Source organism: Rattus norvegicus, chromosome 2, assembly GCF_036323735.1.
Source record: "Rattus norvegicus strain BN/NHsdMcwi chromosome 2, GRCr8, whole genome shotgun sequence".
NCBI classification, from domain to species: Eukaryota; Metazoa; Chordata; class Mammalia; order Rodentia; family Muridae; genus Rattus; species Rattus norvegicus.
In genome coordinates, this window is record NC_086020.1 from 5232005 (window position 1) to 5304093 (window position 72089).

General features: G+C 39.7%; 1 non-coding gene and 2 pseudogenes across 1 annotated transcript; 2 read left to right on the top strand and 1 right to left on the bottom strand.

Annotated features, from left to right (window-relative positions):
• Positions 1–3346: 3346 nt before the first annotated feature.
• Positions 3347–4485, top strand: Rpl7a-ps10 (ribosomal protein L7a, pseudogene 10; annotated as a pseudogene).
• Positions 4486–34694: 30209 nt separating this feature from the next.
• On the top strand, positions 34695–35140 carry LOC134485709 (ubiquitin-conjugating enzyme E2 variant 1-like; annotated as a pseudogene).
• Positions 35141–53055: 17915 nt separating this feature from the next.
• On the bottom strand, positions 53056–53208 carry LOC134486011 (5.8S ribosomal RNA). Its single transcript, XR_010064542.1, has one exon. It is a non-coding gene; the product is annotated as a 5.8S ribosomal RNA (ribosomal RNA).
• Positions 53209–72089: the final 18881 nt, after the last annotated feature.

A 72089-nucleotide genomic window follows, 5' to 3' on the forward strand; every position in this document is an offset into this window, starting at 1 on the left:
ATAATAAGCCGTCAGATTTATTATTAACAAGTGCCATAGTCATATCGATATTAGATATTCTCTCAATAATCCCCCTTTGAAGTACAATAAATGTCTCTTTTTCAAATATAAATTGAATAAAATTATAAAAATTATAATAGTTATAAGGTCTGATATATATTTACAATGTCAAGTCCATAGTATGTGGTAATTTAAAAAAATATCCTATTATCTATCCTTTCCTGGTGAGTTCAGAGTTCTGGATCTAAATCACATTTTATCCTAACTTGCATTAACAACCTAACACCATCTTTTTAGGTCTAATAAATCTTCTTAAATATAACAACTTAAGCTTTTATTGAGACTATGATAATCTTGTATTCAACCCCAAAAGACAACTAAGAAGAAATATTTCCTGATTAAGTAGGAAGTGCAGACAAACACTTTCAAAGTTTTAAAAATGGCAGACAGTTGGCTGTGGAGACCACTTCAAAGTATTCTAAGACATTGGAGCACTGTCTTCAGCTCTCTTGTTCAAAGTATCTGACGAACCTTATGTGAAGCAGGAATTACCAAGGATTTACTTACCCTGTATTGGCAAAGCTTGGCAATCAAGTTCCATGCATTTGTTTCAATTTTGATTTCTTTTCTTTTCTGGGTGGCATTCTGTCTGCCGATTAAGTTAGGGCACTTTCTTGGCCCAGAGGCTAGCTTGCCACAAATGAAGACAGCTCTAAATGGAGTTTCTTTGGAGCTCATTATCATCTTCTTCTAAGTTTAATGAGGTACAGCTGGGATCTGATATATTTTGAAAGACCCTTAGACTGAGGAGACTCTCGCTCCAATCCTGAGGACACCCACCACCCCACAAACATGCGGGACTCAGTCTTGATGGAAAAACAAGAGGTTTACTTTGGGATACCAATGCACTGGGGCTTGACACGGTCCTCACGCAGGAGGAATGTGAAGAGTCCAGACCAGCAGAAATATACAGCTTATATAATCATTTAAGGTTACACAGTTTAACTAGCTCAGCTAAGTTCATTATGAGAAAATTTTAAGATGGCAGCATTGAATGAGCACTCTGCTCATATTTTGACCTTATATTCTGGTTTGCTTACATTTTTATGTCAATGTTACTTTTTTAACATTATTCTTATTTTTGTATGCCTAGGAAAGTGTTGGTATATGTATATTGATCTTATATACAAGACAGAATATAGTTTGTGGTGTTAGCGCTTCCCTTCCACCATAGAAGAACTAGGAATCAATAAAACTGCCAGGTTTGGTGGCAAACATCTTACCTCTATGGTATACTGTTCTCAATGACAATTTCAATTAACTATTCAGCCTTCCTGATTTCTCACCAGGAACTAGATAAAGTCTGAATCACTAAATTCTTATACAAACACCACCAAATGAAGAAGAATGAAACATAAATAATGAAAAAATAGTGACAGTGGCAAACTGCTAATTGTTGATGTGTGTTCTGTTGCTATGTATGATGTTAAATACTACCACAAAATCTGTTTGTTCCCAGGGATGTGGAGATCCTCACATGCACCAACTGATGGTAATATAATGTGCCTCCTTAGTTTAAAACTATTGTATGAATAAAGATGCCTACAGTCTGTAGCTGAGCTGAAGAGAGGCAGGCAGAGCTGCAGTTCCTGGGCTTGAAGTCTGATGCAGAGACCATGAGGAGGAGATCAGAGAGAAGAAGAAAGAAGGAGATGCCATGAAGTAGATGGTTCATGAGAACATGGGCATGAGGGTTGGCCATTTGGAGTAAGAGTAGCCTACCTGAATCATGGAAAGTTATATCTCAGAGTTATTGATAGGGTAGTAGACATAATAGAGAGCTGATATCTACCCAGCTTTAATGCTACTAAGTCTTACAATAAATATGAAGGTTTTGTGTCTTTTATTTGGGAACTAAATGATCTAAGGTGGTATAGAAACCCCCTCATAATATTTAAACTACAAGAAATAAGCGGGGTTGGGGATTTACCACTGGGTAGAGCACTTGCCTAGGAAGCTCAAGGCCCTGGGTTCGGTCCCCAGCTCCGAAAAAAAGAACCAAAAAAAAAAAAAAAGAAATAAGCAAATGTCTGCTAAAAACAATTACATAATATCCATTTCGATAATATGATCTCACCCTACTATGCAGTGTGATACACAGATATAGTGAAATTTCCCAGTGACACTACAGCCAGGATCAACAGTTTTGAAACAAAAAAGAATCTATTTCTCCTGCTGAGTTTTTCATTCACACTGCAGTGTAATATAATCCACTTTGACTAGTTGTAAACTTTGCTCTGCTAAAGCCAGAATTTTGGTAGTAAGAATTATTTTCAGAAATTCAATGTTTGATTTAAAAGTCAGAAAATAGTTTCCATAGACAAGGACTTTTATGTACAAAATGAATGTAACAGAATTTTTCCAGCCCTCTGAGACAACTAGTGTATAGTGAGCACAGAATTGCTCAGTTGAGTTAAAATGATTTTCATACTTGACAGAGCTAAATAATTTATGTTACTTTCATTGTCTTTTGAGCTAATGATTTTCTTAGCAGAATTTTTTATTTCTAAATAAAATGAGGAATGAAAACCTCATTCCAAATTTTCAGTGGAACATGCACACACACACACACACACACACACACACACACACACATCTGTGTATTCATGATTGCCTTTTCAGAATACTTATCAAATATGTTTATAAGGTTGTAGATAATTGGATCAGCATCTATGAGTACTTACTGCTATTGCAGAGAACTGCAGTTGGTTCAGAGCACATATATCAGGCTGATTACAACTGCCTGTTTCAGGTACAAAGGATGTTATGCCTCTTCTTGGGTTCCAGGATATGTGTGATGAACTCATACAGGCACAGAGACACTGACACAAACACATGCATGCAAACTTTAACAAAAAATCTAATTAAAAAATGTATTCATAGTGCAGTAGAGTTTGCTCAGTGCTTCTGCCAAGCCTGCGGACCTGATAGTGCCCATGGTTTATCCCCATGAACAACATGGAGGAATAGTAGAACTGAGTACAAGTTGTCCTCTGACCTCCAACAAACATGGTTTGGTTCAAGTGTATCCACACACATACAAATAAACAAATATAAGTATTACTTAAATTTTAATTTATACAAGCTAAAGTTTGTAGAATATTTTAACACAAATGTTATTTTTTTAATGAGTACTATCTCCAGAGAATTCAAGTTCATGAACAGCTATAAGCATGCCAATCCCTACTATGTCTAAGTGGTTGTGAAGAAATCTGTAACTCGTGGTAACTATCTTAAGCTTGATAGTGTTCTATTCATATCTTATATTCTATATAAGGGGTAGTAGATTATTTGGTAAAGTGAATATCTGTCTAGACTGAGAACTTAAGTTTGATGCTACAAGAAAACATGTTAAAAACTTATGGAGAGCGGACTCTCCCCCATCCCCCACAATTAGGTTTTTTTGAGCTGTCCTAGAGATCTCACTTGCTTCCAGGTCAGCTGTCTCACAAATGACTATAACTACATTCCCAGGGAAATTGGATATTCTCTTCTAGTCTCAGATAGCACCATCTCACATATATATTAATTAAATTATGAAAGTACAAATTTGCTCTCTCCTCCAGCCAAGCAAGATGCCCAAAGGAAAGAAGGCCAAGGGGAAGAAGATGGCCCCAGCCCTCACCGTGGTCAAGAAACAGGAGGCCAAAAACTTGGTCAATCCTTTGTTTGAGAAAAGGCCTAAGAACTTCGGCATTGCACAGGACATCCAGCCCAAAAGAGATCTCACATGCTTAGTCAGTGGCCCTGCTACCTCAGGCTACAGCAAGAGGCATCCTCTATCAGCAGCTCAAAATATCTCCTGCCATCAACCAGTTCACCCAGGCCCTGGACAGGCAAACAGTGACTCAGCTGCTTAAGCTTGCCCACAAGTACAGGCCAGAGACAAAGCAGGAGAAGAAGCAAAGGCTGCTGGCCCACGCTGAGAAGAAAGCTGCTGGTAAAGGGGACATCTCAACTAAGAGACCACTTGTCCTAGGAGCAGGGGTCAATACAGTCACCACCTTGGTGGAGAACAAGAAGGCTCAGCTGGTGGTGATTGCCCATGATGTAGACCCCATTGAGCTGGTGGTTTTCTTGCCGGCCCTTTTTTGAAAGATGGGGGTGCCCTACTGCATCATCAAAGGAAAAGCCAGTCTGGGGCGCCTGGTCCACAGGAAGACATGCACCACTGTTGTCTTCACACAGGTTAACTCGGAAGACAAGGGTGCTCTGGCTAAGCTGGTGGAAGCTATTAGGACCAATTATAATGACAGATATGACAAGATCCGCCGCCACTGGGGAGGCAACGTCCTGGGTCCTAAGTCTGTGACTCGCATTGCCAAATTGGAAAAGGCAAAGGCTAAGGAACTCAACACTAAACTGGGTTAAATGTACACTTAAGTTTTCTGTACTTAAATATAATTACAAAATTTTTTAAAAGTACAAAATTAAATACAGATGTGGTGATACATTCTTGCAAGCTCAGAGGGGAAGAAATCTGTGATCTATGTCTCAGTGGTCACTCAAGCATATTTGGTTAGTTCTATGTGGAAGATGAGACACTGCCTCAAGAATTTTTTATTAGATGATTTGACTTACATATATCTTCGGTCTTGGTTTAAATTAGTATATCAATGTGGTAGAATTCAGTTATCCAAATGGATGCCCTTCCCATTGCTGCCATGATCCTTCCTTTCTGTAGCTATGGTACAGGTGACATTTGTTCTTCACTAAAGTGCCATCTGTGCAAAACTGAGAATCAGTAGAGAAACTAGTGCAGATTTACACCATTAGAGAAAATATTTCTAAATATATCATGAACAGGAAAAGATCCATTTTTCCAAATCATTAATTCTCATGAATAAAGAGAATGTTAGCATGGCTGATTTATGGAGAAATCTTTCCCCAACTGAACAGAAGTGTATGTGTGCCTAAAATTTTCTTTCCACAGAGATGTGTGATGAATTTGCTGTTCTGCTTCACCAGAAACTGAGGAATTCTATTTTTTTTTAAGACTGGCATCAAGGTTTATTTTTATTTTTTTAAAGATTTATTTGTTTATTTTATAAGTACTCTGCTGCTGTCTTCAGACATACCAGAAGAGGGAATCAAATCCCATTACAGATGGCTGTGAGCCACCATGTGATTGCTGGGAATTGAACTCAGGACCTCTGGAAGAGCAGTCAGTGCTCTTAACCACTAAGCCATCTCTCCAGCCCTTATTTTTTTTTAATACAAAATGACAAAACCTTTTTAATAGCCAACCCATCTTAAAAATAAAACAGGACATTATTTTACTGGGTTTCTTTTTTTTCTTCCATCTTTATTAACTTGAGTATTTCTTATTTACATTTTGATTGCTATTCCCCTTCCCCATTTCCGGGCCAACATCTCCCTAATCCCACCTCTCCCCTTCTATATGGGTGTTCCCCCCCCCATCCGCCACCGAGTACCACCCTCCCTCTAACAATCACCTTAACTGTGGGTTCAGTCTTGGCAAGAACAAGGGCTTCCCCTTCCACTGGTGCTCTTACTAGGCTATTCATTGCTACCTATGAGGATGAAGCCAAGGGTCAGTCAAGGTATAGTCTTTGGGTAGTGGCTTAGTCCCTGGAAGCTCTGGTTGATTGGCATTGTTGTTTACATGGGGTCTCGAGCCCCTTCAAGCTCTTCCGGTCCTTTCTCTGATTCCTTCAAATGGGGTACCGTTCTCAGTTCAGTGGTTTGCTGCTGTCATTCGCCTATGTATTTGCTGTAAATCATAATCATGTAAACCAATAGATACAATATAGCTAAGATAGGAGATGCATTTGAAAGATGGTAGGAGAGTAATCAACATGATTTAGTGTCATGAAAAATATTGGGAATTCTACTATAGCATGTCTCATTGATCACATGGGATGATAAGTCAATAATACAGACAAGACCATCAGTCATCAGTCTTAGAATAGTGAATGTCATAAGTTATAATCCTTCAAGAAATTGAAATTAACAACAAGAGATCAAAGCTGCTTTCTGACCATGGTGCTTTCTAGCACCATGTATAGAAGTGGGGATAGGAACATGGACTATAAAAGAGAGTCTTAGCTCTGACAGTTGAAAATGGAAAAAAAAAGACTGCCCTAGAATATTTTTAAAGATTTTTATTATTAGGTATTGAGTCAAACAATAATAGATTTCATCATCTTACATTTCATACATGCTAATAATTTGATCCCATCCATTCCCCTTCCTCTCCATTCTTCCTGTCACACTCTTTCTCTCTCTCCACCTTTCCTTTTATTCTGCCTCTACTTTTCTGTCATTTTCTGGGGGGGGTAATTATTTTAATTAGGGTTTCTCACAGGAACATGTGCAACTTACCTGTAGCAAACCATTGAGGAAAATCTCTCCCTCCTCTAGCCACTATAATTGCCTATAGACTACTCTCAGAGAGAGCCAGAAAACAGCATTATTATTTAAAAATCATCAGATCAAACATGGGTGTAATGATCATTTTGGGCAAACCACTACAGAGACTAAAAAGATAGGAAGAAACTTCAACTTTGGATATGTAATGGGACATAGCATACAATGGATGCTCTGTAGTTGCCAGTCCAGTAACTTCTGAGATCATGACAAACTCTTTTGGTTATCCCATGGACAGAGAATGGTGACAACTGACCTAGTGATGTTACTTTTAATCCATGCTTTGTTGTTGTTGTTGTTGTTGTTGTTTTTGTTGTTGTTGTTATTGTGGCATCGTCATCCTCTTCCTCCTCTCCCTCCTCTTCCGCTGCTTCTTTCTCCTCCTCCTCCTCTCGTTTGGATATTTCTGAGTTGTAAGACTGCAAAGAGGATGATTTAGTCTTTAAACAATCTCATTCACTCATAAAGGGCAATGGAAGATATTCAGAACAAAAAGAGAAGAGTCTCATGAGCCTAGGCCTCTTCCGTGGGGTTGATAGTCAGCTAACAATTCCTAAATGTAGAAAAACTCATGAGGCCCATCATTGTCTGTGGGTTATGTGTTTGGGAATTTCAGTGATATCTCCACTGGAATGATCACTGTTTCTTTTTCTGAAATGAAATCCCCCAAAGTTCAGAATCTCCAGCAACTTGAAAATGAGAGAAAATCTTCCATAGGTATCTGTTATTCCACGGGAATGTTTGCAGCGATAAGAATGGATCGATTTGCATTCATCTACATGCTGACCTCCAGTTGAAGCAGAAAGATTCATTGAAAATGCTATCTATTTTCCACTGGATGGAAAATACCCTTTGTCAAATATCAAGTGACAATAGGTGTGTGGGTTCATTTCTGGTTCTTCAATTCTATTCTATTGATCTACCTGCCTGTCTCTGTACCAATACTATACTATTTTTTATTAATATTGCTTTGTAATACAGCTTTAGATTAGGGATGCTCATTCCTCCAGAAGGTCTTTTATTATTGAGGATAGTTTTCGCTATCCGGGGTTTTTTCTTATTCCAAATGATTTGCAAATTGCTCTTTCAAATTGCATAAAGAATTGAGTTGGAATTTTGATGTGTATTTCATTGCCTCTGTAGATAGATTTTGGCAAAATGGAAATTTTAAAATATTAATCCTGTCAATTCATGAGCATTGGGAGGTCTTTCCATCTTCTGAGATCTTCAATTTCTTCTTCAGAGACTTGAAATTTTTATCAAATAAATAATTCACTTGCTTGGTTAGAGTCACACAGAAATATTTTATTTTATTTGTGACTATTCTGAATGGTGTCATTTCCATAATTTCTTTCCCAGATTTTGAATAGAGGAAGGCTACTGATTTTGTTTGAGTTAGTTTTATACACACCCACATTGCTGAATTTCTTTATCAGGCTTAGCAGTTCTCTGGTGGCACTTTTGGGATCACTTAAGTATACTGTCATATCATCTGCAAATAGAGATATTTTTACTTCTTCCTTTCCAATTTGGATTCCTTTGACCATCTTTTGTTTTCTGATTGCTCTGGCTAAAACTTTGAACTACATTAAATAAGTAAGGGGACAGTTCGCAGCCTTGTCTAGTCCCTGAATTTAGAGGGATTGCTTCAAGTTTTTCTCCATCTAGTATGATGGGGCTACTGGTTTCTTGTATATTGCTTTTATTATATTTAGGCATGGGTTGTGAATTTTTTTTAAGACTTTTAACATGAAGGAGTTTCAAATTTTGTCAAATTGTTTCTCAGCATCTAATGAGATTATCATGTTCTTTATGTTTGTTTGGTTTTTTGGGGTTTTTTTTGTTTTTGTTTTTGCTTCTATCTATTTGGTTGATTTTAGCCCTGAATTTGATTATTTCCTGCCATCTAACCTTCTTGGGGGTATTTGCTTTTGTTTGTTCTAGAACTTTTAGGTGTGCTGTCAAGCTGCTAATATATGTTCTGTGCAGTTTCTTTTTGGAGGCACTCAGAGCTGTGTGTTTTCCTCTTAGCACTGCTTTCATTGCGTCCCATAAGATTGGGTGTGCTCTGCCATCATTTTCATTAAATTCTAAAAAGTCTTTAATTTCTTTCTTCACTTTTTCCTTGGTCAAGTTATCATTGAGTAGAACATTGTTGAACTTCCATGTGTATGTGGACTTTCTGTCATATTTTTTCTTTTTTTGTTATTGAAGACCAGCCTTATTTCATGGTGATATGATAGGATGCATGAGGATTATTTCAAATTTCCTCTATCTGTTGAGGTCTGTTTTGGAGAAGGTACCATAAGTGTTGAGAAGAAGGTATGTTTTTAGGATCAAATGTTCTATCAATATCTGTTAAATTGATTTGGTTCATAACTTCTGTTAGTTTCTCTATGTCTCTGTTTAGTTTCTCTTTCCATGATCTGTCCATTGATGAGAATGGGGTGTTGAAATCTTCCACTATTATTGTGGAAGGTTCAATGTGTGCTTTGAGCTTCAGAAAGGTTTCTTTTATGAGTGTAGGTTCCCTTGCACCTGGAGCATAGATATTCAGGATTGAGAGTTCACCTTGGTGTATTTTTCTTTGATGAATATGAATTGTCCTTGCTTAACACTTTCGAAAACTTTTGGTTGGTAGTCAATTTTATTGGATATTGGAGTATATACTCCAGCTTGTTTCTTGGGACCATTTGCTTGGGAAATTGTTTTCAGGCTTTTACTCTGAGGTAATCATTTTCATTTTTACTGACTTCTGTTTCCTGTATGCAGCAAAATGCTGGGTCCTCTTTACGTATCCATTCTGTTATTCTATGGCTTTTTATTGGGGAATTGAGTCCAATGATATTAAGACATATTAAGCAGTAGTGATTATTGTTTCCTTTTATTTTTGTTGTTAGAGGAGTAATCACATTTGTTTGGCTCTATTCTTTCAGGTTTATAGCAAGAACATTACTTTTTTGCATTTTTTACAATGTAGTTTCTCTCCTTGTGTTGGAGTTTTCCATCTATTATCTTTGTAGGGCTGGATTTGAGGAATATATTGTATAAATTTGGCTTTGTCATAGAATATCTTGGTTTCTCCATTTATGCTAATTGAGAGTTTTGCTGGATATAGCAGCCTGGGCTGGCATTTGTGATCTCTGAAGGTCTATATGACATCTACCCAGTATCATCTGGTTTCTGTTGCTTAGGTTTCTGCTTTTGCCTCTCATAATCAGGTTGTCTCTGGTTTCAGCTGGCCTTGCTATCTCTGACAGTGGCTTGACCCTCCTATAAGCCTGTGTGTCCCACACAGACCTGTTTTCTCCCAGCGGGATCTGGGTACAGAGAAGAGAACCATAGGTCCTGTTCAGGTCTGAGTTCAGGCAGAAACTGGAAGATCCTTTCCCAGACTCTTCCTCGATTCCTTTGTCCTGAGGCTTCCAGGCGTGTCTCTTGGAACAGAAGTGGTGTTCTTACCTTTGCTCTCAAGTGTGTTAGCATGCTTGGTGACTGGCTTTCAGCTCTAGGTGCAGGCAAAGCCAGGAAGGATCCTGTCCCTGGCTGCTCCTAGCTTCCTGTGTCTAGAGGGCTCTAGACAGGTTCCTCTTGTCCACATTATGAGCAGAAGTGGTGGTCTCCCCTGACCTCTCAGGACTGTCTGCCTTTCTGAGAGTCCAGCTCTCTCCCCTATGGAATCTGGGTACAGATAACTGTGGGACAGAGTCATCTCTGGTGGCATGCAGAAACTGGAAGCGGTGTTTAATACTTTAATTATATAAATCAAATAGAAATAAGAGAGGCTGAGTTTGAAGTCTCCTGGAGAAACTACTACTATTACATCCCCCAAAACCTTCTATTATACCTCGGAACATACTCTGGAGTGTGCATATGCACGTTTCCTTTTCTGTAGGGATGTTTGCATTCCTCTGCTCCTGGGAGCATCTTTACATAGTTATTGCCATTGCGTCTTGTAAGTATACATTTTAATCACACCAGAATATATATTCACCATCTTTTAAATTTTTTATTAGTTATATTTCTTTACTTAAATTTCAAACCTTATTCCCCTTCCCGTTTCCTGTCCATAAGCCCTCATTCCCTCCGTTCCCCCTCCCCCGTACAGCTATTCCCCTATACATCTCCCTTATTGCCCCCCCATATTCCCCTACGATGGGGTCCAACCTTGGTAGGATCAATGTCTTCCCGATCCCCTGGTGCCCCAACAAGTCTATTCTCTACTACATATGCAGTTGGACCCTTGGTCAGTCCATGTGTAGTCTTTCCATCATATTTAACATTTTAATAAAAACTTGCTATAAATCTACAGAGTCAAGACATATCCATTTATCATAATTTGATAATATAATGAAAATTCTGTACAATTTTTTCACAAATAAGGTATTTGAAAGCTCAGAGAGACCTAATAATATACCCAATGAAAGAATTTGTGCTATATCACCTATACTTTTGTTTTTGTAATAAAATATTTGAATTTGCTCCGTTTAAAATAAAGTTTTAACAAAGATTTTTTAACAAGGTTTTTAAAATTCTTTTTTAAGTTTTTCCTTCTGTACATTTTTTTTCAGGTGCTCACAGATCTAAAACAGGCCTCAGATTTTGGGGGAAGTGGGCTGTGTACAGCTAGGAACCACCATAGCTGGTGATCTAACTCTGGGCTTTTTTAACACAAGTGCTTTTTAGTGCTGAGACACATCACCAGTTCTGAAAAAAATGTGTTTAAACAAACTTAAGGGCAGGAGTGGAGATAGCACGATGGAGAGCAATGATTTTAAAAGAAAATTATGTATTAGTATATAAAGTATCAAATAAGGCCATGGGAAATTAATTTAAAAGGGAAAAGAAAAAAATATTGTCTTAAAGGAATTCCTTAGAAAAGCAAAACACAAAATGCAATAGTGTAGGTAATACAGGTAGAAATTCAAGGCACAGGGGCAGACTGTCCTCTGCCTGTGCTAGAGCTCAGTGGGAATTCAGGAGCTGACAGGATTAGAAGAAACACTCTGTTTCCATCCCCATGCCCTGAACAATTAGCCTGAACTTGGAAGATGATAGTGTGTAGGGTATTTGCAGAGAAGTGGAGCTGTTCACTCCCCTGTGCTTGCTTTACAGCTGACAGGGGCTCCATTCATTTTCACACTTTTATTTTAAAAATTAAAACAGAGAGATTCCTTGATAAAGATCTAATTATACTTTTAAAATTTACAAGAAGGAGTTGCCAGTTTGTTTTTTGGTTTTGTTTATATGTTCATTAAATGCCTATATTTGTCAACTCAAAGGATGATTCAGCAGTTAAGAGCACTGCTGCAGGAATCATTCCACTTCTTTAGCCTCTGGAGACATCTGTACTCATTTGGCAGACTCAAATACACATATGTACAAGCAGTCACACACAAAAAATAAAAATAAGTCTTTTATTTTTAACTCTGCATTTGTCATTTTCACTTAAAACTTTATTCCAAATGCCTGGTGGAGAACGTCTTTACATTTATGAAGTATTAATATAAGTTAACTTAATTAAAAAGTTCAGCACCATTTTTGGTACTACATGTAGAAGGTGATAGTGAGAAGACTAAAAACCTAGGGAATAAACATGTTCAATTACCCAAAAAGTATACTGGGTTCCTTAGAGAGGGACACTGACAATAGGTCTTTAGTCTGTGACAGCCATGACTTAGGCAGCGTAACTCTGGAGTTGTGTCAGCTCCTGGGACACCTAGGTAGAAGAGATAACAAGGCCAAAACTTAGCTGGTTTCTAAAATTCTTCAAGGTCTCACCAAATAAAATGAAACTAACATAGCAGCCACTCAAAATTGTACTAGTGTGACTACTTTGTCCTTACCAATTATATTACAAGTTATCTAACCCTTATGGAAAATTCCCTAACCCTGCATTAAAAAGGGTCTGACACGTTAGTCAAGTTCTTGTCATTTTGAATGGTTAAACAATATGCTGGTCATTTCTGCAGAAATGCTAACTCCAGGAGCATCAGACAACTTTCTCTTTTATGTGCCCATTCCACACACATAAAAAGAAGTCAAAATGAAAATTTGAGATTCATGAAAGTTCCTTCTCTGTGATAATGCTCTGGTAGTCATGTTGTGAAGAAGCTTGCAAACACTTTAGTCACAGGGCTAGAATGAGACTGAGGTGAATTCAGAGTCAAAATCTGCCTAACAATATCTCCCTTTAATCCTCTTTGATTCTGGAACTATGTCAGCCCAGTCCCTGTAATTGGAAGGAGGCTTGCCAGTGACAAAATCAAATGAGAGTTTCTCTTTACTGAAAGAATAAAAAATACAGCCAAACAGTCAGAAGTTTAGAAGTGCTATCTCACCCCTAAGAATCCCTAAATACCTCAAATTCCAGACCCTGCTCTCCACCTGTAATAGGTAGAAGGTCACATTTCTTGAGCCTGCTCTCCCAGAAACTAGATAAAATGGCTGAAAGATAAGGCCCTTAGATCCTGACCTAGTAAGGGTCTCCTTACTTGAGTGAGGGTCTCCCCACTCTGGGGGTCTTTCGTACTCAGTGGCTGACAATTAGATTGTCTCTGTCAGAGCTGACTCTCCAACTCAATTAAGATAGTACCACATGATTTGTTTGTTTAAAAACCCATTCTCTCAGTCCAGTGTTCATGATTGCCACATTTGAAATTTAAAATCAATCAACGTTCCTGATCTGGTAAATTGTATAAACAACACCTCATATGAATTAGTTTTCAGAATTTTAAGTCTCACAAAGTTAAGGTTAGAAAGAGAAGGCCATCTTAAAATGTCAAGGTTTAAACAATTAAAATAATTTTAGAAGTTTCTAAAGTACATGAACACTTTCAATTTCACCTGGAGCCTTAGATTTTTTGAAATGTAACAGAAATAAGAGCCTACATTCACTAGAAGTTAAATCAAACAAAATTTCTTCGTTTATATTAACAAGGAATTGATTTTGTGTTAATCCCATTTCTAAGCTCTTATCTATCTAATTTGTCGTAATGAAGTAGTTCAAAACATTTCCAAAAGAATGTTATGACTATTCTATCTCCTGCAATAAATTTTTATATTCAAATACAAGTTCTTAAATGTTGTAGGATTCATTTTCTTTTCTCTGGTGGCACAAACATCTATGGAACAGTGTATAGGCATCAGTTAACTAACTCATTCATACCCATCAAGATGCTCACCAACAATAGCTAATTTCTTTTCATCCATTTCTAGTTTTACTGTATTTTCTTATTTTATTAGATTTGCCCTTTTCTTTCTTCTTAAAAGTATTCGTGTGTGTGTGTGTGTGTGTGTGTGTGTGTGTGTGTGTGTGTGTGTGTGTGTTTCTGTTGTATGGGAGACCCTCACTCAAGTCTCAGGATGACACGACCCCCCAAGAACTCACACAAGACTGTCTTTGCTTTAATCACATGAGGTTATCAATAGGAACCAGTGCACTGTGGTCGGGACTCATATACCACGCAGGGGCACAGGAGTTTGACCCCCAGTAGCTGGGAGAAAGGTTATTTGAAGGAAGAAGTCACAACCCAAGGGGGCAGGGATGGTGTCATTGGAAAATGTGGAGAATACCAGTGAAAAATCATGAGGAGAAGCTTCTGGTCTCTCAAGATTGCTTTTGAGAGTGTAATCTAACTTTATGGTCAGCTAGTTCCTGGAAGAAGCCTCCTCTTCTCTTAGATAGGATCACCTATCTAAGGGCCTTAAGCCATTTTATCTGGATCCTGGGAGAGCAGGCTCAAGAAATGTGACCTCTTACTTACAGGCAGAGAGCTGGAATTTGGCTCCTTAGGGGTGAGGTAGCATTTTTAAGCTTCTGACTTTTTGGCTGCATTTTTTATTCTTTCACATGCATGCAAGTGTATGTTTTGAGATAACAGAATGACCTCAGATGTGGACACTGATTTCTTTGGTATTTGAGGGAGATATACTACAGGCCAGCTAACCAGTAAACTTGAAATTAGATTCTCTTCTCTCTACCTCCTATTTATCTTAGCATTATTGTTATAGGCATGAGTACGATGGTGTCTGATTTAATGTGGGCTTTGAACACTAGTTTCCATCTTGTCTAGTAAAGAAACACAGGACACCTGCCCCCATCTCTGCTCATCAAATCCTGTACTCTCCTGTCCCTGAACAGGGTCAAATCAGTTAGTATTCTAGTCCTCCACCCCATGACCCCCTGTGTGCAGCCAGAACAATGACTCTGCTTTTGAAAAGGGCAGACAAAAGGAAGCCCATCTTAATTACTATATAATGACACTCAATTTACAGCAATTAAAACCCAAGTTTAAGGCAGGGGGTAGGATGAGTTTGGGGCAGGTGTCAGGTTAGCTGGAAAAGAAGCCTATTCTATTTTAAAAAGAAGTAAAAGTGGCCAAAGCCTGAGGGCACAATAGCTACAACTTCTCCCAGCAAGTTTGAAAACGTGCTGAAGAGAGTTTGTCCTGTAGCCATGAAGCCTAGGCAGATCAGAAACTTAGACCATTGAAAAGGCTTGGCCAGGTCTGCCATTACCAAACTAGTGCTGGGATAAAAACAACACAATACACAAAATGAAACCCATAGGCAGCTAAACTTGTGGGGCATTAAACTTAAAATTGGTAAAACAAAGTCCTTTGAGAGATGTTTTGAGATTAAAAACAAAAAATGTTTTCTATATTTGGGATGAGGGAAAGTGCAATGACACAGGGTATCTGGATTTCATAGGATCCTGCTTTGTTTATAAGCATGTAAATGGCTATATTTCAATCATTATAGTTCTCTATGTTCTCTTTGGGAGAAATCAGAATAAGGAAGATGTGGGAGATTGAGAAATTAAATACTAGATTAAAGATCATAAAACAGAGGTTGAAAGCATCTTTAAATCAAAACAGGAAACCCTCAGAAGAATACAATCTGTAATTTACTATAGTAAAATCAAAAAATGTAGTTCCCGTTAGAATGGTTCCACATGAGCTTGAGAAATTAGGATGGCAGCTCATAGGCATATAATATATTGAATTAAGAATACAGATTCTGCTTATTAATCCTAAATAAAAGCAATGCCATACAATAGGTTGTGTTTTAATTTTATTTAGAAAATTTGATACAGTGTAACATTGGTAAATGTTACAATGGCTTTCTGCCTTGAGTTCTGAGGAGGATAATGCTGAGATTACACATTTATTAGAAATGAAGGCTATCTTAGATATACCTTTACAGATTAAAACTGATGATGCTTAGCAATATAGGTTCATTAAAATAAAATTTCATGGGCATTATGGCATGAAGCCTATTCCAGATAAAGTTTACATTCCTACAGGTTAAGCCTTTATAAAAAGGCCTAACAATGTTTCCTTGTTGAAATAGGCTATAAATAGAAGTCCCTCAAAAGTACCAAACAGTCAGAGAATATGCCATTTAAACATAATTTTATTAATTTAAGAACTTTGTTGATATTGAAACTGAAAGATACCTGTTTGATAATAGTGTAGCCATTTCTTTTTTTTTTTCTCTCCATCTTTATTAACTTGGGTATTTCTTATTTACATTTCAATTGTCATTCCCTTTCCTGGTTTCTGGGCCAACATCCCCCAACTCCTCCTAATTCCCTTCTATATGGGTGTTCCCCTCGCCATCTCCCAGCCATTACAACCCCCCATCCCAACAATCACTTTAACTGTGGTTTCAGTCTTGGCAGGACCAAGGGCTTCCCCTTCCACTGGTGCTCTTACAAGTCTATTCATTGCTACCTATGTGGTTGGAGGCCAGGTTCAGTTCATGTATAGTCCTTGGTAGTGGCTTAGTCCCTGGAAGCTCTGGTTGGTTGGCATTGTTGTTCATATGGGGTCACGAGCCCCTTCAAGCTCTTCCAGGCCTTTCTCTGATTCCTTCAATGGGGGTCCCATTCTCAGTTCAGTGGTTTGCTGCTGACATTCGCCTATGTATTTGCCATACTATGGCTGTGTCTCTCAGGAGAGACCTACGTCTGGTTCCTGTCAGCCTGCACTTCTTTGCCTCATCCATCTTATCGAGTTTGGTGGTTGTATATGTATGGGCAACATGTAGGGCAGGCTCAGAATGGGTGTTCCTTCAGTCTCTATTCTAAACTTTGCCTGCCAAGGGTATTCTTGTTCCCCTTTTAAGGAATGAAGTATTCGCATTTTGGCCATCCTTCTTGAATTTCATGTCTTCTGTGCATCTAGGGTAATTCGAGCATTTGGGCTAATAGCCACTTATCAATGAGTACATACCATGTGTGTTTTTCTGTGAGTGGGTTACCTCACTCAGGATGATCTTTTCCAGTTCCATCATTTGCCTATGAATTTCAAAAGTCATTGTTTTTGATAGCTGAGTAGTATTCCACTGTGTAGATATTCCACATTTTCTATATCCATTCCTCTGTTGAAGGGCATCTGGGTTCTTTCCAGCTTCTGGCTATAATAAATAAGGCTGCTATGAACATAGTGGAGTACATGTCTTTGTTATATGTTGGGGCATCTTTTGGGTACATGCCCAAAAGAGGTATAGTTGGGTCTTCAGGTAGTTTCCAATTTTCTGAGGAACCTCCAGACTGATCTCCAAAATGGTTGTACTAGTCTGCAATCCCACCAACAATGGAGGAGTGTTCCTCTTTCTCCACATCCTCGCCAGCATCTGCTGTCACTTGAGTTTTTGATCTTCACCATTCTCACTGGTGTGAGGTGAAATCTCAGGGTTGTTTTGATTTGCATTTCCCTCATGACTAAAGATGTTGAACATTTATTTAGGTGTTTCTCAGTCATTCGGCATTCCTCAGCTGTGAATTCTTTGTTTAGCTCTGAACCCCATTTTTTAATAGGGTTATTTGTCTCCCTGCAGTCTAACTTCTTGAGTTCTTTGTATATTTTGGACATAAGCCCTCTACCGGTTGTAGGATTGGTAAAGATCTTTTCCCCATCTGTTGGTTGATTTTTTGTCCTTACAACACTGTCCTTTTCCTTACAGAAGCCTTGTAGTTTTATGAGATCCCATTTGTCGATTCTTGATCTTAGAGCACAAGCCATTGGTGTTTTATTCAGAAAATTTTCTCCAGTGCCCATGTGTTCAAGATTCTTCCCCACTTTTTCTTCTATTAGTTTGAGTGTATCTGGTTTGATGTGGAGGTCCTTGATCCATTGGACTTAAGCTTTGTACAGGGTGATAAGAATGGATCAAGTGCAGCCATTTGTTAAGAATGAGAATCTTTAAAGCTGTACCTTGCTTAGACCCTAGACGTTAGACCATAGACCAGAAAGTACAGAAAGCACATTCCCACCCACTCTCTTGGAAGGTACCCAATAATAAAACAGATGGTATAGATCGTATATACTGCAGGGCAATTACAAGGCAAGAAACATCTCCGGGAAGCTGACTGGCCATTATAGAATGTGCTGCAGGATGAAAAACATATATTAAGTTAGATGTCCTTGGTACTGACATAGCTGTGCTGACATAGGTATAGCCTTGTCCTGGGAACACCAGGAGAGAAACATCTGCCAAGTCAGATATCCTTGGTCTTTGTCCTGGGAACCCCAGGATGGACAAACATATATCAAGTCAGACATCCTTGGTACTGAAATGGCTGTATTGATATGGTTGCATCCTTTTCTCAGAAACTCCAGAACAAGAACATCTGCCTAGCCTGATAACCTTGGCACCAAAATAGCTGAGCTAATGAATCTGTGTAACCTTAAATGATTGTATAAGCTGTATATTTCTGCTGGTCTGGGCTCTTTACATTCCTCCTCCGTGAGAACCTTGTCAAGTCCCAGTGCATTGGTATCCCAAAGTAAACCTCTTGTTTTTCCATCAAGACTGAGTCCCGCATGTTTGTGGGGTGGTGGGTGTCCTCAGGCTTGGAGTGAGAGTCTCCTCGGTCTGAGGGTCTTTCAAAACATATCAGATCCCAGCTGTACCTCATTGAACTTAGAAGAAGAAGATGATGATCTCCAAAGAAACTCCATTTATAGTTGTCTGCATTTGTGGCATGCTAGCCCCTGGGCAAAGAAAGTGCCCTAACTTAATCGGCAGACAGAATGCCACCCAGAAAAGAAAAGAAATCAAAATGAAAACGAATGCATGGAACTTGATTGCCAAGCTTTGCCAATACAGGGTAAGCAAATCCTTGGTAATTCCTGCTTCACATAAGGTTTGTCAGATACTTTGAACAAGAGGGCTGAAGACAGTGCTCCAATGTCTTAGAATACTTTGAAGTGTTCTCGACAGCCAACTGTCTGCCATTTTTAAAACTTTGAAAGTGTTTGTCTGCACTTCCTACTTAATCAGGAAATATTTCTTCTTAGTTGTCTTTTGGGGTTGAATACAAGAAAATCATAGTCTCAATAAAAGGTTAAATTGTTATATTTAAGAAGATTTATTAGACCTAAAAAGATGGTGTTAGGTTGTTAATGCAAGTTAGGACAAAATGGGATTTAGATCCAGAACTCTGAACTCACCAGGATAGGATAGACAATAGGATATTTTTCTTAATTATCACACACTATGGACTTGACATTGTAAATATATATCAGACCTTATAACTAGTATAATTTTTATAATTTTATTCAATTTATATTTGAAAAAGAGACATTTATTGTACTTCAAAGGGGGATTATTGAGAGAATATCTAATATCGATATGACTATGGCACTTGTTAATAATAAATCTGATGGCTTATTATTTAGGTGGTAAATGAGAAGTGGGAAATTTGGGAGAAATCATAATTCTGAAGTAGAATGCGACAGGAGATTCACCTTGGAAGACGTGAGGAGAGAGACACATAGTACCTGAACATGGTTAAGTGGGCATGTTACAGTCCATGTTACAGGTTAAAATAAGTCAGTTATTCTAAATTGTGATCTAGTTAGAGAAGAGCCTCACTATATAGTCAAGGTATTTGTAAATATATCTTGAGTCTGAGTCTTAGTTCTCGGAGCATGGAGCTGTGTGGAAGAACTGGATCAAACTGCTACCTTATATTGTTCATGAGTTTTAAGCCAAGCTAAGTTTACAGGGGATATTGTCTAAGCACATACTCAAATAATAAATTATAGATGCCATAGGTTGTCAAAAGTTATGATTTTTGTAGCAGAATCATGCCTCATATTTGAGTTGAGGTCTTGCAGTTGATTTGGTAGACTAACCTGAAATTGACTAATTGAATGTATTTGGATTTAATTGATAAATTATTGATATGTATGTCCATGGAAATGGTTAAAGGGATAACTTTGTATGGTAAACTGAAGAAAAACACAGAATACATGTCATTATAGTGGATGTAAACTTTTTCCCCAGATTTCAAGTTGTATTAAAAAGCTTACAGTAATAAAATAAAGCATTTTATTGACGTAATAGACACATTGATCAATGTATAGAATTGAAGACTCAGCTCCAGATGTAATTCCATACAGGTAAAAACAACTTGTTTTTCACAAAGCAAACAAAATTACACACTGGGGAAAAAGTCAGCTTCTTGGCAGACAGATGGTGTGAATAGCAGCATACAGAGAAATGAAAATAGATCCATATCTCTCACCCTGAACACAACTCAACTCCAAAGGGATTAAGGACCGTACTCAAGTCACTGAAAGACCAAAAGCCCTGAACCTGACCTCTTTTTTTCTTTTTTCCTTTCCTTTTATTTCTTTCTTTGATTTTTGACTCTGTATTTGTGAATCCAAAATTCAGTTGAACAGACTGGATGTTTTCCTACCTGAGTCTCACTGGTCACTGAGCTTCCCACAATGCCTTCTTCCAACACCTCCCACCAGCAGCTGTACAGATGTTGGCTGACCTGATTCGTGGACACCAGGATACATCCTCAATTTTTCCCTCTGCTCATAAAATGTGAAAGTTCACGGTCTGTAGCTTTCCTGCCATAGATGTCCAAGTGGAAAGACATTTCTCCCATTCTATCAGGATGCTGGAGGAGTTGTGAGTGGCTATGCGGCTCATTTGTTTGTTTTCTGGGATTTTCCTTTGCGTGTTTGCTTTCTGAGATAAGGTGTTACAAGCTCAGCCTGGCCTCAACACACTGATGTAGCCAAAGATGACCATGAGCACTTTGCTTCTCCTGCTTCCACCCTCCAAGAGCTAGGAATGTAAGAATCCCACGAATCCTTGCTCTTTGCTTTGGGGGCTGTGGAGATGGCCCAGATTGGGATCCTTCTCTCTCAAGTGTTCTTACTTCACCTGCCCAGGGCTGGAGTTTGCCAGACAGTTGCTCCTGCAATCTCAGAGTCAGTCTGCTCACCAGGAGGCTGCATTAGATAACTTGTCACTTTTCTTTCATCAGGGTTGTTATTAGTTCTTTAAAATCTGTTCAGGTCTCAGCCTGATTGTTCACCTGTGAGCTGATTTTTTTTAAAACATCAAAAAACAAAAACAAAACAATACAAACAAACAAAAACCTTAGAGTTTTACATTTCTCTGGGCCTTAAATGAGTATCCCCAAATACCAGCACTTTCCTAGCTCTTAATCTCATCAGAGTCCTCATGAGCTCTCACCTTTCTCTGCAGTTGAAGGCAGATTGGAAGAACCAGGGAGTAGTCTGAATGAATGTCACAGAGTCACTGTATGCAATGCTCACTACTCTGCAGAAGGTTAGCTGCCACTTCTAGGGAACTCATTGGAATGCACTGGGTGGCACATAAATAATTAAGGGGCGACTTTTAATTAAGGCTTTGTAGTGAAAATGGCTTTGTGCATCATTAAGAGCTTTTGAATAACTAACTTTGATGCTCTCTTTGCAACCTGAACTTGCCATCCCTGGAAACTGCACAAATAGTGAGTTTTAACAGCTTTGGTCTTTTGATGATACCAGAGGCTCACTTCTTTCTTGTGAATGAATGCTTTGTGAAAAGTCAGTAATCTGTTGAGGTGGCCAGCACTTCTCATTTCAGGGAGATGATGGTATTCGTTATGCTTATCATTGCTGTGACAACATATTCGACTAAATCAACTTATCCATGGTTTGTTTGTAGTGGCCAGTTAGGACACCAAACTCATGGAGGAGGGGAAGGCAGGCCAGTCAGAGCAGCTCTGGTTATGGTGACAGGTGCCTGAGGCAGCTTACTTCTGGTTCTCTGTCTACTCTGGATTTCTGTTACAAGATGTGATCTTTCAGCTTTTCGTCCTGCTTTGATACTTCCTAGACATGATGAAGTCTTTTCCCTCTGGAACTAGATAAGACAAATTATCCTGTAATTATCCATCCCTTATAAGGTATTCATAGCTACCTGTGGGCTATTTAATGCCACACAGAATCTGGATCATCTTTGTCTTCCTCCATCTTCCTTCCATCCTCTGTGAATTTAAACTTTTACAATCAATGGTTGCACTCAATGGTCTCAACACAACATTGGTTGAATGTATAAGGGAGAGAAACAGGGTGGGTCTGTGTTTGTGTGTGTGCACATGCGTGGTGTTTAAGCTCTTTCTTGTGTTGTTTCTTTTCAGCTATTTTGGAGACAGTGTAAATGTGAATACCTTTTCTTGTACATTTTGTCAAAAACAAGTTTAAGCAAAGATTCCTCTAGTAAGAAAAATGCTCATGCTATTTTCAGTGAAATATTTAATAATGCCTCAGGTCATAATTGAAAGTATACTATATAAGAAGTGGAGAGATCACTTGGTAGTTGACAGTGCTTGCAGCTTTTCACTGGACTCTAGTTCAGTTTGTAGCAAACACACTTAGTGGATAGCAACAGTATGTAACTTCAACTGTGAAAAATCCAATGCCTATTTTTGAACTTTTTCAGCAACTGCTCTTATCTGTCCACATCCATATATATGTATCCATAAATGTAAAAAAAAAATAAAACTTTTTAAAACTTGTTTCATACAAATATTAAACAAATTAAACTTATTTTTGTCTCTGGTACATATCCTGAATACTCTGAAATCTCAAATATTATAATATTTGGGTTAGTTTCTGAAATTGGCTTAATGATCATTAGCTCACTAACAATACTGCTGTCAGATAGGATCTCCAAAAGAAACCTAGACATTTTCAGTAGCCAATTCTCACAGATACACAACTAGCATGTATGTAAACTATTTGATAAGTAAGTTCAGACTGTAACTTTACGAGTTTCAGGAAAACCAATTCATTTCACTGTGCTTATAAAATATAATAATCAGCTGTATATAATCCAGTGGTGTCTTCTTAGAGAAAAATCAGAACCTTGTCTCTTTCTTATCGTGTGTGTGTGTGTGTGTGTGTGTGTGTGTGTGTGTGTGTGTGTGTTCAAATGCCATAAATCCCTTGTCTTGTGTTGGTTCCTAAGAAAATTGCTAATAATGAGATTTTTTAGTAGGGTAATAGTTCTATAAAGTTATTAATAGTTTTCTTCTAAATTCATTAAACATGTATTCCTGAAAAATCCTACCATTTATAAAACAGATGAGTGTACATTTGTGGACATAGAGGAAGTATATGACCTCCCTAGCCTTGTCAGTTTGACATGACCTAGATTCATCCAAAAAAGACATCTCAATGAAATAATCTGTCTTCAACATCCTGTCTGTAAGAGACTGCTTTGCTAATTGATTTAGAAAGACTTAGTCTATTATTAGTGGCACCAATCCCTCTGAAGTTTCCCTCATGATGTATTATAATGTTAGTTAAGTGTGAGCCTGAGCAAACCAGATTGAGTCCCCAAGCAGCCTACCTCCATTGTTACTGTTTTAAGAGCCCACTTCAACCTTTCCCTAAATGATGGGGTTTGACTTAAATGTGTAAGCTAGATATACTCTTTCTTTCCCAAGTTGCTTTTAGTTCTAATGTTTTTCATAGCACATAAAGAAAACTAGAAGAGAAATTGAGACCAAAATTTGTGGTATGAACATTTTTTAATATGAATTTCTCTCAAGACATACGAAAACATGTAAAAGGCATAGAAAAAAATGAATGCTCATCAAAACAAATAAATAATATATATTTTCCTTACTGGGATTATAGCTAGATTTGTTTTTTACACACTCTTTATAGTATAGCTGATGGAACAAGGTACACATGTTAAGTCAAATTTTGAAAAACCTTACTATGTCCATTGGACTATTCACCTGCTTTCGAGGTTATGAGTTACTGTAGCCATGTAGCTTTAAAAATGAACCCATGCTAAAGTCAGCTATGTATTGGCATTGGCGGTGTCTGCTCCTATCCTGGTACAGAGTCTAAGAGCCATGACTGTGTGTTTTTCCTAGGCAACACCTCTCTCACAAATGCCAGCTCTAACTCTCTTGATCTCCAAGACCACTCTCTTGCCAGTTCACCACCTCATAGTCAGTTCTGGGGACATTCTTGCCAGCCTGGGCTCTCCAGTGGTTTCCTCTCCTCTGGAGCATGGACTTTTGTACAGTCTTTCCATTCAAAACCCTAGCTGTATGCCGCCTGGCAATGTTCTTTCCCTCATGCTCATCTAGGTCACTTAGAATGGAAAACACCAGTACTCTTTGTTTAAAATAAACAGATGACACAACCACTAGGTGTGAAATCTATCCTTCTAAACTCACCAATTATTCTATGTTAGAAATATTCTTGTGGGGGAGGCTGCTACCAGGGCTAACAGTTCCCAGTCTATATCCTGCCTCCTCTCCCTCTTGCCTCCCTGTTTAAAGCCTGTTTCTTCTTCCTTAGTCCCCTTTTCCTTTCTAGGACCTGGAAGACTCACCTCCTCCTTCTCATTCAATGATTGGCTTCTTTTCATCTTTATTAGCCAATCAATTAATTAAGGGAAATTCCCGTACAAGTAATGTGTTCAAATTGAGTAGCTATGGAAAAAGATTTATTAATATGTCTGTAAAAGATGGGAGAGAGTATCCCTGTATCATGGGAAAAAGAAAGAGTGGTAGAGAAAGACGCATTATGTCTTCCTCTGCCCTCTGTCAGCAAACATACCCAGACATTATCATGTATATCACACACACACACACACACACACATACACACACACACACACACACACACACATACACACACACAAAATAAGAGCAGTATGTGTTCACTCCTTCTTTAAAAGGAGAACAAGAATACCCTTGGCAGGGAATAGGAGGCAAAGTTTAGAACAGAGGCAGAAGGAACACCTATTCAGAGCCTGCTCCACATGTGGCCCATACATATACAGCCACACAATTAGACAAGAGGGATGAAGCAAAGAAATGCAGGCCAACAGGAAGTAGATGTAGATCTCTCCTGAGAGACACACCCAGATACAGCAAATACATAGGTGAATGCCAGCAGTAAACCACTGAACTGAGAAAAGGATCCCCATTGAAGGAATCAGAGAAAGGACTGGAAGAGATTGAAGGGACTTGTGACCCCATATGAACAACAATGCCAACCAACCAGAGCTTCCAGTGACTAAACCATTACCCTAAGACTATACATGGATTGAGCCTGGGCTCCCACCTCATAGGTAGCAATGAATAGCCTTGTAAGAGCACCAGTGGAAGGGGAAGCCCTTGGTCCTGACAGGACAGAATACCTAGTGAATGTGATTGTGGGGGGAGGGTGGTACAGGGGGGAGGATGTGGAGGAAAGCCCATATATAAGGGGAAGGGAGGGGTTAGGGGGATTTGGACCCAGAAACCGGCAAGGGGAATAACAATCGAAAGGTAAATAAGAAGTACTCAAGTTAATAAAGATAAAAAAAGAAGAGCAGTATGTGTTATCATAAAGCTAGGTTCTTCTATTTAAAGATTCTACCACATAAAGAGGAAACATATATTCAGACATGACCATGACATACTTTACAGAGAAGATAAAACCAAGGGCAAGAAATAGATGTGTGTAAACTTATCTCTGGGTCCAATATATTTTTAATATCAAATATTGTCTAGAAATAGATTAAAGTTAGTTTTTACCTTAGGGCCAAGGAATATTTGTTAGGACCAAATTGGCATTATCTAAGGATCCAGCTTGCCACTATCATTGGACATGAGGACAAAGGACCATGTTTCTTTCTAACATCCTACCTCTATAATTATGACAACTTACACATGAAATATCTTTTTTCCTTTGCCTGTTCTTATGCCAAAATATCTGAAAAAGACTACTTAACAAATAAATGGCTTATTTGAGATTACAGTTCATGATACAGTGAACAGGAGAAGTAATAATACACAGCTAGTAACCCACCCTCTATTGTTAGCAAATAGATAGAGGTGAATGCTGATGTTGCCTATACACAGGTGGAGTCTTTCCCCATTAATCAATGAAATTCAGAACCCACATTACAGATATTTCCTGAAGTTTGTCTCCTAGGTGATTTTAGATCCTGTCAAGTTGACAACAAAATTAATCACCGTGATGTGTATAAATAGCCATGAAAAGAGTAAAATAAGTATTTGTTCTTCCAGTATAAAGACCATGCTGCAGATAGACGTGTTTCTTAAATTAAACTCTTTTCTAAAACCAAAAAAGGCCTGAAAAGTCAGACCTTTTATGCCTTCCAACTTTTCTAAAACATACAAGATTAAACTATCATATTTTTAAGGAAATTTTTATTGCAATACAATGATACTTTCTCCATTTTACTTGATAAACCCTAATTTTTTTCTATTTTTGTGAGTGTAGTGTTTTTATTATCCACTGTTATTTGTAGAAATTTAGTGTTTACTTAGTGTGCATTCCTTTTGGTATAGGTGACTGTAGAAACTAGAGGTTGCCATCCAAAGTCTTCTTCATTTCTTTCCTACCTTATTTGTTATTTATCTATTTAAAGTTTTACTTCTTTAATTAAAAAATAAAATTACAGAAAATACATTTTGGTTATATTTTTCTTCTCATTGAAATCTACACAAATACTCCAAACCTATCTACAAATTCATGTTTATGCTTTTTCTAGAACTCTATCTTTCCCTTTCTTAAGAATATAAAGCTGAAAATCAACTCAAAATAAAGACAAAAGTAATAAGACATAATAATACCCAAATAAACAAAATAAGACCAGGTAAACACAGAGACACACAAAGAATTGTAGAGTCAACAATGTGCTGCCCAACACTCCAGGGCAGGATTTTTTTTTCCTTTCTTGTGAGTGAAGTTGGTATACCATGATATTCCTTTGGAGAAAATTGGTTTTCACTTTGTCAGCAAGTTTCAATCACCAACAGCTTCTTGCCTGTGTATGTGTTTCCTTCTCAGTGCTAGCATTTTAATCTGGTTTGAGCTTGCGCAGAACTTGTGCAGGCTGTCAGAATTCCTATGACTTCATATGGGTATCTGTATGATTGTGTTTTGAAAATACGGTTTCTTTGAATTCATCCCCTACCTCTGGCTCTTTCATTCTGTCTGCCTCCTCTTCCATACAGATGCCTGATATTTTAGGTAAGGGGTATGATAAAAAAAATCTCACTTATGATAGAGAGCTCAAAATTCCATCACTATCCGAACTCTATATTAGTTCCCTTCAACTGAAAGAAAGCTTCTCTTACGAAGGCAGAACATGGCACTGATCTACACCTATAACAACAGTTCATTAGCAGGAGCCATTTATTTTATTGCTATGTTCCTTTAGAATAATAAAATTATTGCTTTTCTCTAAATGTATATGAAAATACACATACACACAAACCCACTCATATATGTACATATATATATATACATGTATTCATATACATATATATATTCTCAGGTTTGTGGCTACTTTATCAGTGTCAGATATGAATTCTGTCTCACAGAGTGGGGAGCAAATACAATGTAAAAGAAAAGAGGTTGTTTATTCACACATTTATACCACTATTAAGTGAGTACATTTTTTAACCAACTGACTGTTATAGATTATAGGACTTATATCTAAATATTTTTTCCCTTCCAGCATCATAAACACTAGCCAATAGGAATGAAACATTTATCTGGACTCTGGCTCTACTTCTCCATGTTTGACATTGTATGTTATCCTCAGCACTATACATTTATGATCATGTTATAGAGAGTAAATAATACCCAGAAGAATGGCCTGTGATGGGAGGGGTGATCTATCGTATCGTCTTTCATCAATGATTTAACAATATGCAAGGCATTCCTGGGCAAACGTTTTACATGGTGACATATGGTATCTATTTAGAACTTAATCTTTGATGACTCCATCTATCTTCCTTTCATATAATGTGTGTGTGTGTGTGTGTGTGTGTGTGTGTGTGTGTGTGTGTGTGTGTAGCTTAGGAAGGTTCTACAGTGGTAATGTCCCAAATGTATGTTCAAGGGGTGTTTTTAGTTACTTGTCTGTCACAGTAGTCCCTATAATAGCCTACCACCTCATCCCTGTCCCCCCTTAATCCTCTTATTAAGGTTCCTCTTTATCTCCTTTAAATATCCTCTTCTTGAGATAAGTTTTCATAACAGAAGCTGTATCTTGAAAATTGGTTAAACTGACTATTCCTAGCACACAAGAGCTATTTCTGCTTAACTTCCTTATTTTCTCACTGGTAGAATTAGAAATTTTTTAGTTGTCCTCCTTTTTACATTGCATACTGCTTGACTACTTTCTTTTGTCAACTTGAAACAAACTAGGGTAATTTGGGAAGACGAATCTTCAACTGAAAAAAAAATGTGCCCCGTGCCAACTTTGGCAGGGTCTTCTTTCTTGTCAGGTTTTCATAAGGCAGAGAAAGGAAAGAGCATCGGGAGAGGATACGACTTTTCCTTACAAGATACAGGGATAAGACTTTGTCTTATGACATATTTAGGGTTGCTGTGTAATAATAAAAAACTTTACATATCTGATGCTAAATTACCTTGCTACTCTAGCTGAACTGCCTAGAAACTGCAAGTTTCTGGCACTTAATACCTCTTCCTAAAACAGCAAAGGATTAAGTAAGTAGACTTTGTGCTATCTCAGCAGGAACTGCACAGATAGAATTTTCCACCAGCTAGTCGAAAGTTAAAGGAAAAGGGGGGTACTTTAAGAAGTGATTATAATATTTATTACTAAGTTATAAAACATTTCTTATGAAAGCTATCTAAGGGGAAAAGCAGAAAGATCCTGAATGGGAAAAGAGAAAAATTCCCTTTTGCATCTTTTTGTCCTCAGTACTTATACAACTTTCAGAATACATGATCACATGTTAAAAAGTTCATCACACGTTCACACATAAAAGCAAATCATAAATGACATAGAAGTTTACAACTGAGAGTGTTTACATGCATAGCCATTAGGAGTAATTATCTAGTTAAACATCCACCACCTGTCACATCTTCACAGGTTCATAGAGAGTTGAAAACCATAACTAAGCTATTAGCGAAGTTTTGTATAGATGAACCCAGACAATATTTTATCTTCTTTTACCTATAATAAATTGTTAGTTCCCTTTACATGACCATAGTTAATTGTTTTGACAATCTCTTGGAATGTGTTCTGAGTAATAGAAAGTATGGTTACTGTCTAAGAATTAATTACTTGGTGACACATGGGAGTCTCACAGAATTCTCATTGCAGTTTTGACTATCAGAAAGGGATCTACTAGCAGTACTACTATTAAGAGATCTTAATAATCACTGATATTTCAGTAATTCTTGTAGGATCATCCTTAAGAATGAAGAAGTCATCTATTTGTCTATATAGCATCACTGCAAGAGAGTACATCTTCATAGATCTGCAGCTATCTGCTCAAAAGGGGTGGGCTAGTACCTAATGATTGCTATTTATGTTTAATAATAACAAGAAACATATATTAATATCAGGAATCTTTCCTAAATGAATTCTCTTGGGCTTCGCCTATAAAGCAAAACTGTTGCAGATTATAATCTGAAGCATACCTCCTACTATGGCTTCTGACAAAAATGTTCCCAAAAGACTGGTTCCTGGGCGTTTTCCTTGTAAAGAATGAGTATTGGGGTTAGGAATATTGTGGGGCCTCTCCTTGGCAGTTTGTTTTGGTTTATAGAAGATAGCAGGCTGAGAATGCCATGGATACCAAACAATTAAGCAGTGTTTCTTCGTGCAGCTTTGTTTTCTATCTTTAAGTTTCTGCGTTCACTTTCCCTTATGATTATCTAATCTTAAGACAAAGTGTTTCTGTATTAAGTTGTAATTGGTTATGATGTTTTATCCTAGTAATAGAAATCAAGCTCCAGCCCATGGTTTCTGGTGCTCAAACTCACGTCTTGATGTAGTGTGGCAAGCCCTTTGTTGACTAAACCATCTTTTCAGCATCAACCCTTAATATTTCTAAAAGATAGTATTTTCAGTGTAAACAAAGTGCAGTTTTCAGTAAGGATGTATCATAGGTCTGAAATTTTAATTAAAGGAACCTGGATATAACAAAACAACACACACTTTAGCAAAATCTCTCCTGGTCAACTGCCATTACACTGAGTGTGCATCTGTGAATTTGCAAAACAAAACAGTTGTCAAGGAGGTGTGGTATAGTGATTAGCATGCCAAACAAATTAGAAAAGGAAGGAGCAAAATGCTTGACTGGTTTGTTAGCTAAAATTAATTTGCATGGGGATTTTGTACAGGACACACAGTGTCTTTACCTGTGAAAACTGAATAGACAGAGCTGTGATATAAATATGTGTGTGTGTGTCTCAAATATCTTGAGTGTGTGTGTGTGTGTGTGTGTGTGTGTGTGTGTGTGTCTCAAATATCTTGAGTCACAGCTCCTCCTCCACATGTCTTGTACATTAGATGAATTGTTCATTATTATTTTTCTGGCAAGGAAGAAAGAAAAAACTTAGTGTGGCAGCACACAGCTGTATTTCCAGCATTCGAGAAGCAGGGACGCAAAGAACAGAAATTCAAGGTCATTTTCAATTACACAGTAAAATTAAAACCAACATAATGTTCATGAGATGCTGTCTCAACAATTTAAAGCTAGAAAATGTTGTGCTTTAGGAAGTGGATGGAGGCTGGAGATAAACTTCAGAACAATGCATCCCTAGCATGTACAAGGCACTGATATACATTCTTCTATAGCTTAACCAGATATAATGACTTGAACTGTTCATCCCAGGACTCAGGATAAGATTTTATCATACATAAGGAGTTTGAGGCTTGCCTTACCCTAGATCTTCTAAGAAAGGGCAAGTGTGTGTCTGTGTGTGTGTGTGAGAGAGAGAGAGAGAGAGAGAGAGAGAGAGAGAGAGAGAGAGAGAGCGAGAGAGAGCGCAAGAAGAGGAGGAGGGGAGGAGGGAGGCAGAGGAGGAGGAAGAATGAAGAAGAAGGAGGAGGAGTAGGAGGAGAAGAAGAAGAAGAGGAAGAGGAAGAGATAGAAGAAGAAGGAGGAGGAGGAGGAGGAGGAGGAGGAGGAGAGGAAGAAGGAGAAGGAGAAGAGGAAGAAGGAGAAGGAGAAGAGGAAGAAGGAGAAGGAGAAGAAGAGGAAAAGTCATGTGGAGTTTCATAGAATATGTATTCTCTTAGGTTTTAGATAAGCAACTGTTTTCAGTAGAGGCATTCTTTTCAGTTATATTTTGAATACTAATTGATAACAGAATTGCTGAGAAAGAACAGCATCAAGAAGAGAGTCCAAATAACAATTGCTATCATGTATGGTTATTAGTTTGACAAAGTTCCCACTACGACTATTGCATGATCAATTTAATTTTATCCTCACAGTGAACAGAGGAGGAATGTTACATCTCTAAGAATATGTAGATTTTCACAGTGTTATATCTTTTAGACATCCATAGATGAAAAACAGGTCTGTCAGAAACCAACTATGTTGATCACCATGTTACCTTGCAGCATTAGCTAGAGTATGCTTTGCTGAGTTTGAGTCTTATCCTTTTAGATATCATTTCCAGTTCTTTCTATACTGAAATGGCCAGTGAATGCAGCAATATTTCAAATCACTGCTTCAGTTAGATCAGGTATCTGGAATTAGTCAGATGGATCAAGAGAAGAGAGACAACATTGATTGCTGACACTGCAGTGCATCGGGAGGAAATCCTCAGTCTGACAGAGATCAGTCATTTCAACTACTTGTACCCAGAGTTTTGAACTAGCAAAATTTCTGCCCTTTTAGTTTATTTTTCACAGGACACCTTTGTAAACATGTCAGTTAGAGAAATGCTTGTTGGCTGCTTAAGCCTTAGCTGTGTAGATACAGTATGTCTAAACTTTTATTTCTGCTTGAACTTACTATTTCCAGAAGCCCAAATCATGTCATGATACAAAAGAGAGAAATGAATTAACAATTTGAAGTAACATTTTAAATCAGTTGGAAACATTCTAAATTATGATTATCAAAACACATTGATTTCTGTTTAGGAGGAGACATTTGAAATTATGAAAAGTAAAGAGCACTGGCCACATTCTAAAAGCTCTTAGTTGACATGGGGTAGGTTTTATTATCAGACCTTAGAAATTCCAAATCCTGACTGTAAATATAATTTACCAAGTTTACAGAGAGTGAAAACAGCAATCTTCAGAATTACTCAGAAGTGATGATAAGAGATAACCTAGTGTGGGAAAGAATTTGCTGCAGAAAGAAGAGAATTCAAATTTCTGTGCCCGCACTTTAAAACAGTCATGGTTTTATACAGCTATAACCCCAGTGCCATGATGACAGGGAAAGAATTTCTGGAGCTTGTGCACAGCAAGATAGCATCAGTGTAAGTGAAAGGCTTTGAATTGAGAAAATTGTGTAGAAAGTTATAAAAGAGGATACTATTTACTTTCTCTGTCTTCTGCTTGAACACATAGGCATGAAGACATTGACAGAAAGACAGACAGACAGACAGACACACACACACACACACACACACACACACGCACACCATATCACACACATTAATTCTTGGTGGTCATGTACTGAGGAATATTAAATTAAAAATTTATAACCTTGAACTCATGAAAATGTCCATTTGACCTTTATAATTGCCATTGAACATGAATACTATTTTGTGAACCATGAATCCACATATGTATAATAAATCAGTTGTCAGAATAAAGAAAGGGCATGACATATTAATATTAGAAAATTTAAAAAACATTAGTTTATTATTTTTTTGGTGTGTGTGTGTGTATGTGTGTGTGTGTGTGTTTTGCATGTGTGTGTGTTCACGCAGGTCTTCTGATTCCACAGCATGTTTATAGGCCAGATGGCCAATTTCTGTAATGGGTCATTATCTATGGATTCCTATGTTTAAAGTGAGGGTGTTGAGCTTGTTCTGCAAGTCCTTTTTCCCTCTTGCTGGCCCAACATAATTGTCAAAATTTAAATGAATTTCTTATAAGCAATTGATGAAGGTTGTTTACTCATCATGAAGTTAGAAGTTCATATTGAAGCTCAGCAAGCCTCTGGAGTGACAATTCCATTTTATGTCAGCATAGGAGACTTGGATATCATTTGATAAGGGCTTATGACTAGTTGTATTAATGTTCATAGAATGACCAAATTGTTTGATCCTTGAAGAAGCTACCATTAAATTGGAAGACAAAGAACAAGAGCCAAATAACTCCAGTAGCTACTGAGATGCAGTCACTTACTGAGCTGAGTCTGAGCAAACATCAAAGAAACAGTGAGGTGTACTGTAGCCTAAGTAACGATACAAGCAAAAGCACTAAAATTCCTTGAATGAGGCATATAGGTATGGGAAAAGCACTTCAACCTGGGACTTCACTTGACTTAGGCTGCATAAAAATCTACCTTCCAGAAATATACCTAACAATGAAGTTGCTCACCTCATCTCACCTGCATGAAGCTGTATACGTATCAAACAATGGACTAAGACTCCCTGCACATAACATTGTTTATAAACTTCTCTTTCATGATCAACTTCCATTCAAAAGTATTCAAGAGCATATCCACATACTGGAGGGAGAAATCTGTTTCAACTGGCCTGAGACAGTTTAGAATATATACTCAGTAAATCGTATTGGATCCTCCGGAACAACTTTCAAGGAAAACATCCTGTTTAATGTCATATACCTAATGATAATGAATATGCATTTGATTAAATCAAATGCATCATGGAAACTGATGTTCACAGTTAATTAAGTCTTGCCTAATCAAAAAAAGCCAATGAAAACAGAAATATCCACACTGAACTCTGAGTAAACAATTCCTCCTTCTCGAGAGGTCCACAAATTAAAGCTACACTGAATACCAGTGTTTCTCACTTTGCTTTTGAATAAAGGTTCTTTGTCACCTTGCTCTCTGTGACTTCTTGTAATAAGATGAAAACATCCTGGAAACACCTCACCTAGACAGTAACCTCTGATAAAACTGATAAGCATCTTCTTCAAATAATGACACAAATTATGGAAGCTCCAAAAGAATTCTCCTGTTACTTTCTTGTAAGAACTTCTAAGAATGACACAAGCCATGTCTCATGCCTATGTAATGAAATCAGAAGTTATAAAAAAATTCATCCTAGTGTTGTTTTTTGTACCAATTTCAACTTTAAGAAATTAAGTACAATCACACTGGAATTCCTTTTTTCTCAGAAGTTTTGATAATGTCACCTACAGTTAAGCAAGAGGAGAATCCTCAATGAATTTCTCTAAAATACATTTCCATGATAGATAAAATATTAACTCTAGAATGAGAATATTGCAAAAATGCTTGTTTCTGTGTTACTGCATTGGAAATGCAATTTATACCCCTTTGTCATTTTCAAAATGCAGATGTTCATAGTATACATATTAGATTATGTGGACTATTAATAATAATTAAAGTTTCTAACAATAATTGAAGAACAGAGCCAGTACTCTGAGAAAATAATGCTTCTGTCACCTTTAATGTATATAGTTTTTGCTATAGGTACACAATGATTTCTACATATGAAAATCTAAATGCTCTACAGCTCATGCTTTCTGGTTTCAAGAAGTGAAAAGTTCAGTAATAGCTTTTAACTTCAAAATCAAAATGAAAAAAAATGCATGAACAGAAAGAACAGAAGGAAAATAAAAGAAGGGAAGGAAGAAAGCATGGAAGGAAGGAATGAAGGAAGGAAGAAAGGAAGGAAGGAAGGAAGGAAGGAAGGAAGGGAACAAGGAAGAAACAGGAAGAGATTCGGTAAGTTGCTCATTTGACAGGCTACGTGCCAGTATGGAAGACAGCCTTGGCTGAGTTCCAAAACTGTACAAGATCAGGCATGGTTGTTCGATCTATAATTTATTGATGAATATCAGACATTTAAAGTCATCACTGGATATATAGTGAGCTTCAGGCAAGTCTGGGGTTTATGAGACCCTGTGGAAAAAGAGAGAGAGAGAGAGGGAAGGAGCTAGGGACCTAGGGGTAGAGGAAGAAAGGAAGGACTGACTTCGAGCAATAGCGACGCAAGATGGCAGCCATCACAGGCTTGGGAGTAAAAGTCCTTCGAGATTTCCGACTGTTGGAAGAGCTGGAAGAAGGCCAGAAAGGAGTACGCGAAAGCACAGTTAGCTAGGGTCTGGAGGACGATGAGGACATGACACTCACAAGATGGACAGGCATGATAATTGGACCTCTACAAAAATTTATGAAAACCGAATATACAGCCTTCAGATAGAGTGTGGGCCACTCTAGTATCCAGAAGCATCCCAGTCTGTGAGATGTGTAACAAGAGTCAATATGAATGGCGTGAGCAGTTCCAGTGGAGTGGTGGATCCACAAGCCATGGCAGTGCTGGCAAAATGACAGAATTGCCACAGCATCAAAGTCATCCTGCAGGAACTGAAGCGCTTGATGATGTCAAAAGAGAACATGAAGCTGCCACAGCCACCAGAAGGACAGAGTTACAGCCATTAGTCGCCAAGGCCCGGGCCTCCCTTCCCCATCCAACCCAAGTCTTCATTTTCCACAGTAGTGGATTTTCTAGATCCATCTGTAGACCTCAAAGTACTGGAGAGGAAGCCCCACTTAAACTTCATCCTGAGACACTGCTCTGATACTAACTTCTTGTCCATTTGAAATACCTAAGTTGTGCTGTGTAACATCATCTGTCGAGTATAACCACTGTCTGCCTGGTTGAACTTATGGGATCAATAAGGTGTGTTGAAATCGGTTTCCTTTGGGAGCGGTGGGCACTGCTAACGCAACTATGGACAGACACGTCTCACACAATCACCTGCTGCTGGCACTTGGCCTGGGTATGCCTTTGCCTGCCCCGCCCTCTGCCACAGCTGTGTGGTGGCCCATAGAATAGATGGGGAGGTTTCAGGTAGCAGCCGTGGGACTGACCACCACTAGGCTTGGGGTGCTCTGGCTGTACCCATGCTTTCTTAAGTCTAAGTGATTGCCCCATCCAAGCCATGGTCCCCACTCCTCCACTCCCACCCTTGGTCAAAGCTTAGATTGTAACCTCCGCTCCCCTGAAATTGGCCACGGGTGAGGAATTCAGAGTTTTCAGTCTCCCCATCTTTATCAAGGGGTGATGCTTTCCCCTCCTCAAGTCCCTTGTTGCCCATCACCACCCAACACTTGCTGTGGCCAGAAGCCATCAGATGAGGTTGAAAAAGCCTGGCCTCCCTTCCGTGGCTCTGGACCACACTTGTTCACCTGCCACCAGCACGGGAAGGGAGCTCTGGGTCCGCGGCCCTCTACCACCATCAGCTCTTGAGGTTTGAGCTCAGGTCTAGAGGTGAACAGAGCAGCCACAGGGCGACTCAGATGGACCACCGCTCAGGGTCCTTGGATATATGCCTAGAGAAAGGCCATGTGTAGAGTCCTCAGTGCACATGGTTCTGAGTTGGTTCCTTTTCCCATAATTGCTTTGCTTTTACAAGTTGAAGAGGTTTGAACAGGGCTCTCAGTCACCCTGATCACCCATCAGGTCTGGAGTGGAGTCTGACAGCTTGAGCATGAGGCCCTGACTCTGCAAACTCGGGTTTCAGTGTTGCTCCTCAGACCGTGTGGAGGGACCCAGAGGATCTCTGTGTCACCACGTTCACAGATCGTTTGCAGATAGGTAGGCCTGGCTCCTGGCTCATTGACAAGCTCCCCACTCTGTTCAGGACCACTAAATGTTGAAATGTGGATGCATACTGAAATAATGGCAGTTCGAGGTGTTACAAAGGGAAAAAAAAAAAGGACTGAGCAAATGAAACACTGGTGATCCTTTCTTAGTCCATTCAAGTCTCATTAAGTTCCAAATTTTTCAAACTAGCCATATGTATAGCAAAATTCAAAAAGACAATGTAACCACATGGCAGTCACCTGGGGAGGGAATTTGCTCACAGTGGTAGAATATAAATGAGCTGAGTTGATATTATAAGAATAACTCAAATCCTTAACTGATTGATTTGAAGTATCTTTTCCCACATATGAGCTTACTTTAATGAGAGATATGGTAGACATGTCAACCTTTAATGAAGTACAATTTTTTAAGCCTTCTCTATTCCTATTTTCAGTCATGGTGACTTCAGGCAGGATTTTCTGATAGTATATATCAGTATGATATCATCTCTAAAATCAATAGGAAATACAGTCCAAATTTTTGAATCCCAATTAATTAAAGATGAATATTTACACAAAATTATTTGTATCAAATTCGACAAAGTTGTTTTCACGAATAAGAAAGGCACACAGAAATAAACCCTTAACAAAAATTAAAATCAGGACCCATAGAAAAGGTTCATGGGTTTTCCTAGGTCTCTAGTAGAGAACCTAAGTTCAGTGTCCAGTACTTGGTGGTCATTACTACTTGTCAATCGAGCTCTGGAAATTGGATACCCTCTCCTACATTTTCCAAGTACCTGTACTCATTTGTGCACACATGTACAGATGCATGAAGCAAATGTTTAAAACCGCTTTTAAATATAAAAAACTAAAAAAAGTCAAAAAGAAAATGAAGGACAAAGAACAATGATTGGAATATAAGTCATGTTAATACTGTACATATCTATAAAAAAAGTCATTTAACATAACCTTGAAACAGCATAATTCAGATAGTTAAAATGCAGTCCCACACTCCTACCCAGTATTTAATATCAAATTATTCTCTATAATTATCCAAATCAATATTCAAATCAATAATTTCTTTTTTTTTTATTAACTTGAGTATTTCTTATACACATTTCAAGTGTTATTCCCTTTCCCGGTATCCGGGCAAACATCCCCCTCCCCCCTCCCCTTCCTTATGGGTGTTCCCCTCCCAACCCTAGCCCCAATGCCGCCCTCCCCCCATAGTCTAGTTCACTGTGGGTTCAGTCTTAGCAGGACCCAGGGCTTCCCCTTCCACTGGTGCTCTTACTAGGATATTCATTGCTACCTATGGGGTCAGAGTCCAGGGTCAGTCCATGTATAGTATTTAGGTAGTGGCTTAGTCCCTGGAAGCTCTGGTTGCTTGGCATTGTTGTACTTTTGGGGTCTCGAGCCCCTTCAAGCTCTTCCAGTTCTTTCTCTGATTCCTTCAACGGGGTACCTATTCTCAGTTCAGTGGTTTGCTGCTGGCATTCGCCTATGTATTTGCTGTATTCTGGCTGTGTCTCTCAGGAGCGATCTACATCCGGCTCTTGTCGGTCTGCACTTCTTTGCTTCATCCATCTAGTCTAATTGGGTGGCTGTATAAGTATGGGCCACATGTGGGGCAGGCTCTGAATGGGTGTTCCTTCAGTCTCTGTTTTAATCTTTGCCTCTCCCATTCCTGACAAGGGTATTCTTTTTCCTCATTTAAAGAAGGAGTGAAGCATTCACATTTTGATCATCTGTCTTGAGTTTCGTTTGTTCTAGGGATCTAGGGTAATTCAAGCATTTGGGCTAATAGCCACTTATCAATGAGTGCATACCATGTATGTCTTTCTGTGATTGGGTTAGCTCACTCAGGATGATATTTTCCAGTTCCAACCATTTGCCTACGAATTTCATAAAGTCGTTGTTTTTGATACCTGAGTAATATTCCATTGTGTAGATGTACCACATTTTCTGTATCCATTCCTCTGTTGAAGGGCATCTGGGTTCTTTCCATTTTCTGGCTATTATAAATAAGACTGCGATGAACATAGTGGAGCACGTGTCTCTTTTATATGTTGAGGCATCTTTTGGGTATATGCCCAAGAGTGGTATAGCTGGATCCTCAGGCAGTTCAATGTCCAGTTTTCTGAGGAACCTCCAGACTGATTTCCAGAATGGTTTTACCAGTCTGCAATCCCACCAACAATGGAGGAGTGTTCCTCTTTCTCCACATCCTCGCCAGCATCTGCTGTCACCTGAGTTTTTGATCTTAGCCATTCTCACTGGTGTGAGGTGAAATCTCAGGGTTCTTTTGATTTGCATTTCCCTTATGACTAAAGATGTTGAACATTTCTTTAGGTGTTTCTCCGCCATTCGGCATTCCTCAGCTGTGAATTCTTTGTTTAGCTCTGAACCCCATTTTTTAATAGGGTTATTTGTTTCCCTGCGGTCTAACTTCTTGAGTTCTTTGTATATTTTGGATATAAGGCCTCTATCTGTTGTAGGATTGGTAAAGATCTTTTCCCAATCTGTTGGTTGCCGTTTTGTCCTAACCACAGTGTCCTTTGCCTTACAGACTTTGCAGTTTTATGAGATCCCATTTGTCGATTCTTGATCTTAGAGCATAAGCCATTGGTGTTTTGTTCAGGAAATTTTTTCCAGTGCCCATGTGTTCCAGATGCTTCCCTAGTTTTTCTTCTATTAGTTTCAGTGTGTCTGGTTTGATGTTGAGGTCCTTGATCCACTTGGACTTAAGCTTTGTACAGGGTGATAAGGATGGATCGATCTGCATTCTTCTACATGTTGCCCTCCAGTTGAACCAGCACCATTTGCTGAAAATGCTATCTTTTTTCCATTGGATGGTTTTGGCTCCTCTGTCAAAAATCAAGTGACCATAGGTGTGTGGGTTCATTTCTGGGTCTTCAATTCTATTCCATTGGTCTATCTGTCTGTCTCTGTACCAATACCATGCAGTTTTTATCACTATTGCTCTGTAATACTGCTTGAGTTCAGGGATAGTGATTCCCCCCTGAAGTCCTTTTATTGTTGAGGATAGCTTTAGCTATCCTGGGTTTTTTGTTATTCCAGATGAATTTGCAAATTGTACTGTCTAACTCTTTCAAGAAATGGATTGGTATTTTGATGGGGATTGCATTGAATCTGTAGATTGCTTTTGGTACAATGGCCATATTTACTATATTAATCCTGCCAATCCATGAGCATGGGAGATCTTTCCATCTTCTGAGGTCTTCTTCAATTTCTTTCCTCAGTGTCTTGAAGTTCTTATTGTACAGATCTTTTACTTGCTTGGTTAAAGTCACACCGAGTTACTTTATATTATTTGGGTCTATTATGAAGGGTGTCATTTCCCTAATTTCTCTCTCGGCCTGTTTCTCTTTTGTATAGAGGAAGGCAACTGATTTATTTGAGTTAATTTTATACCCAGCCACTTTGCTGAAGTTGTTTATCATCTTTAGTAGTTCTCTGGTGGAACTTTTGGGATCACTTAAATATTCTATCATATCATCTGCAAATAGTGATATTTTGACCTCTTCTTTTCCGATCTGTATCCCCTTGATCTCCTTTTGTTGTCTGATTGATCTGGCTAGAACTTCAAGAACTATATTGAATAAGTAGGGAGAGAGTGGGCAGCCTTGTCTAGTCCCTGATTTTAGTGGGATTGCTTCAAGTTTCTCTCCATTTAGTTTAATGTTAGCAACTGGTTTGCTGTATATGGCTTTTACTATGTTTAGGTATGGGCCTTGAATTCCTATTCTTTCCAGGACTTTTATCATGAAGGGGTGTTGAATTTTGTCAAATGCTTTCTCAGCATCTAATGAAATAATCATGTGGTTCTGTTCTTTCAGTTTGTTTATATAATGGATCACGTTGATGGTTTTCCGTATATTAAACCATCCCTGCATGCCTGGGATGAAGCCTCCTTGATCATGGTGGATGATTGTTTTGATGTGCTCTTGGATTCGGTTTGCCAGAATTTTATTGAGTATTTTTGCGTCGATATTCATAAGGGAAATTGGTCTGAAGTTCTCTCTCTTTGTTGGGTCTTTGTGTGGTTTAGGTATAAGAGTAATTGTGGCTTCATAGAAGGAATTCGGTAGTGCTCCATCTGTTTCAATTTTGTGGAATAGTTTGGATAATATTGGTATGAGGTCTTCTATGAAGGTTTGATAGAATTCTGCACTAAACCCATCTGGACCTGGGCTCTTTTTGGTTGGGAGACCTTTAATGACTGCTTCTATTTCCTTAGGAGTTATGTGGTTGTTTAACTGGTTTATCTGTACCTGATTTAACTTCGATACCTGGTATCTGTCTAGGAAATTGTCCATTTCCTGATGATTTTCAAGTTTTGTTGAATATAGGTTTTTATGGTAAGATCTGATGATTTTTTGAATTTCCTCTGAATCTGTAGTTATGTCTCCCTTTTCATTTCTGATTTTGTTAATTTGGACACACTCTCTGTGTCCTCTCGTTAGTCTGGCTAAGGGTTTATCTATCTTGTTGATTTTCTCAAAGAACCAACTTTTGGTTCTGTTGATTCTTTCTATGGTCCTTTTTGTTTCTACTTGGTTGATTTCAGCTCTGAATTTGATTATTCCTGCCTTCTACTCCTCCTGGGTGTATTGGCTTCTTTTTGTTCTAGAGCTTTTAGGTGTGCTGTCAAGCTGCTGACATATGCTCTTTCCTGTTTCTTTCTGCAGGCACTCAGCGCTATGAGTTTTCCTCTTAACACAGCTTTCATTGTGTCCCATAAGTTTGGGTATGTTGTACCTTCATTTTCATTAAATTCTAAAAAGTTTTTAATTTCTTTCTTCATTTCTTCCTTGACCAGGTTATCATTGAGTAGAGCATTGTTCAATTTCCACGTATACGTGGGCATTCTTCCCTTATTGTAATTGAAGACCAGTTTTAGGCCGTGGTGGTCCGATAGCACGCATGGGATTATTTCTATCATTCTGTACCTCTTGAGGCCCGTTTTTTGACCAATTATATGGTCAATTATGGAGAAAGTACCATGAGGAGCTGAGAAGAAGTTATATCCTTTTGCTTTAGGATAGAATGTTCTATAAATATCCGTTAAGTTCATTTGGCTCATGACTTCTCTTAGTCTGTCGACATCACTGTTTAATTTCTGTTTCCATGATCTGTCCATTGATGAGAGTGGCGTGTTGAAATCTCCCACTATTATTGTGTGAGGTGCAATGTGTGTTTTGAGCTTTAGTAAGGTTTCTTTTACGTATGAAGGTGCCCTTGTATTTGGGGCATAGTTATTTAGGATTGAGAGTTCATCTTGGTGGATTTTTCCTTTGATGAATATGAAGTGTCCTTCCTTACCTTTTTGGATGACTTTTAGTTGGAAATTCATTTTATTTGATATTAGAATGGCTACTCCAGCTTGCTTCTTCTGACCGTTTGCTTGGAAATTTGTTTTCCAGCCTTTCACTCTGAGGTAGTGTCTGTCTTTGTCTCTGAGGTGTGTTTCCTCTAGGCAGCAGAATGCAGGGTCCTCGTTGTGTATCCAGTTTCTTAATCTATGTCTTTTTATTGGGGAGTTGAGGCCATTGATATTGAGAGATATTAAGGAATAGTGATTATTGCTTCCCGTTATATTCATATTTGGATGTGAGGCTATGTTTGTGTGCTTTCATTCTCTTTGTTTTGTTGCCAAGACGATTAGTTTCTTGCTTCTTCTAGGGTATAGCTTGCCTCCTTATGTTGGTCTTTACCATTTATTATCCTTTGTAGTGCTGGATTTGTAGAAAGATATTGTGTAAATTTGGTTTTGTCATGGAATATCTTGGTTTCTCCATCAATGTTAATTGAGAGTATTGCTGGATACAGTAACCTGGGCTGGCATTTGTGTTCTCTTAGGGTCTGTATAACATCAGTCCAGGATCTTCTGGCCTTCATAGTTTCTGGCGAGAAGTCTGGTGTGATTCTGATAGGTCTCCCTTTATATGTTACTTGACCTTTTTCCCTTACTGCTTTTAATATTCTTTCTTTATTTTGTGCGTTTGGTGTTTTGACAATTATGTGACGGGAGGTGTTTCTTTTCTGGTCCAATCTATTTGGAGTTCTGTAGGCTTCTTGTATGTCTATGGGTATCTCTTTTTTTAGGTTAGGGAAGTTTTCTTCTATGATTTTGTTGAAGATATTTACTGTTCCTTTGAGCTGGGAGTCTTCACTCTCTTCTATACCTATTATCCTTAGGTTTGATCTTCTCATTGAGTCCTGGATTTCCTGTATGTTTTGGACCAGTAGCTTTTTCCGCTTTACATTATCTTTGACAGTTGAGTCAATGATTTCTATGGAATCTTCTGCTCCTGAGATTCTCTCTTCCATCTCTTGTATTCTGTTGGTGAAGCTTGTATCTACAGCTCCGTGTCTCTTCTTTTGGTTTTCTATATCCAGGGTTGTTTCCATGTGTTCTTTCTTGTTTGCTTCTATTTCCATTTTTAATTCCTTCAACTGTTTATTTGTGTTTTCCTGGAATTCTTTCAGGGATTTTTGTGTCTCCTCTCTATGGGCTTCTACTTGTTTATTTATGTTTTCCTGGAATTCTTTCAGGCATTTTTGCGATTCCTCTCTGTAGGCTTCTACTTGTTCTCTAAGGGAGTTCTTCACGTCTTTCTTGAAGTCCTCCAGCATCATGATCAAAAATGATTTTGAAACTAGATCTTGCTTTTCTGGTGTGTTTGGATATTCCATGTTTGTTTTGATGGGAGAATTGGGCTCCGATGGTGCCATGTAGTCTTGGTTTCTGTTGCTTGGGTTCCTGCCCTTGCCTCTCGCCATCAGATTATTTCTAGTGTTACTTTGTTCTGCTATTTCTGACAGTGGCTAGACTGTCCTATAAGCCTGTGTGTCAGGAGTGCTGTAGACCTGTTTTCCTCTCTTTCAGTCAGTTATGGGGACAGAGTTTTCTGCTTTCGGGAGTTTAGTTTTTCCTCTCTACAGGTCTTCAGCTGTTCCTGTGGGCCTGTGTCTTGAGTTCACCAGGCAGCTTTCTTGCAGCAGAAAAGTTGGTCTTACCTGTGGTCCTGAGGCTCAAGTTCGATCGTGGGGTGCTGCCCACGGGCTCTCTGCAGCGGCAGCAACCAGGAAGACTTGTGCTGCCGTTTCCGGGAGCTTCAGTGCACCAGGGTTCCAGATGGCCTTTGGTGTTTTCCTCTGGCGTCCGAGATGTGTGTGCAGAGAGCAGTCTCTTCTGGTTTCCCAGGCTTGTCTGCCTCTCTGAAGGTTTAGCTCTCCCTCCCACGGGATTTGGGTGCAGAGAACTGTTTATCCGGTCTGTTTCTTTCAGGTTCCGGCGGTGTCTCAGGCAGGGGTCCTGCCGCTCCTGGGCCCTCCCCCACGGGAGCCCAGAGGTCTTATACAGTTTCCTCTTGGGCCACGGATGTGGGCAGGGGTGAGCAGTGTTGGTGGTCTCTTCTGCTCTGCAGCCTCAGGAGTGCCCACCTGACCAGGCGGTTGGGTCTCTCTCTCACAGGGTCTGGGCCAAATCAATAATTTCTACAGGTGCATTTAATAGTCTTTGTTTATTAAACTAATCAAAATCTATGTTGTAGTTATTTGAAGGGAAAGAATTTTATGAATCACGTGATATCAACTGAATAAATATGAAAATTATGTATGTAAAACTTTACCAATGTTAGTTTCAACACAAAAGTATAAATTTACAATTTAATAAACAAGGAACTAATTGATCAACCAAATGTTAACAACTAACATTCATCTATATATGTAATAGAAAATAATATTTGAGATATAAAATTAAGACTTATGTTAGTAAAATTATGCATAAGTTATTTTACTTAAAAAGAAAATCTTATGATCGTATTAATACAGCTAGAAAACATTAAGAAAAAAATTAATACTCTTAAAATGGGATACACATGCACACAAATTTAGAAAAGTTTGATACATATACATTATATTATAGTGTCATTTCAAAAGTTAGAAGTATCATTGTGTTTGTTGTGAATGAAAGGAAGATGTTTCAGACCATAAACAGAAATAAAATTTTCTGGAATTTTACATAAATAAAAAGCATTTAGAAACTAAAATTTTTAATAACATCTCCATCATAATTATATGAGTATGTTCCTGCCTTCTTGCAATGAACATTGAATTGATATCTATTGTATCAAGAAAATTGTGATAGCTGTTCTGAACAGAGAATGAAAAGCTGTCCTCTGGACAGCTCATGGTTATCACACTCATGAACCCACAGCACCTGTGTTAACACAATACTTTCACATGATCAAGCCAGCTAGAGTCAGGGCTTAGATGGGGTGACCAACCCTTGCCAATGCCATATTGAGGTGCTTTTGACGTTTGATGGCTACTTGTAAATGAAGAATCATTCATTTTTTGGGGGGGGGTATTGCCTTGGTAATTTGCTTGTGCTTTAATAGATTCCCTTCACAAGTGACACTAGATTCTGATTCTTTGATGAGATCTAAAAGGTAAACAGATGAAGACATGGTGTCAGGAGATGTATTATAGGAAATCTGGTGAGATTTGGTAAATAGACTGTAGAGTGCATACAAGTATATTTCTTTATATAAAAAATAAAGAAAAATACGAAAGGACAAATGTTTACTTAATTAACAGAAGATAGAATATCTCTATAGACAAATTCTAAATAGCTTATATACATAAAGCTAGAAATAATAGATGAGTTTAAAAGATGTACAAATTTTGTTCACTGTTTAAGAGATCATCGTAAGAGATCATGGGAGAGAATGTAATGTATTCTAATATACTTTCAAATGTAAAAGATTATAACTTTAGCTTAGTAATAAATACAAGGTTTTTCTCCGACTGAGATAAAGTACAATCAGTTTGAGCTAATTTCTCCCTGTTAAATTATACACATTTCCTCAGAAAAACAACCTTAGAATAACTACTTTTAGTCCCCCAAAGTCCAGGGAATTGGGGCAAAAACTCTTCAATGGTTTCTTCAAGCTGTACATAATTATATTTATATTTATTACTAAACAAAAATTATGATCTTTTACATTGGCACAGAATTTATTTGATACAAATTTAGATTTTAAGATTTTCTTTAATATAAATTTCACATTGATTTAAAATTAATATTGTTTCTCTGATGTACACGTATTGTGCCTATACAACACACTTCAGCATAGATGGCTTATACCCAGTCCTTTTCTGCTATTAAAAAATGAAGCTGAGATGATTAAGCACGTAAGTTTAAGGCCAAATAGCAAATTCATGTCTCTAAGTTTATTGTTAGACTGCTTTCATGATAATTTATTATGATAATTAATGGACAACAGTCCAGATTATGTATATAGTTAGATGGTTTGTAAAAAACACCAGAAGTCCACAAAATATGACATTTAATGTTCTTTAACTTTTATTGAGACATGTCCACTCCCACCAGCTCCCCTTTGGTATATTCAAAGAAGAAACTGAAAATCTCCACCTCCACGTGAGGTGATTTATTGTGGCAGACAGACACTATGCAAAAATTGCTCCAATTCTTCTACAGACTAATTACTCTCCAGAAAAGGAAACATTGCAGAATAAGTTGGCTGAAAATTTCTGCCAAGCCAGAATGATTAGCCCTTAAAAATTCAGTGTTTCAAAACTCTTTCTGATGATCCTAGGCCAGAAGCCTGAAGACTTGCTCTCACGTGTTGCTCACAGGGGACTGTGCAAATAGAAAATTGTCACTATAACCTGTCTCAGTTCTAGAAGTCATGCTAGGCTTCCTATATTTACAGATATACAGTTCATTCTCAGATTACTGGTGGGGTTGAAAACTTTGTATAATTTTATAACCCACTCAGACAATTTAACTTTGAGAATACATGTTTAGTTAGCTAGTTATCAGATAATACATAAGCTAGAAAGGACATAACAGATTTTAAGCCTTTTAAAAGCTAAAATATATCTAAATGTTCTGTTTAACTGATAAAAGTTGGGCTGGGTGTTATGTACATCTTATACTTTTAAATTACAAAATGATAATACTTGTGCTCAACTTATATTTGAGAAAAAAGTTTCTGTTTTTTTTTAATTAAAAGGGTAAAAGAGTAGATTGATGTCATTATTAAGGTGAAGGGAGGTACAGTATAGAATCAGGCCTGGCATTGGATAAAAAGGAAGGATGGGTGGGAGAAAAGTTTTAGAGAGGCAGAGGAAGCCAGAGTGAGAATGTGAGAGCACAGAGAACATGGCAATAGATGTTTAGATGTCTCTCTGTACATATTACAGGTTGTTATGACTATTCTCAATGGATGGGTGTGTACAGGACTCTGTGCCATCTAGATTGGCAAATTATATAGTATCAATTGCATCAGAAAATATTGTTTGATGTGTTCTTTCATAAGGCAACTTAATTGAGTTTAGGAAGAGTGTATGGTGGCCAGATACATGGGCCTACCAAAGAATCGGGATGTGTTTGCCTGGTGTGGTGTTAACCCAACCAAGAGGGCTGTGGATGAGGGAGGAACAGCCTGACAGGGAGCCATGTTGGGGAGAATAGTGTGTCAGAAAGTAGATGGGGGCAGCATGGAGCCACTGAGATAAATTATTGCTATTTCCAATGGCACCAGAAAAATTAAGGGAGTGAGACAGCTAGGGTATAACTGGGAACCAGTTCTGTTGGGTTTTTTTTTTCTGTTTGTTGTTTTTATTTTTATTGCAGCACATATATTGTGTGTCGAGTGTCCTGAAGGGAAATATGCTTAAGTCCTTAAGTATGAAGTGATTTATTGCATCATGGCCACATATAACCATGATAGGATACTAAAGACAAAGATAGGAGAGTGAGGATTTTTAATTTCCAAGAACATATAGGATTTTGGTGTTACTCAATCATATGATTTTTTGGGTAGGATATATACCTTGTGATCTAGACTAATAGATGAATCACAGAAAGAAAAAAGGTGGAAGCAGAGTTACCATTAAAGGTTTTTGGGGCCTGGGAATCAGATGCAAGGGACAGAGAGACTACAAGGCCACAGAATGTGTGGCTTATCAATTATATTGAGAGGTTACAAAGGAAATGGCAGGTTTGAGGAAAGCAGCCAGTTAGACAGGACTGTGATTTAACACTTCCCTGCTTATGAAAGAAAATTCAAAAATCACATCCAGCTGGAAAGTCTTATGAATACTATGAAGTAGCTATTAATGTGGGAGCCAGGACTGCCCTAGACTGTGTGAAAGACCTGGACAAAACAATAACTGGAACACTTGTTCTATGCCCTTACCCAGGATCAAACTTGTCAAGGCCTGTCTGATGCTGAAGCCAATGTCTTAAAGGAGTCAAGGTTGAGGGAAGAGACTCTTCCCTTAGGTTGTGGTTATCAGTTCTTAGGCAGCTGTAACTGTGCTATCCCATGTTCTTTTCGTCAGCATTGTCTGACTTAATCATTTGCTGACTTAGTTGTTCCCCATGTACAACCACCAGTACCCCCAGGACTGCAAATTATAAATATGATTCTACAATTTCTAATAAAGTGCAAATAAATTTCAAGCACTCATCACAAAAATGTTTACTAACAGCAGTCACATTTTAAATCAGACAAACTAAAAATAAATTGAACACCATGTGCTCCAGCTGTATATCCTCTGGACATAACCCCAAGACACCAAATTACTACAGAGGTACTTGTACAGTTTCACCCATTGTTTCTTAGTTCCCAGCAGGGAGGAAATGCAATTCATATGAATCCTAATGGGGTGACTGCTCTGCTTTTCCTATCAGTTATTTTGCTATACTGCCACTATGCCATCCTCATCATGCAATCCTAGATAGCACAGTGATCTACGACTCCAGATATAATGTTTGACGATGTAATTGCAAATATTGGAAGAGAAATGATGCCTTATATACTGCTATATATTTATTTAAATGTCCCTGTTTGTTTTATTCCAGAGACTGTGCTGCTAAAGGTATATACACACTTCTCCCTCATTTCCTCTGCTGAAGGCTATGTGGCTCTGTTTTACTTCTCATGTGATAAAGTATCACATTCTCTACACTATTTCAAGAGATGTATCACTCTTACTCTTTTCTCTTTAAAGAGTCTAAACTGTCCTTATAACAAACTATGCTGTTTATATAACAGGCAAACCGAGAAATATCAAGTGTGCTTCACAAGGTAAGTATGCAAAATACGGTTTTATAGAATTCCTTGTAATGCATCTACTCCTATTTTTTTTTCTGGTCTATTCAGGTGTCTTTTATAATATCCACCTGCTTTTTACCTATGGAAAATTACAAACAAAAGCAAAAACAGAAAACAATTAAAGTCTATTATCAAATCTTAAGCAAACATTCATCACTCTAGGACTGGGAAATTGCTCAGAGGGTAGAAACATATGGACCTGGGTGTGAATATTCAGCATGTATACATAATGCCAGGCATAGGGGATAGCTACACATAACTATTACCTCTGAATCCTGAGGGCTCACAGACCAGTTCTCCAATCCCACACTGAATTTCAAGTTCAACAAGAGAACTTATGTCAAGAACAGTGAACAGCACTAAAGAAGACACTGGAAATCCTTCTCAGAACTCCAAAAACACATGCACAGCTGGATAAAGTCACACAGTTACAGGCATGCACCACACACTCACATTCACCAACATTCTTACAACACACAACACCACAGATACATAGAAAATGGTTAAGGGACTACAGGGTAATTCTTAATTTGCTGTTGTCACCCAGTATTTATCTTAAATACTGATAATAATCAAGAAAAGATAAAGCTGAAGAGAGTTTATCCATAGTTTTAACTTTTGCTATATTTTAATTTAATTAAAATGCTTTTGTAATTTTATGGGATTCTAGAATCACCCAGGAAAAAACTTTTGAGCACGTCTGAGAGAGAGAGACTGGAAGAGATATACTGCAAAGGCCCTCCAGTCAGAAGGTGGAACCCAGATGCCCTTCAACAGAGGAATGGATACAGAAAATGTGGCATATTTACACAATGAAGTACTACTCAGCTTTTAAAAACAATGACTTCATGAAATTCCTAGGCAAATGGATAGAACTAGGAATTATCATCCTGAGTGAATGAACACAGTTAGTATATACTAGTCCAAAGCTTGTAATACCCAAGATACAATTCATAGACCATATGATGCTCAAGAAGTAGGAAGAACAATATGTGTACACTTCAGTCCTTTCTAGAAGGGGGAACAAAACACTCAAGAGGGAGGGGAATATAGGGACACACTGGAGCAGAGACTTAAGGAAAGGCTATCTAGATGCTGCCCCATCTAGGGATCTATCACATCTGCAGCCACCAAACCTAGTCAGTATTGCTGATGCCAAGAAGTCCTTATTGATGGGAGCTTGATGTAGATGTCTCCCTAGAGACTCTGCCAGAACCTCACTGATATAGACAAGCATGCTTGAAGCTAACCATCGGACTCCATGAAGGAGTGAAGGAAGACCTGAAATGGTTTGCAAACCCATAGGAAGAACAACAATATCAACCAACTTGACTTACCAGTGCTCCCAGGGATTAAACTACTAACCAAATAGTACTCATGTAAAAGCCTAATGCTTCAGTTGCATATGGAGCAGAGGATGGCATTGTCTGGCATCAGTACGAGGAGAAGCCCTTGGTCCTGTGAATGTTCCTTTCTCTAGTGCAGGGGAATGGTATGCTATTGAGGTGCGAGTGGGTGGATGGGAGGAAAAGCATCCTCATGAAAGCAGGGGGTGGGTTGTGGGAGAGTGGGTAACTCGGCAAAGGAATAACATTTGCAATGTAAATATATAAAATATCAAGTTAAAAAATGTTACCACTGCTCTTAATAACCCTATATAAGTTTTCAAAATCCACTTGCCAAAATTCTTACTACGTCTGTTTTGTGTTCACACATGGACTATGATGGATTAACACCATATCTGGGAATATCTTCTCAATATTAGACATAACATCTGAATATGTGATTATTTATATCCATTTTTTGTTCAAGAAGAATCCGATGCCAAAGAAAATTTCCTTTTTGATTAGTATGGTAATTATATTCAAAATAAGCCAATAAAATAAAGGATACCTGAGTGTATACACATTCACATACATATTCATTTATATGAATATGTGTGTATATATGTATACATGATGTAGGCCTCCTTCACAGGGCATCTAGGCCTTAACAGTTCCCTCAGGCCTACACATTGCATCTAGGCCTTCATGTTTTCCCTAGCCCTTTAAGAGCCAGCAGCTTTGCCCTCTGAGCCATCAGTCTACAGAGGAATTCATAGAGAAACCCTGTCTGAAAAACTAGGGGAGGGAGACAAACAGATTAACAGATTGATTGCTCTCTCTCTCTCTCTCTCTCTCTCTCTCTCTCTCTCTCTCTCTCTCTCTGTGTGTGTGTGTGTGTGTGTGTGTGTGTGTGTGTGTGTGTGTGTGTGTGTGCCTGGCTCAGCACTGAAGCAAAGCATGCTAGGGCAGTAGCAGTATTTCCCTGACAGACCTTCAGGGACATGCATATTCTCCAGCCCCACCCCACCCCCTCTTAGCTAGCTCCTGTCCACCCCTCCCCCTTCCCCCACATACAGGGAGTAGGCCTCCTGTGTGTGTGTGTGGGGGGGGGGTGGAGATGGAAATATCTCTTGAGAGAGAGTTCGGGTCTCCCAAACAAATAAATGACTAGAAACTTCATTTATTTCCTTTATTTCATTGAGCATACCGTGGAAGAGGGAAAAGGAACAGGGAAACTAGGCCAACTGGTAGAGCTCCTTCCATTTTGTTTCAAAAAGGAAAAGTCAAAGAAACAACACTACCTGGTTTTCGTGAAAGGAACAAAATGGTAAAAGTTGAAACATCGGCTCGCCACTTAATACTTTGGCTTTTAATAAAAGGGCCAACAGATCTACCTCCTATTTGGTAAAAAAGAGAATAAAAACCCACAAAAACATTCTGTCAGCCAACTTCCCTTTAAACCTCTGTTAAACAGGAAGACTGGTTTTTTTTAAACATCATTTTAAATATTTAAATATGTATTTGTGTGTGTGTGTCCCTGTGTGTGTGAGTGCCTGTGTGTGTGTGTGTCTGTCTGTCTGTCTGTCTGTCTGTCTGTCTGTCTGTCTGTCAGTGTCTTCTGTATGGAGAGGATGTGCTGTAATACTCGGGGCGGGGTGGTCCAGGGCCCACGGGTGTTGCCACACCGCCTCCCAAGTCACCTTCCCCGCAGTGCCTTCCCTGCATGGCCTTCCCAGAGGTCCCGTAGCCGGTTTTGGCGCACCACCACAGTGGAAGGACGCCCAGTGTGGCCAGTCACCGACGCGGGGGGGGGGGGGGGGGAAGGCATTACCCACCAACCCTACCCCAGGTCCCACCTAGGCTCCCACACCGCACCCCGCGCCCGCCCCGGGAGCGCCCGCCGACCCCCCCCCCTGCATTGGGAGGAGCGGGGATGGCGACAGCTGGACGCGTGGAGGGGGAAGATAGTCGCGCAGGTGGAGAGGTCTGGAGGAACGGGGAGCGGGAAAGATCCACTGGGTTCACTGGCCCAGCCAAACATGTGCAGCCGGGTTGAATCCTCTGGCGGACTGCACTGACCCCACCAGTTTACCTCTTAACGATTTCACGCCCTCTTGAACTCTCTCTTCAAAGTTCTTTTCAACTTTTCCTTACTGTACTTGTTGGCTATCAGTCTCCTGCCAGTATTTAGCCTTAAATGGAGTTTACCACCCTCTTTGGGCTGCATTCCCAGGCAACCCGACTCTGGGAAGACCCGCGCCCGGCGCTCCTGGGTCCGCTACCGGCCTCACACCATCCACAGGCTGGGCCTCGATCCGAAGGACTTGGGCCCCCCACCAGCGGCGCCGGGGAGTGGGTCTTCCATATGCCACATTTCCCGCGCCACGGCACGCGGCAGGGATTCAGCGATGGGCTCTTCCTTGTTCACTCACCATTACTCAGGGAATCCTGGTTACTTTCTCTTCCTCCGCTGACTAATATGCTTAAATTCAGCGGGTCGTCACGTCTGATCTGAGGTCACTGTCGAGAGGGGAAGGAGGAAAGGAAGGCGCGTGTGCTGCCTCGGGCGGATGGACGGAGAGGAGAGAGAGAGGGTGCCGGGGTCCCAGGCCGGGGCCTGCGACCTCTCTACCCCGGCCAGCTCCCACATCCCGGGGGCAAGTCGCGTCAGCGCATGGACGCCACGGTGTCCCTCTGGCTGGCGCCCGAGCGGTTGGCCCCCGGCAGAGGGAGGGGGGAGGAGAGGTACCTGAGACAGGCCCCCGCGGGTGAGGTATGGCCCCCACCCCATCCGACGCTTGCAGGTTACTCTCTCTGCATGCACTGGCGGGTGCACAGTGGTGGTGGATGCACCGAACCCATGGGAAGGGCCTGCCTCCCACCAGATCGGAGGCACGATGACCGACCCCGGAGACGCAGCCCCTCTGGCGCCCAGGCACCCGACCGGCCCATGCCGACGCGTCCACATGGTGGGGAGAGCGGGTGAGGACGGGAGCGGGAGCGGCGGGGCTAGCAGGAAGGAGCCACAAGGAGGTTGGCCTGCGCGCGGTGCCAGTGGATGGGGAGGATGAGGCCCGCTCAGACCAACCAGGCGTGGACGAACGCTGGACACTGCCCATGTCTGTCCTTCGGGAGATGGACGGCCAAGGGGAGAGGCCCTGCGAGCAGAGTCCAAGCCGCGCGATGCGCCCATACCCCAACACCCCCCCCCCCGTCCCGCAGCGGCAGCGAAACCGCAAGAGGGCGGCAATTGATCCTCAAGTGATTCTCAGACAGGTGTAGTCCAGGGAGGAACCCGGGGCCGCAAGTGCGTCCGAAGTGTCCATGATCAATGTGTCCTGCAATTCACATTAATTCTCACAGCTAGCTGCATTCTTCATCGACGCACGAGCCAAGTGATCCACCGCTAAGAGTTGTATGGCTATGTGGGGTGTGAGCGGACTTGTATGGGTGCTAACACTGGCACAAGCTCCCCCGCCCGCCCCTGCTGCACCGGAAGAGAGGGGCCAATGGCAAGGCGGTTCCACCTCAGGCCGGCCAACGGGAAACTAAAGGATACATGTGAAAAGAAAAAAATGACAGGGTCGGGATCAGAAAGACGGGAAACAAGGGACATGGGACTCCGCTCGCTAACCCAGCACCCGGCGGTGTTGGGCAAGGGAGGTGCTGGAGGCGGCAGGGGAGGCAGAGGAGGGTGCACGGAGGTGTGGGTGGAGGCAGAGGAGGGAGGGAGAGAGAGAGAATGGAGGAGATCCCTCAATGGACCAGACCTGACACCCTCCCCGCACCGCTCCATAACAATCCCTGCTTTTCCCGAAATGCTCACTTGGCTTGCAGGCTGTGGCACGGGCCACGATGGCGACCAGGACACAGGGACACCCCTCCCGGTGAGAGGAGGGACTCACACAGGCCCAAGAAAGGACCAGACACCACCTCGGCCTTCTCCATTAATGATCCTTCCACCAGTTCACCTACAGAAACCTTGTTAAGACTTTTACTTCCTCTAGATAATCAAGTTCCACCATCTTCTCAGCCCTCCCACAGGGCCATGGGCTGATGAGGCCTCACTAAACCATCCAATCAGCAGTAGCGAAGGGCTCTGTGTACAAGGGACAGGGACTTAATCAAAGCAAGCTTATGACCTGCACTTACTGGGAATTCCTCTTTATGGGGAATAATTGTAATCCCAGATCTCCATCACAAATGCGGTTCAATGGGTTACCAGTGTCTGCAGGCATACGGTAGGCACCTGCTGAGCCAGTCAGTGTGGTGCACATGCAGCCGAGGACATCTAAGGGCATCACAGACCTGTTATTGTTCAATCTCAGGTGGCTGAACACCACTTGTCCCTCTAAGAAGTTGGGGGACGCCGACCGCTCAGGGGGTCGCATAACTAGTTAGCATGCCAGAGTCTTCTTCCTTATAGGAATTAACCAGACATATCGCTCCACCCACTAAGAACAGCCATGAAGTGAGAAAGGGAAGCGAGAAAGACCTATCAATCTGTCAATCCTGTCTGTGCCCAGGCCGGGTGAGGATTCCCGTGTTGAGTCAAATTAAGCTGCAGGCTCCACTCTTGGTGGTGCCTTTCCGTCAATTCCTTTAAGTTTCAGCTTTGCAACCATACTCCACTGGAACCCAAAGACTTTGGATTCTCAGAAGATGCTTGACTATCATGGGAATAACACCACCACGAACCCAGTCGGCATCTGTTTAGTTATGTACCCCCATTTGTTTTACTTTTTCTTTCTCCATTTCTCTTTCTTTTTCTTTCATTAGGGGAGGGGATTGTTTTAATTCACATTTTAAATATTATCCCCTTTCCTGATTTGTCCTCTAGAAACCAGCTATTATTTCCCCTCATGCCTCCTGTTCTATGAGGGCAGTTCCTCAGTCACCCACTCACTCCTTCCAACCTGCCCATTCTGACAGTTCCCTACACTGGGGCATCAAGCCTTGACAGGACCAAGGGCATTTGCTCCCATTGGTGCCTGAAAAGGACATCCTCTGCTTCATATGCAGATGGAGCCATAGGCTCATCCTTGTGTATTCTTGGGATGGTTGTTTAGTCCATGGAAGATGGAGGGCAGGGGTTTGGTTGGTTGATATTGTTCTTCTTATGGGGTGGCAAACCCCTTCAACTACTTCAGTTCTTTCTGTAACTCCTCTCTTTGGAACCTTGTTCTCAGTTCAATGGTTGACTGCAAGCACTCTCCCTTCTTCCCTCCCTCTCTTCTTCCCTCCCTCCCCACACCACTCTATGTTTGTATGTTTGTGTGTTTGTGTGTCTCTGTGTATGTGTGTGTGTGTGTTTCTGTCTGTCTGTGTGTCTGTCTGTATGTCTTTCTAAGTGAATGTCACTTTTCTTTTCTTAGATAAAGTGACGAGATAAGAGTCTTACCCAAGCTATTCAAATATATCCTTTAGGCTGAGGCCAGAGTATTTTTTCCCTCTGTTCTACTATTTATAGACCTAATACTAGGAGCTTCTAGCCTCCATGTAATCCAACCTTCCAAGCTGACTGATTCAATATGGTTTCTCTTGGCATCTTCATGAGATGTTCTGCTTGGACTCACATTAACTTGGACAATGTGTTACAATCTTCTGGATCCTTCTAATTCTCCAGCTTTTTCTGTTTTCCCCAGTGAATACTTTGTTCTCTCAGAACCTGAATCTGTAAAACCATGTCCAGAAAACTTCCGTAAACCCATGCCACACACCACAACTTCTCTTTCTTGCTCTACTTCTCTCTGTCTTTCTTTTGTTTAGTTTTGTCTCTCTTTCTCTACTCTTGTGCATTCTCTTATTCCTAAGCTGTTCTCATGTGAATTGGGCACATTTTATCTGTGATACATTCTGTCAGTTTTTTCTTTGAATTAGTACTTTATCTGGCCCTCAATTATATGACACTTTCAAACATGGCTACTTCCTTATATAAACTAACCTTACAATGTACAATCATTTTGCTAATATATATCTACCTAGTTCTTACCTGGACCTATTGGTTGTAAAGAATTAACCTTTCAGGATGCCTATATTTATGGCAGAATCTTTCTGACCTTTCATATATGATGTCCTGTGTCTCAAAGATGAGGGTATTAGAATAAAATTATTTTACACATTTTGAAGAACGTTGAAAGATTCAACTTAAGTCTTATTTTATGATCCCATTACCAGCCATCAGTCCAAAACACAAAATCACTAAAACAAATCCTAGTTACATCAGGTAGGGTGGGAAGATATCCCAGTGATTAAGCAGGCAGGAAATGTTAGAGAGACATGGGAAGAAGATTGTTTATTGGTCTATATTTATCGCTTGCTCAGCCTGTGTTTTTATAAAAGCTAGAACAATAAACCCAGGAGTGGGACAACCTACAGGGAGCTGGGCCCTCCAACAAAATTATTGATCAAGAAAGTGCCCACAGGCTTTTTCATAGGACAATCTTATGAACAATTTTTTCTCAGTTAAGATTTCTTCTTCCAAGTTATCTCTAGTTTTATATCACATTGATAAAAAACCTTCCTATATAGTTTGTAGGTGAGAATTTGTGGATGTATATCTCTAAGCTTCTGTATTGAAGTGATATCATTAAAAATTTTACAAAAGAATGGCTAATAATAACCTCTGTGTGTGTGTGTGTGTGTTTCTTTACTCCCGCAGGCTTTCGCCTGATTCTCGGTACAGTGTCAGTGCGGGCATTGGGCATTGACAGTGTATGTCAGTGAAATTATGTGTGTATATGTGTTTCTGCATGCCCACAGATATTATATGTATCATAATAGGGTATTAAAGAGGACAATGACTTAATCTAAAGAAATGCTTTAGATTATAGCACACACCAGCAAGAAAACATTCCTTTTTTTGGCATGGGGTAGCAATTGGGCTTGCAACAATAAATTATGAAATATACTAGGAAGGGTGAAATAGCTCAGTAGGTAAAGATATTTGTTGCCAAGGCTGTTAACCTTGGTTTGGTCCTTGGGACATACACAATGGAAGGAGGAAATGAATGCAATAAATTGTACTCCGTCATCCTGTATCCCTGTACATATGTGTGTTCCGTTTCTCCCATTTCTGAAGCAAGAAAAAAATTACATAAATGGAATTTCTGCCTAGTATTACAGAGCAACAGAACATAATATTGAGAATTAACAAAAGAATACAAACATAGGTCATATGAAGGCAACTTGGTCTTACAGAGATAAACTAAACAACTCCTGGATAAAATAAGTTCAGACTCATGAACATGTATTACTCAGACTGGTGAATCAAAAAACTTAAATATGGGGCATGTAGATTCCAGAGACTTTTCCACAGTGGAATTGTGTAACCAGGGTGACCAGACAATAGCACTTGTATTTGTATCACTTAGATTTATAGGGACCTTTCCTTGCATGGTAGAGGAATAGGCATCTACACTGAAATGTACTGTATATAACTAGAGAAATAAAACAGAATGTTCTCCTTTATAACCAAATCAGGAATACGACTAGGAGATTCCAGGTTTCTTAGTCACATCATGAAATAGAATCAAGTGACCTTGTTCCAATATGATATTCTTCGTTCTTTCTGAGATATGAGTTAGAGGATGAAAGAAAATACCCCAACAACTTGGGTTTAGGGTAATATACTAGTTAAAAATGTCAGGTGTATGAGTCCAAGGGGATCTGACATCCATCAGGAGTCCTGGAATACTTCCACTGGACTCTCCACAGTGGTTGCCTGTGTAGGATTTAGTTGCTGAATCAGCACTCATTTTTCAAATGTAGAAGACATCAAAATATAGACAATAGGGATCATGCTCATATTCATTTACAAAGCACCCCCACAAGATTTCTATTGTCTTACTTGGAAAGGATAAATTTAAAAGAGTAAAACAGTATTATTATACTCAAGGAAAAAGCTTGTGTCAAAGAAAGAAAACAATAATTATAGGCAAAAGTATGTTTTTCAATAGAGTGACTATAAGGAAAAGAAGTACACTTTAAGCAGCAATTGTTGTTATCTTCTTCAAATTCATGGAGCATGAATGTTATAAAATGAATGATAAGATAGAATAACAATGTACGGTTAGAAGCTAATTGAGAGAGGATCAGAAATTAAAATCAGGGCGGATCCCGGACTGCAGCAGCTCTCTGCTCCCAAACCCCGTGGGAGAGAGACCTCACCGCCTGATCAAGTGGGCACTCCTGAGGCTGCAGAGCGGAGGAGACCACCAACACTGCCCACCCCTGCCCACATCCCTGGCCCAAGAGGCAACTGTATAAGGCCTCTGGGTTCCCGTAGGGGAGGGCCCGGGAGCGGCAGGACCCCTGCGCCTGAGACACTGCCGGAACCTGAAGGAAACAGACCGGATAAACAGTTCTCTGCACCCAAATCCCTTGGGAGGGAGAGCTGAACCTTCAGAGAGGCGGACACGCCTGGGAAACCAGAAGAGACTGCATTCTGTGCACATCCAGGCGCCAGAGGAAAACACCAAACGCCATCTGGAACCCTGGTGCACGGAGGCTCCTGGAAAGAGCGGCGCAGATCTTCCCGGTTGCTGCCACAGCGGAGAGGACTTAGGCAGTACCCCACGAGCAAACTTGAGCCTTGGAACTGCAGGTAGGACCAACTTTTCCCCTGCAAGAAACCTGCCTGGTGAACTCAAGACACAGGCCCACAGGAACAGCTGAAGACCTGTAGAGAGGAAAAACTACACGCCCGAAAGCAGAACACTCTGTCCCCATAACTGGCTGAAAGAAAACAGGAAAACAGGTCTACAACACTCCTGACACACAGGTTATAGGACAGTCTAGCCACTGTCAGAAATAGCAGAACAAAGTAACACTAGAGATAATCTGATGGCGAGAGGCAAGCGCAGGAACCCAAGCAACAGAAACCAAAACTACATGGCATCATCGGAGCCCAATTCTCCCACCAAAGCAAACACGGAATATCCAAACACACCAGAAAAGCAAGACCTAGTTTCAAAATCATATTTGATCATGATGCTGGAGGACTTCAAGAAAGACATAAAGAACTCCCTTAGAGAACAAGTAGAAGCCTACAGAGAGGAATCGCAAAAATCCCTGAAAGAATTCCAGGAAAACACAATCAAACAGTTGAAGGAATTAAAAATGGAAATAGAAGCAATCAAGAAAGAACACATGGAAACAACCCTGGACATAGAAAATCAAAAGAAAAGACAAGGAGCTGTAGATACAAGCTTCACCAACAGAATTCAAGAGATGGAAGAGAGAATCTCGGGAGCAGAAGATTCCATAGAAATCATTGACTCAACTGTCAAAGATAATGTAAAGCGGAAAAAGCTACTGGTCCAAAACATACAGGAAATCCAGGACTCAATGAGAAGATCAAACCTAAGGATAATAGGTATAGAAGAGAGTGAAGACTCCCAGCTCAAAGGACCAGTAAATATTTTCGACAAAATCATAGAAGAAAACTTCCCTAACCTAAAAAAAGAGATACCCATAGGCATACAAGAAGCCTACAGAACTCCAAATAGATTGGACCAGAAAAGAAACACCTCCCGTCACATAATTGTCAAAACACCAAACGCACAAAATAAAGAAAGAATATTAAAAGCAGTAAGGGAAAAAGGTCAAGTAACATATAAAGGCAGACCTATCAGAATCACACCAGACTTTTCGCCAGAAACTATGAAGGCCAGAAGATCCTGGACAGATGTCATACAGACCCTAAGAGAACACAAATGCCAGCCCAGGTTACTGTATCCTGCAAAACTCTCAATTAACATAGATGGAGAAACCAAGATATTCCATGACAAAACCAAATTTACACAATATCTTTCTACAAGTCCAGCACTACAAAGGATAATAAAGGGTAAAGCCCAACATAAGGAGGCAAGCTATAGCCTAGAAGCAAGAAACTAATCATCTCGGCAACAAAACAAAGAGAATGAAAGCACACAAACATAACCTCACTTCCAAATATGAATATAACCGGAAGCAATAATCACTATTCCTTAATATCTCTCAATATCAATGGCCTCAACTCCCCAATAAAAAGACATAGATTAACAAACTGGATACGCAACGAGGACCCTGCATTCTGCTGCCTACAGGAAACACACCTCAGAGACAAAGACAGACATTACCTCAGAGTGAAAGGCTCAAAACAATTTTCCAAGCAAATGGTCAGAAGAAGCAAGCTGGAGTAGCCATTCTAATATCAAATAAAATCAATTTTCAACTAAAAGTCATCAAAAAAGATAAGGAAGGACACTTCATATTCATCAAAGGAAAAATCCACCAAGATGAACTCTCAATCCTAAATATCTATGCCCCAAATACAAGGGCACCTACATATGTAAAAGAAACCTTACTAAAGCTCAAAACACACATTGCACCTCACACAATAATAGTGGGAGATTTCAACACCCCACTCTCATCAATGGACAGATCATGGAAACAGAAATTAAACAGAGATGTAGACAGACTAGGAGAAGTCATGAGCCAAATGGACTTAACGGATATTTAGAGAACATTCTATCCTAAAGCAAAAGGATATACCTTCTTCTCAGCTCCTCATGGTACTTTCTCCAAAATTGACCATATAATTGGTCAAAAAACGGGCCTCAACAGGTACAGAAAGATAGAAATAATCCCATGCGTGCTATCGGACCACCACGGCCTAAAACTGGTCTTCAATAACAATAAGGGAAGAATGCCCACATATACGTGGAAATTGAACAATGCTCTACTCAATGATAACCTGGTCAAGGAAGAAATAAAGAAAGAAATTAAAAACTTTTTAGAATTTAATGAAAATGAAGGTACAACATACCCAAACTTATGGGACACAATGAAAGCTGTGCTAAGAGGAAAACTCATACCGCTGAGTGCCTGCAGAAAGAAACAGGAAAGAGCATATGTCAGCAGCTTGACAGCACACCTAAAAGCTCTAGAACAAAAAGAAGCAAATACACCCAGGAGGAGTAGAAGGCAGGAAATAATCAAACTCAGAGCTGAAATCAACCAAGTAGAAACAAAAAGGACCATAGAAAGAATCAACAGAACCAAAAGTTGGTTCTTTGAGAAAATCAACAAGATAGATAAACCCTTAGCCAGACTAACGAGAGGACACAGAGAGTGCGTCCAAATTAACAAAATCAGAAATGAAAAGGGAGACATAACTACAGATTCAGAGGAAATTCAAAAAATCATCAGATCTTACTATAAAAACCTATATTCAACAAAACTTGAAAATCTTCAGGAAATGGACAATTTCCTAGACAGATACCAGGTATCGAAGTTGAATCAGGAACAGATAAACCAGTTAAACAACCCCATAACTCCTAAGGAAATAGAAGCAGTCATTAAAGGTCTCCCAACCAAAAAGAGCCCAGGTCCAGACGGGTTTAGTGCAGAATTCTATCAAACCTTCAAAGAAGACCTTATACCAATATTATCCAAACTATTCCACAAAATTGAAACAGATGGAGCCCTACCGAATTCCTTCTATGAAGCCACAATTACTCTTATACCTAAACCACACAAAGACCCAACAAAGAAAGAGAACTTCAGACCAATTTCCCTTATGAATATCGACGCAAAAATACTCAATAAAATTCTGGCAAACCGAATTTAAGAGCACATCAAAACAATCATCCACCATGATCAAGTAGGCTTCATCCCAGGCATGCAGGGATGGTTTAATATAAGGAAAACCATCAACGTGATCCATCATATAAACAAACTGAAAGAACAGAACCACATGATCATTTCATTAGATGCTGAGAAAGCATTTGACAAAATTCAACACCCCTTCATGATAAAAGTCCTGGAAAGAATAGGTATTCAAGGCCCATACCTAAACATAGTAAAAGCCATATACAGCAAACCAGTTGCTAACATTAAACTAAATGGAGAGAAGCTTGAAGCAATCCCACTAAAATCAGGGACTAGACAAGGCTGCCCACTCTCTCCCTACTTATTCAATATAGTTCTTGAAGTTCTAGCCAGAGCAATCAGACAACAAAAGGAGATCAAGGGGATACAGATCGGAAAAGAAGAGGTCAAAATATCACTATTTGCAGATGACATGATAGTATATTTAAGTGATCCCAAAAGTTCCACCAGAGAACTACTAAAGCTGATAAACAACTTCAGCAAAGTGGCTGGGTATAAAATTAACTCAAATAAATCAGTTGCCTTCCTCTATACAAAAGAGAAACAAGCCGAGAAAGAAATTAGGGAAACGACACCCTTCATAATAGACCCAAATAATATAAAGTACCTCGGTGTGACTTTAACCAAGCAAGTAAAAGATCTGTACAATAAGAACTTCAAGACACTGAGGAAAGAAATTGAAGAAGACCTCAGAAGATGGAAAGATCTCCCATGCTCATGGATTGGCAGGATTAATATAGTAAAAATGGCCATTTTACCAAAAGCAATCTACAGATTCAATGCAATCCCCATCAAAATACCAATCCAATTCTTCAAAGAGTTAGACAGAACAATTTGCAAATTCATCTGGAATAACAAAAAACCCAGGATAGCTAAAGCTATCCTCAACAATAAGAGGACTTCAGGGGGAATCACTATCCCTAAACTCAAGCAGTATTACAGAGCAATAGTGATAAAAACTGCATGGTATTGGTACAGAGACAGACAGATAGACCAATGGAAGAGAATTGAAGACCCAGAAATGAACCCACACACCTATGGGGACTTGATTTTTGACAAAGGAGCCAAAACCATCCAATGGAAAAAAGATAGCATTTTCAGCAAATGGTGCTGGTTCAACTGGAGGGCAACATGTAGAAGAATGAAGATCGATCCATGCTTATCACCCTGTACAAAGCTTAAGTCCAAGTGGATCAAGGACCTCCACATCAAACCAGACACACTCAAACTAATAGAAGGAAAACTAGGGAAGCATCTGGAACACATGGGCACTGGAAAAAATTTCCTGAACAAAACACCAATGGCTTATGCTCTAAGATCAAGAATCGACAAATGGGATCTCATAAAACTGCAAAGCTTCTGTAAGGCAAAGGACACTGTGGTTAGGACAAAACGACAACCAACAGATTGGGAAAAGATCTTTACCAATACTATAACAGATAGAGGCCTTATATCCAAAATATACAAGGACTCAAGAAGTTAGACCGCAGGGAAACAAATAACCCTATTAAAAAATGGGGTTCAGAGCTGAACAAAGAATTCACAGCTGAGGAATGCCGAATGGCTGAGAAACACCTAAAGAAATGTTCAACATCTTTAGTCATAAGGGAAATGCAAATCAAAACAACCCTGAGATTTCACCTCACACCAGTGAGAATGGCTAAGATCAAAAACTCAGGTGACAGCAGATGCTGGCGAGGATGTGGAGAAAGAGGAACACTCCTCCATTGTTGGTGGGATTGCAGACTGGTAAAACCATTCTGGAAATCAGTCTGGAGGTTCCTCAGAAAATTGGACATTTAACTGCCTGAGGATCCAGCCATACCTCTCTTGGGCATATACCCAAAAGATGCCTCAACATATAAAAGAGACACGTGCTCCACTATGTTCATCGCAGCCTTATTTATAATAGCCAGAAACTGGAAAGACCCCAGATGCCCTTCAACAGAGGAATGGATACAGAAAATGTGGTACATCTACACAATGGAATATTACTCAGCTATCAAAAACAACGAGTTTATGAAATTCGTAGGCAAATGGTTGGAACTGGAAAATATCATCCTGAGTGAGCTAACCCACTCACAGAAAGACATACATGGTATGCACTCATTGATAAGTGGCTATTAGCCCAAATGCTTGAATTACCCTAGATCCCTAGAACAAAGGAAACTCAAGACGGATGATCAAAATGTGAATGCTTCACTCCTTCTTTAAATGAGGAAAAAGAATACCCTTGGCAGGGAAGGGAGAGGCAAAGATTAAAACAGAGACTGAAGGAACACCCATTCAGAGCCTGCCCCACAGGTGGCCCATACATATACAGCCACCCAATTAGACAAGATGGATGAAGCAAAGAAGTGCAGACCGACAGGAGCCGGATGTAGATCGCTCCTGAGAGACACAGCCAGAATACAGCAAATACAGAGGCGAATGCCAGCAGCAAACCACTGAACTGAGAATAGGTCCCCTGTTGAAGGAATCAGAGAAAGAACTGGAAGAGCTTGAAGGTGCTCGAGACCCCATATGTACAACAATGTCAAGCAACCAGAGCTTCCAGGGACTAAGCCACTACCTAAGGACTATACATGGACTGACCCTGGACTCTGACCCCATAGGTAGCAATGAATATCCTAGTAAGAACACCAGTGGAAGGGGAAGCCCTGGGTCCTGCTAAGACTGAACCCCCAGTGAACTAGACTATGCGGGGAGGGCGGCAATGGGGGGAGGTTTGGGAGGGGAACACCCACAAGGAAGGGGAGGGGGGAGGGTGATGTCTGTCCGGAAACCGGGAAAGGGAATAACACTGGAAATGTATATAAGAAATACTCAAGTTAATAAAAAAAAAGAAAAAAAAAGAAAAAAAAAAGAAATTAAAATCAAAGCTGCTCAGAGCATCAGAGAAGCCTGTGGTAAAACCAAATCTGTAGCAACACAATTGTAAGCAATACCCATTATGGAAAAGTAAAAGACAATTCAAAAGGCATATTAGTGTATATGATGGACACTTTTGTCAACTTGGATTTAGATGCCTCTAAATCTGGAGAGGTTTGTCTCCTATTGAGAAGGCAAAATGTTGTTCCCCTTCAGAAATATGAAGTAGATTGAATAATTTTACCCTCTTTGTCCTAGTAAAAAAAATAAGGCCAGAAAATAATTTAAATTGTAAACATGTGTGTGTGGGGCTGTTTCTTTATTAAATTATGTGTGAATATTTGCCTGCATAGGGTTGCCTGTGGAGGCTAGAAAACGAAGGGTATTGGGTCCCTGAAACTGAAATTACCAGTGATTATGAGTCATCTTGTTCTTTGAATCTAACATGGGTCTTCTTCAGAAGTAGTACATGTGCTTAACTTCTCCGTCAAGTCTCCAGTCTCCTGTAAAAATAAGTTAAAAAATGATTTCTGTTGCCTAAAGACAAGGAGGCTGAATGAATATAATGATAAAAGATAAAGTGCAAACAATAAGGAACAGTGTGCTGTATGAGAGATGTTGCAGGGTAAACAATGACATGAAACTTTCTAAAGAGGCTTGAGTCTCCTTATAAGGTCACAGTACTTTGTGTGTACATGTTTGTGTGGGGGCCCATGTGTCTGCAGTTGCATGTCCACAGGTGTGAATAAGGAGGTCAAAGGTCAATACTGGGTATCATTCTCAGTCACTCTCTACTGTATTGATTTTGTGATGTGGTCTCAAGCTGACCATGGAATTACCAATTTAGGTAGACTGGGGTTCTGTCAAGCCACAGGGTTTCTTTCTTCTCCATTTCACAGGCACCAGGATGATTAGCTTGGAACACAGTCCCATGACTTTTTACATGTTCTCTGGAGGCTGCACTCAGATCCTCATGCATGTATCAGAAATAATTTAGCAGAGGTGCGACCTCTTTCTGGCAGTGGCCATGTAGCTGCTGCAAGGAATAGCATATGAGTGCTTCAGTGACAGGATTCTACTATGGCAAGTCCATGGAAACCACTTCTCAGTTGACAAGGTAAATTTGGTGGCCTTAATATTTAGTACCAAGTTTGCATGCCCTACAAGCTCTCCGTTCCTTCATTGTACTGCATAAAGTCATTATCAAAACTGTAGCACTTCATCAGTCATGGACAAGGCCATCTGGAGTCACACAGACTAAGTCACTGTGGATGATTCTACATTTTTCTCAAAACTCTTTCAAGGCATAAAATGTTCTTCACCTCTTTTTGTATCTATCAATCCTCCAGATGTTACAATAAATCCTGGGAATTTGAGACTTATAATCATATCTTTAGAGAAGTACCCAGTCACACTGAGCAAGTCTGTGTCAGTTGTGGAGAGAGGTAGGTCCTGCTTACATAACTGTTTTTAAGAAGCTATATCTGATCAGTAGAGACATGGAAAATGCAGACATTATGTTGGATTGATAGAGACTTGAAAATGGCTCTTAGAATGATTACATCTTACAAAGATCTATATATTAGAAAGATGTCTAGAAGATCTGCTTTGTAAAATGAACTTGTCTGTCTGCAATTAAAAGGGAATTATGATAGGAGATAATAACTAGAAATAGTTTACCAACAAATGTTTAATTCGGCCTCTCACTATGCATAACTATGTAACCATGTTTGCTACCAGACAGGTATGTCTTCCTGTTTACAGGACAAGCCTGGCCAGACATCTCTTTTGTCTTGCTGAAATTGAGCTTTTTAATGCAAAATAAGTTTAGGTGGTGACTGATCCAAGGAATGGGAGAAGGAGGAAGGGGAACTATTGGGGGATTTGTGTAAAGATAGAGCTTTTGAAATGTGGATATTATGATTTCTTTTAATAATGTAAGCAATGATATCACTGCTTGGGTAAGCACAATTGTCATTGTATAAATATAGAAGGCTCAAGTTATTTGTGGCCACTTGCCTGAAAATCAAAAGATGGTCAGTGTCTTCACTTTTGTTAACTCCCCTTCTCCATCTCAGGACCTAAACATTATAGCTAGAACTGGCATTGGCATCTTCTTGGTTCCTAAATTTTAATTTTTTAAAAATTTTTATTAGATATATTTCTTTTCTTATATTTCAAACATTACTCCCCTTCCCAATTTCCTGTATATAAGCACCCATTCCCTCCCATCCCCCTTCCCCATACAGGTATTCCCCATATATATCCACTTTATCCCCCCCCCATATTCCCCTGTATTGGTGGTCCAACCTTGGCAAGATCAGGGGCTTCCCCTTCCCCTGGTGCCCCAACAAGTCTATTCTCTGCTATATATGCGGTTGGAGTCCTGGATTATTCCATGTATAGTCTTTCCGTCCTGGTTTAGGCCCTGGAAGCTCTGTTTGGTTGGCGTTGTTGGTTTGATGGGGTTGCATGCTCCTTCAACTGTTTCAATATTTCGTCTAATTCCCTCCAAGGGTCTTGTTCTCAGATCAGTGGTTTGCTGCTAGCATTGACTTCTGTATTGGACATCCTCTGGATGTGTCTCTCAAGAGAGATCTATATCCGGTTCCTATCAAGATGCATTTTATTACTTCATCAATCGTATCTAGTATACATACATATATATATATACATATATACATATATACATATATATATATATACATACACATATATATATATATATATATATATCCCCTTTTAAGGAGTGGGAGCATCTGAATTTTGTTAATCCTTCTTCTTGAGCTTCCTGTGGTCTGTGGATTGCATCTTGGGTAATTCGAGCTTTTTGGCTAATATCCACTTATCAATGAGTGCATACCAAGTGTGTTTTCCTTTGATTGAGTAACCTCACTCAGGATGATATTTTCTAGTTCATTCCATTTGCCTATGAATTTCATGAAGTCATTATTTTTGATAGCTGAGTAGTACTCCACTGAGTAGATGTACCACTTTTTTGAATCCATTCCTCTTTTGAAGGGCATATGGGTTCATTCCAGCTTCTGGCTATTATAAAGAAGGCTGATATGAACATAGTGGAGCATGTGTCTTTGTTGTATGTTGGAACATCTTTGGGTATATGATTAAGAGAGGTATAGCTGGGTTCTCAGGTAGTGCAATCTCCAATTTTCTGAGGAAACTCCAGACTGATTTCCAAAGTGGTTGTTCCAGTTTGCAATCCCACCAGCAATGGAAGAGTGTTCCTCTTTCTCCACATCCTCCCCAGCATCTGCTGTCAACTGAGTTTTTTATTTTAGCTTTTCTGAATGGTGTGAAATAGAATCTCAGGGTTGTTTTGATTTGCATTTCCCTGATGACTAAGGATGTTAAACATTTCTTTAGTTTTTTTTTTGGCCATTCGATAATCCTCAGCTGAGAATGATTTGTTTAGTTCTGTACCCCATTTTTAATAGGGTTATTTCACTCTCTGGATTCTAACTTCTTGAGTTCTTTGTATGTTTTAGGTATTACCCCTGTATCAGATGTAGGATTGGTAAAGATGTTTTCCCAATCTGTTGGTTGCCATTTTATCCTATTGACAGTGTCATTAGCTTTACAAAAGCTTTACAGCTTTATGAGGTCCCATTTGTCGATTCTTGATATTAGAGCATGAGCCATTGTTGTTTTGTTCAGGAAATTTTGCCCAGTGCCCATGTGTTCGAGACACTTCCTCATTTTTTCTTCTCTTAGTGTGAGTGTATCTGGTTTGATATGGAGGCCCTTGATCCACTTGGACTTAAGCTTTGTACATGGTAATAAGAATGGATCAATTTGCATTCTTCTACATTCTGACCTCCAATTTGTTGAAAATGTTATCTTTCTGCCATTGGATGGTTTTAGCTCCTTTGTCTAAGATCAAGTGACTATAGGTGTGTGGGTTTATTTCTGGGTCTTCAATTCTATTCCACTCTTCTATCAGTCTGTCTCTGTACCAATCCCATACAGTTTTTATGAAGATTCCTCTGTAATACTGCTTGAAGTCAGTGATGGTGATTCTCACAGAAGTTCTTTTCATTTTGAGTATAATTTTCGCTATCCTGGGTTTTGCAAATTGCTCTTTTTATCTCAATAAAGAATTGAGTAGGGATATTGATGGAGATTGTATTGAATCTATAGATTGCTTTTGGCAAAATGGCCATCTTTACTATATTAATCCTGCCAATCCATGAGCATGGAAGACCTTTCCATCTTCTCAGTTCTTCCTCAATCTTTTTCTTAAGAGACTTGAAGCTCTTGTCATGCAGATCTTTCGTTTGCTTGGTTAAAGTCACACCAAGATATTTTATATTACTTGGGAATATTGTGAAGGGTGTCATTTCCTTAATTTTTTTCTCAGCCTGTTTATCCTTTGAGTAGAAGAAGGGTACTGAATTGTTTGAGTTAATTTCATACCTCGGCACTTTGCTGAAGTTGTTTGTCAGGTTAAGTAGTTCTCTGGTGGAACTTTTGGGGTCACTTAACTATACTATCATATCATCTGCAAATAGTGATAATTTGATTTCTTCCTTTCAAATTTGTATCCCTTTGGCCTCTTTTCACTGTCTGATTGCTCTGGCTATGACTTCGACTATTAGATTGAATAAGTAGGGAGAGAGTGGGCAGTCTTGTTTAGTTCCTGATTTTAGTTGGGTTGCTTCAATTTTCTCTCCATTTAGTATGATGTTAGCTACTGGTTTGCTGTATATTGCTTTTACTATATACAGATATGGGACTTGAATTCTTGATTTTTCCAAGACTTTTATTATGAAGAGGTGTTGAACTTTGTCAAATGCTTTTTCAGCATCTAATCAAATGACCATGTCATTCTTATTTTTGGGTTAGTTTATATAGTGGATTACATTGATGGATTTTTGTATATTAAACAATCCCTGCATCCCTGGCATGAAGCCTACTTGATTATGATGGATGATCATTTGGATGTGTTCTTGAATTCTGTTTTAACACATTCAAGGGTATTTTTGCATCAATAATCATAAGGGAAATTGGTTTGAACAGTATTAGTATGAGGTCTTCTGTGAAGGTCTGGTAGAATCCAGACCTGAATCCATCTGTACCTGGGCTCTTTTTGGTTGGGAGACTCTTAATAACAATAACTGCTTCTATTTCTTAAGAGTTATGGGGGTGTTGTAATGGTTCCTGATTTAGCTTTGGTACCTGGTATCTGTCTAGAAAATTGTCCATTTCCTCCAGATTTTCCAGTTTTGTTGAATATAGGCTTTTGTAGTAGGATGTAATTTTTTTTTAATTACTTCAGATGCTGCTGTTATGCCTCCCTATTCATTTCTGATTTTGTTAATTTGGATACCCTTTCTGTGATCTCCGGTTAGTCTACGGGTTTATCTATCATGTTGATTTTCTCAAAGAACCAGCTCTTGGTTTTGCTGATTCTTTGTATACTCATTTTTGTTTGTACTTGGTTGATTTCAGGTCTGATTTTGATTATTTCCTGCCTTCTACTCCTCTTTCTTTTTGTTCTAGAGCTTTTAGGTGTGCTGTCAACAGTGGCCCATAGAATTGGGGGTGATTTGTAGGGAACATTTTGGGTCTCCTTGGGTATTCCATTGTCTGTATAGGTGATATCTTCTGCCCTAATGTGGTCTTTATCTGGTTGGCTGTTTTATCCACTACCTCTAAGGAGAGATCTCCTTAGTTGGATGGGGGAAGGTGGAGTAAGGGGAGAGGCAGGTGGAAACTCCTTTGTTTTTTTAATGGAGTCCTGCCCTGGGGGGGGGGGGAGGAGCAGACAGACTGTTTAGTGTCTCCTTTGAAGCCTTGGGGGTTTTCTGCATCAGCTCAGCCACAGGGCTCATCCCCTAGGTGATACAGGACTTAGAAGTTTGACCACTTACCCCACTTACCCCACACTGCCACAGGGTGGGTGTTGGGCTGTGAAAAGCTGCAAGAACACTGCCGGGGGAGGGGTGCAGGAACTGAGGAATTTTTTTTTTTAATATTGTGTTTTTGTGCTGGTGTCTGTTACAGAAAAGAGGAAAATGGTTTGTCCAATGGGAACATTCCCTTGGCCTATTGGCCTTGGTGGATTCCACAGGAGTCCAAAAGGTTAAGCCTTCCTGCAGATTAAAGAATGAGCAGGTGCCCTGTGGCTTTAAGTGTCTGCTGCTTTATCAGGTTAGATAGGGAGACTGCCAAACTGATTGCAGGCTGTTTTGCATGCTGTCAGGATTTAGACAGGGGCTAGAGGGACCTTCAGCCAACTCCAGAGAGTATCTCTGGCCAGGAGCCTTCAGTTGCCCCTTCAGCTTGACCTAAGCTTGAGATGGTGCTGAATGAAAACTCAGCAGGAAAAGGTAGGTTGCTAGTCTCCACAGTTGGGGGAGGTGACTCACCTTCCCGAACTGCAGTTTTGTTGATCATTGTTCCAGCACTACATTGTAGGGCTCTGGTGCCAGAGTGCTCTCCGCAGTGATCTCTGACCAGCCTGGCTAGTTGTGTGGGTACAGATAAAGGGAGAAAGATCTCAGGCAGGGAGGGGGATCCTTTTTTTGCCACCCCAAGTGCAGGTCCTTCTCCTTGCCCCCACTGCCTGCCACTTTGGTTACCTGGGCTGGGCTGAATCAGCAGGGGACTGACTAGCCAGTGAGGAGTGCAAGGGAGATTCTGGCAGTGATGATTTTTGGAGAGCAGATCTCATCTCCAAGTGGCAGAGTAACAGCTCTTATAACAGAAGCTCATAGACAATGGAATAATTCCTGCATGCCTTTCATTGTGCTTAAATAGTTTTGTGAATGGGTCAGTGTCTGACAGAAGGAACATCCTCTTGGTTTGTCCTGAGAGCTTGGGAAGACCTCCTCATATACTTATTTGTAGGTGTGGTCCTGCTTCCACCTCTGATCTGTCTTGAGCCTCCGTGACCTGTGCTGAAGGGGCTTGCAGCATTGCCCTACATGACTAGTCTCTCTCAAACCTCTGAAAGGGGTCTTTGGTGGGACCTGTTATCCTGGGAAATTGGGAAGGCACCAGCAGTCCCCTTTAAGTGTCCTGGGGATTCAACCTATCTCCAGCAGGAATCAGGGTACCTTTCACTGCCTGCCCCTCTAATGAATTACATTGAAGGATTTCCATATATTGAACCATCTCTGCATCCTTGGGATGAAATCTACTTAATCATGATTGATTATCATTTTGATGGTTGCTTGGATTTGGTTTGTAAGAATTTTATTGAGTATTTTACTTTGATATTCATAAGGGAAATTGCTCTGAAGTTCTCTTTCTTTCTTGTTTTTTTTGTGTGGTTTAGGTATAAGCATTGTTGGTATCAAGTGCTGCCTTTAGCAGTAACACCTTACAGTCCCAGAAGACGTTTTGGCTCAAGTCTCACCTCCACCTGGGCATCATTACCTCACAGTACAAATAAAAGCAGACTCCCTCCACCCTCACTCTCTTTTCTGTTCTTTCTCTGGCCCCTTCCCCTTGTATTTAATTAGGGAATTATTAAATCTCACCACAAGAAACCATGTTGGTATTAGTTTCGTGTGCTCTTTCTGGACGGGCGCAGCAAATATTTAACAGCAACAAGCATAATTATGGTTTCATAGAAGGATTTGGGTAGTGTTCCTTCTTTTTCTATTTTGTGGAATAGTTTGCACCATATTGGTATGACATCTTCTGTGAAGGTCTGATAGAATTCTGCGCTAAACACACCTGGTCCTGGGCTTTATTTGATTGGGAGACTTTTAATAACCGCTTCTATTTCTTTACTAGTTATGG